General features: G+C 40.3%; 2 protein-coding genes across 2 annotated transcripts in view; one reads left to right on the plus strand and one right to left on the minus strand.

Annotated features, from left to right (window-relative positions):
- Positions 1–873: 873 nt before the first annotated feature.
- On the minus strand, positions 874–27,471 carry LOC117416241 (golgin subfamily A member 7B). The gene is made up of 5 exons (XM_034027333.3): positions 27,098–27,471; positions 17,767–17,892; positions 15,833–15,985; positions 8,034–8,135; positions 874–6,024 (listed from the first exon to the last, which is right to left on the minus strand). Exons 1-5 carry the CDS (start codon positions 27,107–27,109, stop codon positions 5,941–5,943), a joined length of 477 nt encoding a protein of 158 aa, XP_033883224.1. The 5' UTR covers positions 27,110–27,471; the 3' UTR covers positions 874–5,940.
- Positions 27,472–58,248: 30,777 nt separating this feature from the next.
- Positions 58,249–72,089, plus strand: part of LOC117416140 (secreted frizzled-related protein 5-like) — a 20,349-nt gene continuing 6,508 nt past the window's right edge. The window contains exons 1-2 of the mRNA XM_034027208.3: positions 58,249–59,161; positions 66,925–67,002. Of these exons, the coding sequence (XP_033883099.1) occupies positions 58,633–59,161; positions 66,925–67,002 (607 nt within the window). The 5' untranslated portion in view covers positions 58,249–58,632. The remainder of the gene's footprint in view (positions 59,162–66,924; positions 67,003–72,089) is intronic.

The following is a 72,089-nucleotide window of genomic DNA, read 5'->3' on the forward strand; positions in this document are numbered from 1 at the left end:
CTGACAGATCAAGGACGGTTTAATTTCTCTTAAAACAGGGGAGCGATTTTTTACACCCTAATAAAGACACTTTTGTTTGTGTGCATGTCTCCCTATCGCTGCCATCTCACCACTGTGATTTGGCCCAGAGTTGAGCCTGGCTTCGACTGTGAAGTACCCCAGTCTGAAAGACTGCAGGTGCAGAGACTGACTTGAACTAGCTGTGGAGAGAAACAGATATAACTGGGGATTAGAGCAACAGCATTGAAGTCCATTCTCAATCAATGAGAGAGAGAGAGAGAGAGAGAGAGGAAGAGAAAGGGAGAGGTTGTTTTTGCTTTCAAAGTATTTTAAATCTAATGCTAATGGGGTCTGCAAACTATTTTCACTGCCGAGGGACTCAGTGGTATTCCTGCACTTGTTATAAGAAACTATCTGTTTTAATACTAAAGACCAGTTGGTTATATAAAAATATACTTTAGTTGTGGTACAGAAAAAGTATTTGCCAAAAATCCATCAGTATTCTGTGCTTTGGTAATCAGATAATTTATAGTATTTGAGTACAGTACTTATATGGCATGCGTCTGGAAAAATTCTTTAAATTACATTTGGCACGAGATCAAGACAAATTTTAGACTGCTGTAGTGGAATTCCAGTAAGGTGATGCAGCAACTGTACACTTTCTGTATAGGTAAGCACTGGTGTTAAGGTATAGCTAGTGGAGGCAGTGTTGGCTACTTCACAGTAAGCGCCTTACTGGCTCTTGTATCATTGCCTTATATCACCCACATGGGCAAAATCTGCATTTCCAGTCAAGGTCTTTGTCCCAGCCATGTACTTATTTATGAAATTGTATCAAATAAAACCTCAAACCAGGTCAATTAGTTATATAATTTAGTTGTGCTTTTATAATATACAGTATAATTTCCATCTGATACAAACTATCTGATAGACATTTCATCACATGTATCACATGTTTATTAGCGTCTACTATATATTATAAATATATAAATAACATATGGAATATATAAATAACATACAGAGTATTCCAATATGAATCTGTTGAATGGAATGATGGTTGTGTATAGTGATAGTGATGTAGCTACACACAAAATGAGCTATTAGAACAAATCCTCAGAGAGTTAAATATTGGGAGTGAAGAGTCTGGATTCTCCTTTCCAGTGAGCATCTGGCTACTAGAAACCTCACTAAAGAAAGGGGGGTGGTATGGAATGGATTCCATTAGAGAACACGCACCCTGACAGTGAAATCTACGGGGGAGAAAGATTCCTGAAGCTATTATAAAAGGTGAGTCATACAGGCTAAAAATAAGAGAGAATAGCCTTATCTTACATGAATCTCAATAAACACTTGTGAACTACAATCTAGATTTAACTATTCAGAATGGGCTTTATCAACACATTCCTTTAAACAGTCCTTACATTTTTTGTGAATAGGGCCCATTGTAACTTCTGTTTCTATAAGTCATTAACTTCATAGAGTTTGCATGGAATGGAAAGTTCCAGCTGTTGTGTACTGTATCGGTGCTCTTGCGGTTAATAGAATACAGTTCAAAGAAAAATTATATAATGCACACAAATATAGTGGTAGGTAAAGCCAAGAAAATATCAGGATTTATTTTTAAACATGCTCATATCGCAAACAGATGCATAGCTGTCGAAAATGTTACTGAATAAGGCTCGAAACTGTATCACAATACATTTTTTATCCCTGTTTAATAGTATATGTACAACACCAATGGGGGGGGGGATGTACAATTCTGGAGGACTTACCTGTGTGATGCTATGCTATTCATATCTGGCATAGGTAGTAATAATACAAAGTAACTTATTTACTATAAAATAAGCACATATCTAAATATCTAATCAGCCATGATGTGAACAAATAGGCATACAGTCACCAATGTCACCATACCACAGTGTTGTTTCAGTATTCAGAGTGTCCAGATCAATGAAAGCAATGTAAATAGCTTGCTTTTTTCACCCATGGAAACTGATTATTGCAAAAGGCAGAGGCAGCAATTGCATGTCTCATACACAAAGCTGTCCTGAATCGATGTGTCCTAGGGCTCTATTAAGCATATCAATTTCTCCCTTTTGAAAACATTGTTGACATCTGATTTCAAGAACTGCTTAGAACAGTCTGTCTTCCTGACATGAAGACAAGACAGAACTTACACTGACAGTTTGTGATTTTAATTTCAACAGATTGGTGTTTGTCAGTATTTTGGGATTAAAACACAACATTTATCCCCTTTTGGGAATATGCTCCTCGGATAGCTGAGTTAAAGCAGGTCATGTAGCTAACTTTCAGGCATTAAGAACACATGTCTCATTTAACAGCTATTATCTGAGACCAGGTTCTTGGGATTTATCCCTTAATTGGTGAATGTCTGTGTGCTCTGCAGACACTGTATAAACACCATTAAGAGTTGATATTCGTTCAAATGAACAGTCAAGTTATATCTAATCTTTTCTACTCCACTGGACACAAGTGCAGAGGACAGATTTTCACATGACGTTTTCTGGTGAAACCTAAATCTTAGTCTTGGCTTACAGTCTGCTTCAGCACCTGATACCTATTACCTATCCTCATCATCTATATGAACCGGTCACTACTGAAACAAAACATCAGGAGAGAAAGCGAGCAAGCGATGGAGCTCATCACAGCTTGACACCATAAACTGACTTCCTAATACAATTCAGTCTATTTACTAAAACCCTCATCTAGTTCTTCTAAAGTGGCTGTTGTTATCAACTCGCCATGACAACTTTCAACAGCCAGAAGTTACGGCATTAAAAACCTCAAAGGCAGCTTGTAGCGTTGATGATGTGCAGTATCAGCCCCCCTACCCCTGCAATGTCATTCTCCCGTTCTACAGATTAAAAGGTGAGCTCTGCCCACTTCTCAGCTCTCTCATTGTCTAACTATAGGAAGACTTGTTTTCCCCCTTCTCTCTGTGGGTTGGTACATCACTATGTGCATTAGAAATACAAAACGGATCATACTTAATTTGTACATGGTAAAGGTAGAGGGTACCCCTTGTGTCCATTTAAAATAAAGTTTGCCTTCCCATAACTGTCCTGAGATCAGCTACAAAACTGCCATAATACACTGGATTCCCACCCAACCCCTTTCTATCTCTCGGTATCGTATGCCACACTGTCACGTTTTATTTTTTTCCACTAAAACTCTGATCTTCCACCTACATTCCTCTTAGAGATTCAATCTGCCTGTCCTTATAATCCCCCACCATGTCATTTATACCGTAATACCCCCTTGCCCCACCCTCATGATTGTTTGGGGAGGGAGTCCTATGTAACATCAATACAATTCCGACTCACTTACAGCACATTCACTTCTGTACAAGAAGACTATCATGCATTTCAGTACTCATGTACAATATACACTGGCTCAGTGGCTCAGAATCCATCAGTCAGCCCCAGGCTGGGTATCCACTGGAATGAAACATGAAGGCATCGTGCGCTACTAATGTGGTGTGCAGATTAAAAAGGCCTTGAAGCCAAATGCGCAACTAATTTAATTTTATAAAATGTAAGAAGTCTGAGGAGTTAGCCAGGTGAAAGAAAATGTAAACACTCACACACAAATAAAATACAAATAAATACAAATACAAAAAACAGTGTCTGAATTTAGACATGCAAAAGGAAATTTTTTATTAGTAGTATTATGAAAAACAAAAGTTCAAATCATACAGGGAGGACATATTTCCAAATATGGTGTGGAAACTTGTGGGTGCCCTAAACTGGGAAAGCCAAATATACAAAGGATCAGGTCCTTAGGGATTCAGCCTGGTCCTGGTCCTGGTCCTAGTGTGGGCCATTTCACAGAACTTCAGTGTGGAGGGGGGATGTGCTGAAGCTGAAGGATGTTTAAAACTTGTTTACCTCCTGTGAACTGGTCCACTTTCTTCAAGAAGCTTCACTTTGCCAAGAGGGGAAGAGTTTTCTTAATAATGAATCAGCATGCACACAGGCCTACACTAGTGATAGTCCTGACATTTTAAATAAATACATACATACATACATACATACATAAATAAATAAATAATTAAATGAATAAATAAATAAATAAAGGAACAGATGAACAAATGACTACATTAGTAAATAAATACACTTAAACTCAAGGACATTAAATGAAACAAATGAAAGATGTTTCCATGGGTACACTGTCATATGACTGTCTTGAGCTGTGCCTGCCTCTAAGCACATTAACAGCATTGTTTCCAAAGTTTTAAATAAAGTGTGTCTGTAGAGGAAATCCATTAGACGACATCTATCCTTTTTTTACAATTGTTGCTACTTTTACTGCTATGGCCTTAAGTAGTGGCACAGTCGATAGTAAAGCTTCTGCAATGGCAAACTCTCTAAAACAATTATAGATGGGGATGCACAAACTAGCATGAAGGCACAAGGCAAGACTGAGTGGCTTAACAGCTTGTCAATATGAAGCCACTGATCAATAGTGACCTAAAGCCATTGTAATCTGCCGTTTTGGGGCTTGTGTGAAACTACTCCCCCTGTTCCTGGAGACAAGGGTCTACGACAAAAATTAACTTCAAAATTGGCACTTAATGGCACATTACTGGCAGTGTCTCTGAGAAGCCATGGATTGGGTGGGCACTAACACTACCCTCTCCCTGTGTCAGACAGTGGAGGGTTGAGGCACATTGGCAGAGGAAATGTACACCGCTGTTGACCATTTTGTCCGTAGATAGCTGTCAGCTCTCTCCCTCTTCCTCCGCTAAGAACCTCGGAGTCACCCTGGACGCCTGCCTCTCTTATTCCCAGCACATCTCCACTCTGGCACGCACTTGCCGATTCTTCCTAAGCAACATCCAAAGAATCCGACCCTTCCTCACCAACTACGTCACCCAGCTCCTGGTCCAGGCCTTGGTACTCTCCCGCCTAGACTACTGAAACTCCCTTCTGGCTGGCCTCCCTGCATCCGCCACCCGTCCGCTCCAGCTCATCCAGAACTCCGCTGCTCGTCTGGTGTTCTCTCTGCCTCGCTTTTCCCATGCAACTCCACTACTCTGCTCACTCCACTGGCTCCCGATCACCGCTCGCATCCAGTTCAAGACTCATGTACTAGCCTACAGATGCCTTGACCAGACTGCACCCAGCTACCTCCAGACTCTCATCTCTCCCTACACCCCCAGTCGATCTCTCCGCTCCGCCTGCACTAGACTGGCTCTACCTCCTCTACACCCCTGCCTCCAGAGCCTGCTCCTTCTCCACCCTCGTCCCGCAGTGGTGGAATGACCTTCCCACAGATGTCAGGACTGCCCAGTCCCTGACCACATTCCCGCGCCTCCTCAAGACTCACCTCTTCAGAAAGCACCTGTAGAACTCCTCTGTTTTTCCCCTGGGACACATATCACCCTTCCTTAAATGCGCTTTACTTGCTCTTATCTGCCCCCTATTTTACTGCATTTAATCCTGTACTTCAGAGTACTATAATCTGCCAAGTGTTTAATCTGTAGTATTTTGTATTTAATTATATCCTGATGTAACTATCACTGACACTTATCTGCTGCATTATTGAATTGTATTTTGTCACACTTGTACTTGCTTGAACCAAAGTCATTGTATTCATCATTGTATTTATCTTGCTCTTAATTGTATTATTACTTGCACTGTGATTCTTGAAATGTATTTGTTTACGACTGTAAGTCGCCCTGGATAAGGGCGTCTGCTAAGAAATAAATAATAATAATAATTATAATAATACAATTAAAAACAAGATTGATGTGTGCCCATGGAAACAAAGTCTATGAAAGAGTGGTGTGAGTGTGTGTGTGATGCCCTGGCTGTGACTACGCTCCCCTCAGAACCTGGTGCTCTCATGTTTCAGCATGCGGATCTTGGAGAGCCCCCCAGCACCCCGATACCCGTACCCCTGGGGCCGTTCCTCCAGTCACCGGCCGCTGCTGCTGGAGGTGGAACTGGAGCTGGAACTGGAGCCACTGCTGCCACGGTCCTCGAAGATGGAGATCTCAATCTGAAGGAGCCCCGGAGTTAAGGAAACACACACCCGAGATAGCACTGTTATCAAACACTACTGCTCACAGAGGAAAATAAAAGTTTAAACAAAATAATCACAAACACAATCAGAAAATAAATATTCCAAATCGCCTTCACTGTTCCTAGATTTAATTTATTTTAGTTTTGTTTCGTTTCATTTCTGTCATCTCCTCCGCTCTCGTTCCTCCTCTCGAACACCCACACTGAGTGCATAGAGCTGCAGGCTTATATGCAGGTGACCATCTCCCGATTAGCAACAATTAAACAATTAATTAACTCTGGAGGTGGTCACCTTCTGCACGAGGGTTTTAATGTGGATGGGGCTTCCCATCCACGCTGTAAAACAATACAAAATATATGGTTCCACCGTCACATTTATAAAACAATAACAAAAAAAGACTAAAACGTCATATTTATAAATAAATATTAATAATAATAATAATAATAATACAACAAAACAAATATAAAATAATAAATTGCACAGGGGCGTAGGTGTACCCCTTTCTATAAATAAATAATACATTTATGGCAGGGCTCTTCCCTGCCCCCTTTTCATGTGTAGGGCTCCTTGCCCAGCCACAGTCTCTTATAAACATTTACCGCAGTATTTGTGCAGTTTTCCCATGGTTATAATATGCATTTACCATAGTTTACCCTGGTTTTTGCCATGTTTATTAATATGCTTTACCAGAACTCCTATTCTTTATAATGCTTACCTATGTATTACATGTGTTAACTCTGCTTTATGGTTGTATTTTACTCCTATTTTTTAAAGTAGAAAATATTATTAAAAATTAGAGACATGTGGAAATAAACTACTGAGGGTTCAGTTTGTAAAATTGTAAAAGTGCCAGGTGTTACTCTCCTGTTACATGACCCTATGTAAGTTTAGCCCCATCCATAGATGCATATAATATACATGTGTCTCTAAATCTTCCAAGATCATCAGCCTGCACATGCTGGTACTTACATAACAAACATAATTCAATTCATAATTTAGAGGAGTAGTAATCTTCCTTCCATTCCACTATAAGATATTTTAATTTAGACGTCTGATGTCTTTAAATATGACAAGCCTCCCCACAGTGAGCAATGAATACACTTGGGATAAAAGCATGCTTTTGTCATTACCCTGACAGTTTCCTGTTACAGTAAATTGTGTTTAAATAAAATAAAGAAACAAATTCACTTGCGTTGCTTTTTAAAGTGTAGCTCCTTAAGTACCTGGGGCCCAGTCTGTGAACAGGGTTAACAACATGAGAACATCTCATCTGCTATTAGGATGGTCTCCACTTTGTGTTTACTTGTGGGTGAGTCACGAACAGGAATCATGTGGGGCTGGGCTGAGATTACTCACACTGGGGACTTGCACCGGGCACACTGATCTGGAGGAAAAGAGGTACTGTGATGTCACCGTCCCGAACAAAGAGCAGAATGGGTTTATGGGGTGCGTCTGGATATCTCTGAGCTGTGTGAAAGTGGGAGAGATGAGAGAGGCTCTTTATAAAGCTCCCAAACATTCTGTCAGTATTTCCTAAATAAAAATATATTTGTTACAGACATTGGCATCCTTCTTCAGTTTGCCAGGAAGTAAGGGTGCCTTCTAGTGAGAATGTATCTCTTTCTCCAATGCACACACGCGCATGAGGTATTGCTATAGTGATAATAAAAGCACAGTTACCATAGAAACCTAGGTTGTTACAGCGCAATAAAACCTTTTCCCGAAAAATAAAATGAACACAAAGACACATAGTGTACACTAGTCAATATTCAAAAGCCAGCTACATTAATACATGAATATGCCAAAAAAACCTGAACTAGCTCCAAAAAGTACTGAATCTCTTACAAAATATGGTAAAGAAACACATCAAGTTCTGTATATATATATATATATATATATATATATATATATATATATATATATATATATATATATACAGACACACTAAAACACACAGTACTGTTCTTTCCTCTTTGAAAGGATACAACCCTCATGCCCCTCTCAATGGGATCTGTGATGAGCAAGCCACGGGGAGCATACATCTTCTCATTCTGCTCCTGGATGTACCTGGAGATCTTCTTCAGCACCTGGAGGTACAGCCCATGACAGCAGCGTTAAATCCTCCCTGAGATAGCACAGAGCGGCTGGCAGCTGCACACTCACTCAGCAATGCACTATACCTTTCCAGGACTGTGACTGGGGCTCCAGTTACAGTGACTGTGCTCTAGTGCAATTAACATTTAAGCAGACAACGCTAGATCATTTACTGCAGCAACAATAAAACATCCCAAGCCAAAGATGATTATTATTGAAAGCCATCAGTGCAAGTAAATGTTATCTTAGTTTATTACAGTCTTGTGCAGAGAGAGACAGTGGATTAAATGGTAGGCATAGTGCTACATAAAGCCTTGGCTTTTAGCAAAGCATGTTGGGAGACTGGGGTTACCCCTCAGTCTATCACTTCTTCTACAGTATATGTTAAAGGTGTTAATGTACATGCCTAACTTATATTATAATCACATCCCAAATATTTCTTGGTTTGTCTTTTTCTGACACAAGTCATCCAAATGGCATTGGTGAATATGCCTTTAGCCGATTCTTAAGGTCTTGGAATACAGCGCTGTTGATTCAATCGTCAACAGCTCCTGAAGGGCTATTCTTAATGACCATAATTACATTTTGTATTGGTATAGTTTTGCTGCATTAACCTCAAGAATAAAATGGTTTACATTTAGGGACAATTAGGAAATAAAAGCCATGTAAAAAAAGAGTTATTTATTTGTATCAAGCCAGTGATGCTAAATCCATTAATCCAGTACTGCACGCCCCACTGAAGTGAAACTGTTTGTTCTCCAGTCCAGAAAGTTATATTTTTTATGATGAATACTAAAACATATCACGACTGAGTGAAATACATCTGAGACCTAGAAAAATACATTGCATATATCTGTTTGCATTTTTAGACAATTTGACCACCCTGCTATTTCATGGAGTGTCTCCACTTTATAACTATTCTCTGTGTCATGCTGAGATGCACCATCATTTATTATGGTAAATTTGCATAAAACCATCTGCATGCTTCTACAGTGAATCATTATGCCCTAGATGTTCTTCCATATATTTTCCCATGCTTGGTTATGCTTCACCATGCTTTACCATGTCCCTGTCCTGAACCTAATGTTGGCTTGCTTACTGAGAGAGTTTATTGCTGTAATATTCCTAATCCTGTCTGATTTTATGGGCTATAAACTGCAGAAAAGCTATCACTTCAATTGGATCCTTTTGACAAAGGATATCCATGGTTTTAGATTCTCTCTGTCCCATTTGCCTGTACTCACCCAGGACCTGTGCACTGCAAGGACCCGGCTGTACAGAGTGGACATACTTAGGGATCACTCTGCCCAGGTAACCCTAGCCAGCCCTGGGATGTGTGCCCATGCAGTGAAAGAGAAAGTCCCGGGGCGCTGAACCTTCACTCAGCAACCCGCAGTGAGAGAGGGAGAGCGGGCGTCGGGGGATGTGCAGTGTTTCTCATGCAGATACAGTTCCACCTGAAACAATAACTGCCTGTGTGGAGCAGGGGGCAGGGAGCAGCCAGGCAATGAGCTGAGGAGGCTTTGCTACGCCACGCTGCTCCACACTCCGGGGCCAGTTGGCCGCCCTGCCAACCAGCTATCTCATAATTCACCCAAAGAGAGACAGAGAGAGGGATGGAGTGCCAAGCTGCAAGAGAAATAGGTAGGGGTAGGGGGTTGTGTCCCCTCTTCCAGAAAGAGAGCAAAGCAACGTATTCTCTCCCTCCACTGAATCTCCTTCTTCCCCTCTTTTATCTCTCTCTTTTCTTTTTCTGTCAACATTCTGATGCCACATTGTGGCGGAGTGTCCCGCCCCTATTTATTATTATTTGTATTTTTGTTTGCGGCGCGGGTAAAAGCGCCGCGTCTTTTATTATTATTTAAAAACCCCGTGAGGATGCATGGCTGATCAGCTACTGATTACTTAAATAGCTGACAGTCATGCATCCTTACCAAACGCGTGCAGACTCTGGCCGGGGGATAATAAGATAATTACCAACTAGTTAATCCCTCGGCCAGAGTATATAAACCTGCAGCTCTCTGCACTTGATGTTGGGGTGTTGGAGTAGAGAGTACGGGGAGCGGAGAGAAGGAATAATATTTAAAAAAACAATTGCTAATACGTGCTGGATAATCCAGCACGGCACTTACTTGTTTGTTTATTTATTCGTTTGGCCCTCGTGCCCTTTTGTTTGTATTTTGTTTAAATATTTTGTTTGTTTATTATTAAATACGCTGAGTGCTTTTGCACTCAGTTTCACCCGCCCATCCACTGTTTTGGAGTCAGTTACTTCCTGGTCCGTGACGTCATCCACCACACCACTGCGAGCCAGACTGTCACATATGGTGTCCTGCGTGGGACAAAACAAACGCCTCCAATAGCCGGACCAGGAAAGAAAAGCTCGTTTTTTTTGTTCGTTTTTTTTTCCAAAGTGTTTTTGTGTGTTTTTTGGGGGAAAAAAAAAAAAAAAAAGAAAATATGGGAAGAAGCGGACGGAGGAAGCAGCAGCTACAGCAGCGTGGGGCCGGTCGCAGGTCCCACTGTAGCTCAACCATGCTGGACGTCTGCCCCACCTGCTTGAAAGGTGAGGAGTGGTGCTTCGCTGTTGGGGAGGTGGGTCACATAGCACCCGACCAACCCCCTCCATGGCAGGAGAAAGAGGAGCCAGAGCGTCCAGTGAGGGAGGACCTGCATCCTCCAAAGAGGACGAATGCACTCTCCTCTGAGGGAGTCTGGGACTGGCTGGTGGAGCCGGGGAGGGATTATGAGGAAGCCCTCCCTGCAGTGATCAACCTCCTGTGGGCAAGAGATGGGGAGCGCTGGGAGGCCTGGGAACAGCAACACCACCCAGCTTCCCTCCCAGACATCGCAGCCATGGTGTTCAACTACCTGGCTGCGGATATGGGAGAGACCCTGCTGCTGCCATCTCCAGCACAAAAGGGAGAGGAGCCATCGCTGCCGTCTCCAGCGCCAGAGGGAGAGGAGCCATCGCTGCCGTCTCCAGCGCCAGAGGGAGAGGAGCCATCGCTGCCGTCTCCAGCGCCAGAGGGAGAGGAGCCATCGCTGCCGTCTCCAGCGCCAGAGGGAGAGGAGCCATCGCTGCCGTCTCCAGCGCCAGAGGGAGAGGAGCCATCGCTGCCGTCTCCAGCGCCAGAGGGAGAGGAGCCATCGCTGCCGTCTCCAGCGCCAGAGGGAGAGGAGCCATCGCTGCCGTCTCCAGCGCCAGAGGGAGAGGAGCCATCGCTGCCGTCTCCAGCATCAGAGGGAGAGGAGCCATCGCTGCCGTCTCCAGCATCAGAGGGAGAGGAGCCATCGCTACCGTCTCCAGCATCAGAGGGAGAGGAGCCATCGCTACCGTCTCCACCAGCAGAGGGAGAATGCCTGCTGGTTTCGCCTCCACAGCCCGAGTGGGAGGAGCCCGAACGTCCTACGCCCGAGTGGGAGGAGCCCGAACGTCCTACGCCCGAGTGGGAGGAGCCCGAACGTCCTACGCCCGAGTGGGAGGAGCCCGAACGTCCTACGCCCAAGAGGGGGGAGTCGGTGCGTCCACAGCCCAAGAGGGAGGAGTCGGTGCGTCCACAGCCCAAGAGGGAGGAGTCGGTGCGTCCACAGCCCAAAGAGGGGGGAGTCGGTGCGTCCATAGCCCAAGAGGTGGAAGTCTGCGCTTCCACAGCCTTAGGACCCAAGCTGCAGTCCCAAGAGCCAGAAGGGGAGGAGTTACAGGCTCAACCCCCTGAATTTTTCTGGGGGGGAGAAGGGCAGGATGCTGGTGTTCCCCAGCAGCCTCTATTTATGCTGCTGAAGGGAGCACGGCACACACCAGCCCAGCCGCCACAGCAGAGGGAGCCAGCACCGCCACAGCCTCCCTCTGAGTGGCCAGCATCCGCCCCATCGCCTCTGCCTCCACCACCACCAGGAGCAGAGCAGCAGGAGCTGCCTCTGTCTCCACCACCACCAGGAGCAGAGCAGCAGGAGCTGCTTCTGTCTCCACCATCACCAGGAGCAGAGCAGCAAGAGCTGCCTCTGCCTCCGCCACCTCCACCAGCAGAGGGTGAATGCCTGCTGGTTCCACATCCACCGTCGTGGGAGGACTGCTTGCCCCTCCCACCTCCACCAGCAGAGGGTGAATGCCTGCTGGTTCCGCCTCCACCGTCGTGGGAGGACTGCTTGCCCCTCCCACCTCCACCAGCAGAGGGTGAATGCCTGCTGGTTCTGCCTCAACCGTCGTGGGAGGACTGCTTGCCCCTCCCACCTCCACCAGCAGAGGGTGAATACCTGCTGGTTCCGCCTCAGCCGCCGTGGGAGGACTGCTTGCCACTCCCAGCTCCACCAGCAGAGGGTAAATACCTGCTGGTTCCGTCTCAGCCGCTGTGGGAGGACTGCTTTCCCCTCCCACCATCGCCATTGCCTGGGGATGGCTGTTCTGCATCGCCTGGGGCTGCCTTTTGTTCTCCACAGGACACAGGGTACGAGGGAGAAGTGGAGCTCCCGCTGCCGCCTCCATGGCCAGGGGCTCCCCTCCCGAGTTCGCCTTCCGGGGGTCCGCTGCTGCTGCCGTCGCCTTCCGAGGGTCCGCTGCTGCTGCCGTCGCCTTCCGAGGGTCCGCTGCTGCTGCCGTCGCCTTCCGAGGGTCCGCTGCTGCTGCCGTCGCCTTCCGAGGGTCCGCTGCTGCTGCCGTCGCCTGGGGTCGCCAGGGATCCTGCTTCGCCTGGGGTCGTCGAGGGTCCGTCTTCGCCTAGGGTCACCGGGGATCCTGCTTCGCCTGGGGTCGTCGAGGGTCCGGCTTTGCCTGGGGTCGCCAGGGATCCTGCTTCGCCTGGGGTCGTCGAGGGTCCGGCTTCACCTGGGGTCGCCAGGGATCCTGCTTCGCCTGGGGTCGCTACACAATGGCCGGAGCTCCATGGAGGGGAACTGCCGGCCATGAGGAAGGGGGGAGAGGTCAGGAGACCAGCTCCCCCAGCCGCACTTTCGCGGCAGGATAGAGTGTGGCGGGAGCCCCGGAAGAGGGAGCTGCCGGCCACGAAGAATGGGGGGGTGCCAGAGATTCCACCATGGCCACCTCCCAGAAGTAACTTGCTTCCCCCTCTTCCGGGACTTTAAGACTGAGGGGGGAGGTGGCCGTTGGGGCCATGTGTGCTGCGCACAAGGGGGGGCATGTGTGGCGGAGTGTCCCGCCCCTATTTATTATTATTTGTATTTTTGTTTGCGGCGCGGGTAAAAGCGCCGCGTCTTTTATTATTATTTAAAAACCCCGTGAGGATGCATGGCTGATCAGCTACTGATTACTTAAATAGCTGACAGTCATGCATCCTTACCAAACGCGTGCAGACTCTGGCCGGGGGATAATAAGATAATTACCAACTAGTTAATCCCTCGGCCAGAGTATATAAACCTGCAGCTCTCTGCACTTGATGTTGGGGTGTTGGAGTAGAGAGTACGGGGAGCGGAGAGAAGGAATAATATTTAAAAAAACAATTGCTAATACGTGCTGGATAATCCAGCACGGCACTTACTTGTTTGTTTATTTATTCGTTTGGCCCTCGTGCCCTTTTGTTTGTATTTTGTTTAAATATTTTGTTTGTTTATTATTAAATACGCTGAGTGCTTTTGCACTCAGTTTCACCCGCCCATCCACTGTTTTGGAGTCAGTTACTTCCTGGTCCGTGATGTCATCCACCACACCACTGCGAGCCAGACTGTCACACACATGCAGCATGTTTTCCTGTGTTACAGCTAACATGGCCCCATCTGATCTCATATAGGGCCATATGTTCAAAGCATTTACTGCAGTCTTTAATTAAATCCTATTATCTTTTGAAAACACCTGCTAATTTTACAAAACTAGGACCAAACAACTACTGCATGTTATATATTTAAAGTCCTCTTAAGCACTCTCAATGTGTTTTCTTTTTCACTTTGTTATATTAATATGTTTTTTTCTCATTAAAAAAATAGGAGTTAATTAAAGAAATGAGGAAATGCTTTGAAAATATGACCCATATTGCTGTACTGGAATCAAAGAACATGAATGTATGGCTCAGGGTTATTACACAGGAAGAGAACTCTAAACTTGTGGCAGAGCATTTTAAGTTTGATCAGTAAAATATCAACAACAAAACAATAAAGTACTTTTGAGAACATTGTTATTTTTACGAGAGGTTAGAACACGTTGAATGCCTTGGTTTACAGTGTATTACCGTAAAAACCGTCGAATAAGTCGATTTTCTAGGTGGGGCCCATAAAAAGGGGGGAGCGACTAATACACTGGTGTGGCATATACACCAGTGTGTCTAATATTAAACTACTGTACCAGTGCCATGATGGAACAAGTACAGCCATGGTTGTGTCTCACACTAACCTAACTGCCAACAACCCAATTTATTTGTTGTTTTAATTTCTTACTCTCAATACTCTTAGTCATTTTGAATGTTAAACACAAGCTTTCAGACTCTTAACTGACCTCCACTCGAAAACATCACAGCTATACTGCTTCTTTAGGTGTTAACACAATAGCTGTCAGTCTCTATGAATTTCCTTATTCTCACCCTCCCGAGCCATTGATCTGTCAACATTCAAACTGAACCCGCCCCTGGGATCCATACCAAACAGCTATCGGTTAGAAATCAGAATAGTATTTTCATGTCTTCTGTTCATTGTAACGGCAATGCTATAATAATGCAGGTGACTTTGAGACTGGATAAAGTAGAACAGTAAAAAAAAAAATGAAAATGCTTCTCAAGAGGTTTTAAATTGCATGTTTTCTGAAATACATGTTAAACGTATTGCTGAAAAAACAATATGTGACTGCTGACGAAACAGAGACGAACTTAAAATGGCCAAAGAAAAACAAGCCGATAGAGAATGAAAGTGTTTATGGCCCAATGTAGAAAACATTTTGTTTGAATGGAGTACTTTGAATGACTTTAATACATACTGTAACTTGTTCTTCATGTCAGTGCAATGCAATGGTACACTTGTAAAGTATGTGTATGGTTATGGTTCTGATCAACAAAACAAAATGAATGTATTTGTACAGCTGGAAATTGAATGCAATTGTACTGCACCGTATGCAACACTAAAAAGTTTTGTTTGCTGGTTATTAAACGGTGCTCTGTTTTATTTATTTATTTTTATTATTATTATTTTTTTAATTGATGAAGCAACACTGTTTAATATTTTTCTTTTAAATCTGAATTAATACAACCAATTTGTAGAAGTAGCAGGAACTATTGCCTAATATGGTTTTGGAAAGAAATGTTCAGTGAAACAAAGAAGATACGTTCTTGAACTTGTTTGGGTACTTGGTAAGCTCAAATAAAATACCGGTAGTTTAATACAGATGTGATGCGCGATGCATAACTTGATTTTACGCTCTGTTAATAATTACTTTTTAAATTTTGAAAAACAAATAGTTCCTAGCAGTTTAACTAAAAACAAAAAACAACACTATAAAATATATTAATGGAATAAAATGTTGTAAACAACAGTTATTTCGAAACTAAACCTGTGTATCTTTATTTATTTATCTGTGTTGAGCATGTAGGGAAAAAAAAAATCAATTGTAAAAAAAAAAGTATTTTAAACACAAAAAAGGTGTTTTCCTAAAATTGAAGTCTCAGAAAGGGGGGAGTGACTTTTGTGCCAGTGCAACCTATAAAACGATTTTCACGGTAAGTAAGGGAGCCTCACCACAACTGCAGGGCCTCACCTTCTCGTAACGTGTCTCCATGCACATAAAGATGATATAGGCCGTGGCACAGGCCAGACAGCCCTCTAGGTATGACTGACCCCCAATCTTCTCGGCCTCTGCATAGTAGTTGTTGAGAGTCTTCACTGTGTCCTCGAAGAGCTGCCTCTCAATCTGTCAGGGACAGCCAAAGGGAACACTTTACAATATGCAGGAGGCATTTGAATAGAATTGGGTCCAGCAAGTGCAAAAGCAAACTGCCTAAGCAATTTCTTGTTAGCTCAATACCGCTGTTTTGTTTTTATTCAAATTTGCTTTTGTCTTATGCTTCAAAGTACAGTAGTAGTTAATAAAACAGTATTTTCTATTAATTTCCAATAAAGTAATTACTCAATCACAATCAATTCCAGTTTTATTCCAACCCTTGTTTTTATGAATTGCCACATTGTAAGTGTTACATTCAATGTATGAATGAAACACAATAGGAATTTTGGAAGAGGAAAAACCTCTGGGATATTCTAATCTATATTATAAGTCACATCCCTCTTGGAACCTATTAGCAGTAAAACTACGCTTTTAGATCTCATGCTCAGAATGTCAATGACAAAAAAAGTTTATTTTATCTTGTACTCGGGGGCCTGATACAGCAAAGAGTGCGTGAGAAATACACTCTCAACTTGATAAGATTAAAAGATCATGAAACAACCTGGTTTGTATTATTTATCTGTATTTCCCTTGTTTCTTTCCAAACCCCTCAATTATTTAAATAATTAGGTGCTTGACACTTATTGTAGTGTGCAGTGCTAGGTTATTAATATTACAGCAGATTTCATAAAACTCTATAGCACTCCAAGGCAAACCACTTGAAGTGGATGATTTAATAAGTATCTCTGAACCTAATTCTGAGCATTCCAGCACGACCACAATAACTTAACAAATCAGTAACTGCTACCCAGCACTGCTACTGTAAGCGTGCGCCTTAATAATGAGCACTACAGCACTCCAATGTCAGCTCTCCAGCACTGTAATCCTGCATTTTAAACTTTAAATATGTCTAGCTTGTCTGCCTGTGTCCGTTTAGGATGTTTTAATTAGCCAGTAAGATTCCCTGGGTCAGTGTATGTTTTTCAGATTAGACATGATGGTATTGCCAAACTCTAGAAATGCCATAGGGTGAAGTAGTGTAAGGTACTGCACACAGGCAATAAAAATGTCCATTATAAATAACATATGGGAGACACTGAAATTGAAGAAGGAATCTATGAAAAAGATCTAGGAGTTTATGTTGACTCAGAAATGTCTTCATCTAGATAATGTGGAGAAGCTATAAAAAAAAACGGCCAACAAAATGCTCAGATATATAGTGAAAAGTGTTGAATTTAAATCAAGGGAGGTAATGTTAAAACTTTACAATGCTTTATTAAGACCTCTAGAATATTGTGTTCAGTTCTGGTCACCTAACTGCAAAAAGGATATTGCTGCTCTAGAAAGAGTGCAAAGGATGACCAGAATTATTCCAGGTTTAAAAGGCATGTTGTATGCAGACACGCTAAAAGAATTGAATCTATTCAGTCTTGAACAAAGAAGACTACGTGGCGATCTGATTCAAGCATTCAAAATTCTAAAAGGTATTGACAATGTCGACCCAGGGGACTTTTTTGACCTGAAAAAAGATGTTGTTGAAGCTGACACCCTGGGATCCTTCAAGAAGCTGCTTGATGCGATTCTGGGATCAATAAGCTACTAACAACCAAACGAGCAAGATGGGTCGAATGGCCCCCTCTCGTTTGTAACCTTTCTTATGTTCTTATGTCAAAAAGTGTATGATCCTGAAGTAAATTAAGCAAGTCTATGGAAAATAACGGAGAAAACAAAGAAAACATGTACATTAAATAAATAAAGGAGAACCGCAAACCCTTCTATCCCACTTCAGTAAAGTAAGAGTGTGCTCTCACGCGGCTGTCGAGCTCGGCTGGGAACTTGGTCTGGAACTGGCAGGTGGTGCCCTCAGTATAGTCCCTCTGAATGAACACTTTGGTGGCCAGCGAGGCGCTCCGTCGCAGCTCCTGCAGGTTGTGAAACTGTGGAGAGAAATGGCAAATGAAGATCTCCCTCTGTGTAGATCCTCCCACTGAGTAGATGTACTCTGGGCACCAGTCTTACTCTAATCACATGTAATACATTAAGACATAAATCATCAGAGGAAGACATTTAGAGAGGTTGTGTTTATTTCATATCAGTGAGAGCGTTTAAACTAGATTGGGCACTGTAGCAGGGCGAGATCTGTGCCGGCTATCGGGCACATGCATGCGCATGCGGGGGGGGGGGGGCGGGTTGTTCAAAAGCCCTGGAGGACCTGCCTGCCAATCATGGCACTGACACAGAGAGGTTGGGTGAGGGGTGTGTCACCTGGCACTCTCTGAGTGGTCAGGAGGCGGGTCTTGGGGGGGATGATCGACCAATAAAAGTAACGTGCAGTGGTTCCTTCTTTCTTGCCCTTCTAGGAGAAAACACAGCAGGAGCTCTGCTCGGAGACCTGGAGTAACTCAAAGAACACTAGTGTCAGGAGTGAAACCAAAGACCAAATCAAGGTGGCTGGCTTGCTGAGGCTACAGAGAATGGCAGAAGGAAAAGGGCAAGCATGCACAGTGGAGAAAGACAGTCACAGTAATTATACATTTCACGTACCCATACTGTAGAAGGACAGTCTCTGGGACGTTTCTACTTTAGCACAGGGGAAACTTGGGCAACCCTGTTATAGTATAGTGAGGGTAGAACAGATTGTCATTCTGGCACATCGCAGAATAGTGGAGGCTGCGAGACACTGCTGGTAGCAGAATTTTCATTTGTAGTTTTATTTACAGTGTTTGTTTTCTTGTGTTATTTTCTCCTTTGGATTTTGATTATTATTCCCTAAAAGAAACTGTCTCCACAAGCGTGAGAGGAATACCATTGCTGGTAAACCTCCCAGGTAAATTCCTGGTGCCACCCCACTAGGGTAAAATAAACAAATAAATCTTGTGCACCTGTGCGGCGTTTCAAAGATCTGACTGTCTCCCGTGTATTTAGTGAACTCCCCACACCCTCCCACAGGCACCTATTGTAGTAACATTATCAAAAGTATCCAAAAGACAAGCTTGACAGTTTCCTAGCAGAAGGAGACAATGCACACATTTTTGATCATGAAATAATAATTTATTATGTACTTTAGACTTTTTTTGAATGGGAGACCAGAAAAAAATCAGAACAGCAGTGACTTCTGTGAAAGACATACATCTGACTTTTGTCAAAACTCCTCAACAAAGGCATTTTAGATGTATTCATCACATCAGTTCTAAAACTCAGTCTAGTCATAACTGTGACCTCACTGCCTTTGAAGAAAAAACTATTAATTGCCCTTGGGGTGTGTTACCCTCATTGACTCCATTATTAATAATACTTTTAAGAGAAATCAGGCTGGGTTTAATTCACACTGCCTTGAGTTTAATACATCTGGAATCTGGTAATGGGTTAATGACCTGTCTCATTGAAGCCTTCCTTTAAAATCCTAGGTGATCAGAGAATTTCTCAAAAAAATATTTCCTTGGCACTGATTACATTGGGAATAGGTTCTCTCAATATGATGGAGAGAAGAAACATACCATTTCAATAATATAAACTCTTTAGCTGGAAGTCCCATGGAGGAGGAGTGACAGACTTTGGACTTGAAGAAACCAACATGATTCTGCAGTTTATGTGGTCAAGTTTGAATGCTGAATCAGCACGTCGCTTTAGTAATACATGGCAACTTGTCAGGGCAAAAACACAAAGAAACTCAAGTTCTCTCTACACAATGCATAACCTCATGGGTTTCTTAGGAATATGGAGGTACTAAAGGAGCAGGGATTCTGTCTGTTTCTGCTTTGTGTTAATGTCCAAATGAGGTTCCCTGGAAGACCCTCTCTCATGGTAATTCCAGTAGAACAACAGTGACAGATGAGCTGCTGATGGCTACCACCTTGCCTGCCTCTCCCTCATCCCTCATCCCCAGGCTCACTGGCTGTGCTTGAGGAGTCATCAGCTCCTCTAGGCCAGTTGCAGCTTGATTGCTTATTTATTTATTTCACCAGGTCAAACTTTGATGGCATCACTGGCTAAAACAAACTCCTTTCCCGGCTCCAATGATTCAACTATAAGCCAGCCGGTAGAGCACATTTTTTTAAAATGCATGTCTTGATCTTTCCCTAGAAAAGATAAACCACAAAGTAAGGCAGAATCCTTGAATAATCTACAGTGTTTCTGTGTTGTTGGGCACAGAACTGTGGATAACATAGCACCACCAATGTAAACATTTCAAGTTGTCCATGCTAAGCATTTCTGTCTTTTATTTAACTTTTAATTGGTACAATTAAATGGTTTACTTTTCCGCCTAAAAAGCCTAAATACAAAGAAGGATGTCATGGAAATGATCCACCCCTCTCACTAATATATACAGTATATATATATATGGAACCAATCCCATCCCATAGAATTCTGATATTAGCAACTGTACGCCGCTTATTGACAACTTTATTACTAGTTGCCAGTGCTACAGAGCACACTTGCATGATTTATGCACATACTTCATGCAGCTTTTATAACACACTGACTTCACAACTGCGTATTTCTGGGGAACTGAGGCAGAATCGTAGCTTTGAAACTGGCTACAAAGCTGCACGCAGAATTGAGATGGATTTACAACAGGAGGTGGTACATTGTAAAAAGCAGACAACATTGGACAATTTCTTATTTTAAAATTATGTTCTTTAGAATTGATTGTAAGCACATGTGGCAGAGACAGAATGAGAGGTTGCAGTGTAAAGGGAACAGAGTGCCCGAGACTGGATGGCCTGACCATTCATTCCCAGGGTTAGGTGGAAGTCGGCCATCTAGAAAGGGGGCACATTAATTGCTCCAGAGGAAAAGCGATGTGGCAACCGCAGATTGGAGGAGAGACGACTGCACTTGCTAACCAAGGGGGCATGACTGACGGTACAAATAGGGGACGTGGCTAGGTGATCTGTTCCTTTGTTTATGGTTAAGAGAGAACCACTGAAGGACAAATGTAAAATAACCGTGAGTGTTTAGTGTTTGTTTGTTTTGTCGAGTCTGTTTGTTATTTATTAGACGGCTAACACGATCCGGAGCTGTCGCTTAAGGCCAGCACAAACCCGGACAACACTGCACCATTGTTCACGGATAAATTGTATATTCACCACTTGCACGTTAGCACTTACTGTGGACTTGTGATCATGATGTCACACAAACCCTAGGTGGAATTATTTTCCTGTAACTCAGTGAAGCCCATCTATTATTCTCTCTATCTATATCTATATCAATATCTATATCCTCCCACGGTTGTGGAGACTGTGTATATATATATATATATATATATATATATATATATATATATATATATATATATATATGTAAAACTGCTGTGTACCAAAAGGTGCAAAATCAAAAAGAAAAAGGTAATGTACAGTACTGTGCAAAAGTTTTAGGCAGGTGTGAAAAAATGCTGTAAAGTAAGAATGCTTTCAAAAATAGACATGTTAATAGATTATATTTATCAATTAACTAAATGCAAAGTGAGTGAACAGAAGAAAAATCTGAATCAAATCCATATTTGGTGTGACCACCCTTTGCCTTCAAAACAGCATCAATTCTTCCAGGTACACTTGCACACAGTTTTTGAAGGAACTCGGCAGGTAGGTTGGCCCAAACATCTTGGAGAACTAACCACAGTTCTTCTGTGGATTTAGGCAGCCTCAGTTGCTTCTCTCTCTTCATGTAATCCCAGACAGACTCGATGATGTTGAGATTAGGGCTCTGTGGGGGCCATACCATCACTTCCAGGACTCCTAACTGAAACAGAAACAGCTGTGTAGGAGGAATAAAACTGGGTGAAGAACAGCCAAACTCAGCTAACAAGGTGAGGCTGCTGAAGACAGTTTACTGTCAAAAGTCATACACCATGGCAAGACTGAGCACAGCAACAAGACACAAGGTAGTTATACTGCATCAGCAAGGTCTCTCCCAGGCAGAAATTTCAAGGCAGACAGGGGTTTCCAGATGTGCTGTCCATGCTCTTTTGAAGAAGCACAAAGAAACGGGCAACGTTGAGGACCGTAGACGCAGTGGTCGGCCAAGGAAACTTACTGCAGCAGATGAAAGACACATCATGCTTACTTCCCTTCGCAATCGGAAGATGTCCAGCAGTGCCATCAGCTCAGAATTGGCAGAAAACAGTGGGACCCTGGTACACCCATCTACTGTCTGGAGAAGTCTGGTCAGAAGTGGCCTTCATGGAAGACTTGCGGCCAAAAAGCCATACCTCCGACGTGGAAACAAGGCCAAGCGACTCAACTATGCACGAAAACACAGAAACTGGGGTGCAGAAAAATGGCAGCAGGTGCTCTGGACTGATGAGTCAAAATTTGAAATATTTGGCTGTAGCAGAAGGCAGTTTGTTCGCCGAAGGGCTGGAGAGCGGTACACGGATGAGTGTCTGCAGGCAACAGTGAAGCATGGTGGAGGTTCCTTGCAAGTTTGGGGCTGCATTTCTGCAAATGGAGTTGGGGATTTGGTCAGAATTAATGGTCTCCTCAATGCTGAGAAGTACAGGCAGATACTTATCCATCATGCAATACCATCAGGGAGGCATCTGATTGGCCCCAAATGTATTCTGCAGCATGACAACGACCCCAAACATACAGCGAAAGTCATTAAGAACTATCTTCAGCGTAAAGAAGAACAAGGAGTCCTGGAAGTGATGGTATGGCCCCCACAGAGCCCTAATCTCAACATCATCGAGTCTGTCTGGGATTACATGAAGAGAGAGAAGCAACTGAGGCTGCCTAAATCCACAGAAGAACTGTGGTTAGTTCTCCAAGATGTTTGGGCCAACCTACCTGCCGAGTTCCTTCAAAAACTGTGTGCAAGTGTACCTGGAAGAATTGATGCTGTTTTGAAGGCAAAGGGTGGTCACACCAAATATTGATTTGATGTAGATTTTTCTTCTGTTCACTTTGCATTTTGTTAATTGATAAATATAAACTATTAACATGTCTATTTTTGAAAGCATTCTTACTTTACAGCATTTTTTCACACCTGCTAAAACTTTTGCACAGTACTGTAGGTATACAAAAATGTGAATAATTGAAAAAAATTAAATCACGTTTTGGACTACAAATTGGTAAGACAAATTGTTTTTAACAGCTTGTTTACACACTGCATTTTCCATCCAGCTGAAGAGGGACTTGTAGTCCGAAACGTCCTGATATAATACATTTTTGATCAATTATTCACATTTCTGTGTACCTACATTACCTTACATCTCAGTCCTTCTTATTCACTCCCCCTCCACCCCCCCCTTTCGCTCTGTCTCTCATTTCAATTGAAAATAGTTTATTGGCATGACATGTTTTCCAGTTTTGCCAAACCAATTACAGCTTACAGGTATACACATTGTGACACACAGCATACGCAGCACCTGTGCACACTCAGCTATAGAAACAGCCTTTCTCACTATTGTAGCCTGGCAGGGGGATGCCTGTGAGGTGAGGAAGTCATAGGTTTGATCCCCATTTCTTCCACCAATTGTAAATATAATTCAAAGACTTGAGCATGAAAATCACCTGTCTTATAAAATACAACATGTAATATCTATAATGCCGGAAACAGTTTGACTCTCAATCCACGAATATGCTCTTCAAAAACTATTTGAAATAAATGACATAAAGTGGTCCCTGTATTAAGAGCTGATACCATGCAAAAGACCTGCACCATGCAACTGCTGCCGGAAATCAAAGACTTCTGTGTCATACATCTTTAAGGATTTGGAAAGAATGAATTCAGGTAGGTATCTACCAGCCAAGAGTCAGAAAGGGTGAAAGTGAAATATTTAAAATGTGTATTGAGGATGTTTATTAAGTCCACAGGCACAGCTGACCAGATCTCATATGATGCAAGTGCTCAGGAGAAAACACCATATACCAAAAGAGAAATGCTGTATTCTACTAGGAATGGAAATTATTGCTAAAACTTGGCCAAAAAATAAAGGATGTATATCACAGCACATATCGCATGTTGTCAATCAGCTGCTAAACCAACTGGAAATGCCTTCACAAAAATAAATAAATGCAGCTGCTGAGGAAAATTCTCCTTTTATCAGTGTTTAACATGTGGTGATAATCAGACCAACAGCATCAAGCAGCCCCTAGGCAGCACAGTAAAGCAGACGATGTTCAAAAGCAATGAAACGAAGCACAGGGAGATAAAGGAAAATGGAGATTGAGCTAAAAGGAAAATCAACCGTTATTGTAGGAGGCAAAAAAAAAGAAAAAAAACCTTGGTAAAAATATTCTTTGCTTGTGGATATCTGTACAGAAAGGATAATACTGTAAACAATATAAAAACCCCTTCAGTCACAATTTTTCAATGTAATTTTTTTAAATGTAAAACTGTTTGTGTGAACTCTATGGCATTAGAGAAGTTGCCCTGCCAAAACTTTGAAAAAATCATTATGCATGATAAAATAGATACATAGATAGGAAACTTAACATGGTACAATTCTACACGCAGTGACTGAAGGGGATATATGAAGTTGATGTGCCTACAAATACCTCCACTGTTTTCCTACACACACACCTTTGAAAAAAGATACATTGACCATATTGAAATTGTGTGCAGCTGCTCTAATATATAATTACATGTCTACTATAGTGGACAGTTTTATCACACACAGATCTCTGCATGCAATGCTTGTAGCACACACTTACTGCAGCTGCAACTAGATTTATTTACCATTACATTTCACAATATGCAACAGAAATATAGAGGAGAATGGCCTTTACCAACAATACCCAAGATACTTTATACAATTTCTCCTCCAAAGCAACTATTTCTAGTTCAAAGCTTGGAAGATGGAAATGATTACTGTAAACTGTGGGGGCAATGAGAAAGTACTTGAGCATGGCAACAGCGATGAAAATTCAGTGCTGTACTAGTTTTTGAGGCTTTTCAGATTTAGTCATAAAAATAGCTTGCAGCTGCAACCTTCACTTCATTATGAAGAAAGAAAAATAATTAGTGCTTAGTAGCAGTATGACAATGTCTAAAAATAACCCAGTTCTTTAGCTGTGTTACAGAAAACACGATGTTCAGCAATTGATCAACTGTTGTCTGGGTTTTTTGGAGTTGTATATATCACCGCGAAGCCTTCCAAACAGCATGTGCATTGCACAGATGTTTAAACCTCTGTCCCCTATCTGTACAATGAGGAGAAAACAGAATTAGAGAAAGGAGCTAAAAAATGAATCTTGTGGCAAATGGTAAAGAGGTATTATCATAGGAAAAATAGGTAAACATAGTATGACATAGCAAAGGTTATATGTTAATTATGTGATAAACAGCATCTTGGTATAAACTGGGACTATATTCTTAAATCAGACACACTACAGCAGGACAAGATGTAAAAGATCAATCCACTTGCTTGGCTTGCTATGGCTAATCACTCTGTGAGAAGACCCGACAGACTCACTCCTCCTTCTGAGAATCACAACATAACTGCAGAGCAGAAACAAGCACCTTTATTATTAACTTTCATCTATTTGCTGTCTTTAATCCAACAAAGCATTTCAGAATGGTTTAATAAAGTGCTTAAATCAAAGCACAGTGAAGAGTAAAAGCCCTACAGTGGAGAGCGGTGTGATACCAACTCTCCTACCTCCAGTGGGACTTGCCCTAATAGCAGCAATAGCCATTCTTTAGAAGAGTCAGCCAATGGCCCCGCAGCGCTTGCAGTAGAGAAGAATCTAGAGACCACCAGCAATATAGACACATTACGAACTGAGTGACCTGAAAACAAAAGCCATTGCCTTTCCTACTAGGAGTTGCATTTATTAAGTTATGTATTTACATTTGGCACAATGTTATGCGCACATTCACAATAAAGGTTATTTGTCAGCCATGAGATACCTTTTGATAATGCAATAATATGGAAATTCAAACTGACTGTGACTTGAATTTTTAACCTATAATGTGAGAAGGAACAGAGTTAAGTTTAGGTGTATTAACAAAAACCCTTTGTCACATAAAAGCTTGACAAAGCATGACAAATTTCCCAGACAGCTATTTTGCATTGGTAATTAATGAATAATATCTGTGGTACTACTGCCCACAAATCATGACACAAACAAATCATTTGCATGTATGTGATGATGGAATGATAATATATTCAAGGATACCAAGTTGGAGGGTGCACAGCCTATTTCTTTCAGATTTCTTCTAGAAATGCATTAGCTAGGATAGTGTGAGGATGTAGGAAGGACGTTCTTAGCCCTGGCCCTTTAGCACTGTATAGTACCTAGAGAGATGCAATCCCCTTCTGCAAATCCAGAAACAATGACGCTATGACCGCACTAAGAGCTTCTGTCCAGGGTGCTGACTTCCGCACCTACAGTATTACAAACCAATATTCAATCGCTCTGCTGTATCCTGGGGACAGACAGACAGGCAAACAGCTGCAGTCCACACTCCGCAGTACCGACAGTCTCTTATAATAATCCACCAAGATATTAGAGAATACTATTGCTATTATGATAAGAAAAGCGTTCCATATGTTTTTCATAGTGCAAAACACACGCTCTAAATCTATGTTCAATTTGAACACTACACTGCTGAGTATACGATACCGTTATCATTTAATAGTATCCCAAACTTGTTTACTTCTGTCTATTTGACCAAAGCTGTGTCTCCTAAATCACTGTTTATAAAATACCTATGTGTTTGAAAATCATGTATTTTACGAAAGACCAAATAGCCTTAATCTAAAATAACCAGTGCCGCAATTTACTAGACGAGCACACATACAAACCAGTCGGAACAAAAATACGATGCTGTTGTATTTAAATTATTGTGTGTTAAACATATCTAATGATTTCGAGCACGTCTAAACAATGTTGCCCTCCCGGACATGCAGTTATCAGCCACTCCCGACTCCGAGAAGCGAGAGCGGGCCCGCTAGCTCCTTTGTTCCGGCTGAGCTGTGGGGCAGGTGCAGTTATTGCTACCGAGTCTACTCTCCTTGAATCAGCTGTCCTCTGTTGCAGCAGCTTACATCTAGTCGTTATTTATTGTTTAAATTTAAAAGGGAAGGGATATTCTGATCAAACAATTACACCCACTCCCTATACAAATAAAATACCGAGGTGGCATAGCCTTTTCAGAGACAGATTTCTATCAATGAAGCTATCCGTTCCTTACCTCTGTCGCCATGTTGCCATAGACTGTACAGGATCTGTCCCGGTGCTGAAATCTCTAACACAAGATGTAATGGGGCAATGCGCTGAAGCTTCGCGGGAGGGAGGGACGACCTGGCGGGGGTGGGGTAGCAGATGCTGCCGCGGGCTTAACCATCACATTCGGTTGATTTTACAGTAGAGACGTTTATCTGCTGAGAGAATGGTGCATTAGAAAAACTGCTGTAACGGAACTAGGTGTATTAGTGGTTAAAGAAAAGGGCTTGTAATCAGGAGATCCCCGGTTCAAATCCCACCTCAGCCACTGACTCATTGTGTGACCCTGAGCAAGTCACTTAACCTCCTTGTGCTCCGTCTTTCGAGTGAGATGTAATTGTAAGTGACTCTGCAGCTGATGCATAGTTCACACACCCTAGTCTCTGTAAGTCGCCTTGGATAAAGGCGTCTGCTAAATAAACAAATAATAATAATAATAATAATAATAATAATAATAATAATAATAATAATAATAATAATAATAATAATAATAATAATAATATTTTCAGACTTGTTATACACAATACAAAACGCAAAATTTAGCTTGATCCATATTTAATGCAAATGCATATCTTAAAAATAGCTTGACCCCTAAACCTGAAATCATTAAGCTCAATCTTTTTTTTTTAATTTTCACATGAAGCCTGTTGAAGATGGACGAACATTCAAAAAGGCGTTAGGATTATTTTTCATAAACGCCATTTATATAGCCTAACTGAATTTTAACTGATAAGTCATTGAAGTAATAATAATTCATATTAATGCTATAGAAAACTGGGAAAATTATGCACTGCATTAAAATATGAAGTGTACTTTTATTACAGTACATATTTTACATTGTTAGGGCTTTTTTTTTGTAACCCCATATAGAATGCAGTATCACGATCCATTGGTAAAACGTATAATTTTCATCGAATCAGAGCTGCCTGACTAGCGAGCTCGACTGATGGGAGATGTCTGTTGGGTTGTTGGGTGCTAGGGCGTATTACTTGGAGGCTGTGTGGTCCAGTGGTTAAAGAAACGGTCCCCGGTTCAAATCTCACCTCAACCACTGACTCATTGTTTGACCCTGAGCAAGTCACTTAACCTTGTGCTCCGTCTTTCAGGTGAGATGTAATTGTAAGTGACTCTGCAGCTGATGCATAGTTCACACACCATAGTCTCTGTAAGTCGCCTTGGATAAAGGCGTCTGCTAAATAAACTAATAATAATTACTGTCTGTCACTTTTTGGATCGACTGTAATTGTAGTGAGCCATAGAGGTGTGATGAATGGAGTAAATCAGACACTAGATTAAAGTCTATATATAATGTCCCAGCTGAAAAGTTTCAATGACCTTGTTTTTTCATTATTATTATTATTATTGATCTACAATTCAATTTACTCTGCATAAAAGGAAGTTACTTCTTGTTTCTTATTATATTTATATATTATTATTATTTCCGCCAACAATACCTTAAAAGTTGCATAAAATGAACACTGTTGAACAAAACCTCTTGAAACTTCACAGAGTAGTGTCTACAACTGAGTGAATGGCAACCAATCAAAATGCTTACCTTTCACAATAACTCCTTGGAAGACGTAAAGTTGTTTGTTGTTCTTGGCAGCGTGGTCCCACTGAAAAGTAGCATCACATTTGTATTGGGGGTCCAGGGGTGATTTGGGCATCCGAACATATACATCTGCACATAAACTGTACATTAAACCCCTTAAGACTTTCCAGAAAGTTCCATCTTGAGCCCACTTCTGGAGTGTTTTAAAGCTGGGGTGGATACAAACAAGGGACTATGGGAATACGAGTTTTACACAATAAATTAACAACTCAAGCTGAAATCGGCATCCCTATTACCTACCGCGAAGACTTGTTTTCATGGAAACAAGAGGAGTGCAGGATTCCTGACTGGAAGGAAGAGAAATACAAGTTGCTTTTACTGAAAGATGGAAAATAGAGAAAATGGACCAAGCTTGGAATGAGTTCCCATTTAAAGAAAAACAAGTAATGCCATCTGACATAGCGATAAAAATAGATAAATAAAAAATGCATAAATAAATAAACAAATAAATAAAGAAGTCACTAAGTAAATACCTTTGATATGGTCTTAATAAGGTAATTATATAATGAGATTTCACTGAACTTTGTCTTCAACTCCTTTTACCAGCAACAAACAAGTAAATGGAGGAAACAAAGAAAGTGTACATCGTCCAAATTATAGTACAGATTAATGGCTCTGGAAAGCATAAGATGAACAGCAAAACAGTAAGGGACGTGTGAGAATGTTGCTATGTGAATAAGAGGCAAATCCCTGGGTATCAGACCTTAATTTGTGGCATCTATTTAAATGGATATTGGAATTTCCATTTAGAATTATTTACTATCTTTCATTCTAGTTTAAAAACTAGTCTCATATGTCAGATGCTAATAATTGCCTATCTGATGTAACAAGAACCGTACTAAGCAGAATGGACAGTAAATGAAACACAGTCTTATGATAACACTAATTAACTGAAATAAACCCAGAAATAAAAATATCAGAGGCTCAACTTTCGAAAAGCAAAGTTGTTTCATTGAGGGGTCAACTCTAAAGGGACATTAGTGGTAGCCATAAAAAGGAAGAAGTGCAAGAGAAATGAGAAGATTTACAATTCAGACGAGGATCTGGGGTTTTCAAAACAGTACAAATCACTTTCCCAGGTCATGCGAAATAAATCAATAAAACTCAATATGTGAGCATTGTAACGTCACTCGAAGCTACTCAATACGCTTGCAAATATCATACAAAGGCAAGTACGTGCTTTTTTTTATATAAGCTACTCTTCCAATCTCTGCAGTCTGCTTCACTCCTTTTCAAAGACTCCCAACTCCTTCCTTTTCTAACAGATTCTGTATAACATAGTGTCCTCTTCGCTCTTCTGCCCCGTAAGTGGCTCGGATATACTGTACGATGGATATACTGTACTGAACTGTTCCATACATTGCCGCATTCAACTACTGTCCCTAACTATAACTGTATCTTGTATCAGATATTACTCTTATAGGTAACCGTACTCATGGTTTTTTTGTATTTGCTCTTATTGGGAAATCATTCACATCCATTTATCATACTTACTACATGTTCTTACTGGACTTTACTCATATAAGCAAATATTTACTATAAGTTTTATCTGCTCTTAGTCAAACTTGCTCTTACTTATACCTTACTGTATTCTTTATTTTGCTTTTACTTAAATGTGATCTTATTGTACTTTCATAACTGCTCTTATCTGTATTATGATATTCTGTAATGTGATATTTTATAATGTGATAACTTATAATGTGATGTTTTATAATGGGATACTTTGTACTGTGATATTTTGTAACAATTGTAAGTCACCCTGGATAAGGGTGCCTGCTAAGAAATTAATTAATTAATTGATTAATTGATTAATTATTATTATTATTATTATTATTATTATTATTATTATTATTATTATTATTATTATTATTAATAATAATAATAATAATAATAATAATAATAATAATAATAATAATACAACCTCTCTGCTCTAGCCCGTGTGTGTCCAATATAAAACTCTACATTCATTCTAAGGTTCACTGGTTTTAATGCTCCCATTCTATCAGTCTAATTTCTGTTTTTTTATATAAAAGACAACCCTAACCTTGTCTTCAGTAGTGCTTTTCACTAAACCCCCCATTGCCAGCTCTTATATTCTACATACTGTGCTTCCTTGCTTTTTAAAAACCTTTAAATAGCATCCATTGTGTTGTTTGCCATGCACTCACAGAATGCATAATTAGATGTATTTTCTTGTTCCACTCCTTTGTTCAGACTGACTAATTAGGAGATGTCAAATTACAGGATACCATGCTATTGAGGCTCTGCCAGCAACTTTCAATCAGTCTGCATGCACTGTACCTGAGAACAAATCCACCATTTGTGGCCTAGTATGGCCTTGTAGTTAGAGCTAAGGGACTTAAAGGCAACGTGGCTAAGTAGTTCAATTTGACAGGCTGAGAGGCAGTGTGGCCTAGTGGTTAGAGCTGTGGGACTGGAAGACAGAATATCAAAGATTAGCTTGAAAATCTGAAAAGCAATGGCTTAGAGTAGTGATGAGCAATTGGCTGAAGAGCAATTGGCACAGTGGCGTGGTTCTAGTGCAAAATGTTCCTGTACTGTTACTGTGGAGGTTGTGTGATGAATTTATATTGACTTATACTGGCGGGGTAATACTATTCCCAATCTTTATTATACTCTTCCCCTCTTCTGTCCACACAGCTGGTCGTTCATGCAGCATGCTCAAGGAGTGCCCACTCAGACCCACGTTAGATGCAATCCGGGTCTAACTGTGGCTATTTTTGTTGTCCTTATTTTTATTACTAAGTGGGAGGGAAGAGTTACTGTTTCCCTCCACCAGGGGGTAGCAATGTCCTTTTCAGCACCCTGACCAACCTTCACCTTTGATTGTCCTTACTGAGTGTTAAACCTGTCTCAGGACAGTCTGTATGTTGCTGGTATCCTTTTACTTTTGAAGCCCTGAGAAATCCTCCCTGGATCAAACACAAGACCTTGACCTGCTGACAGCTTTAATACCCTCCAGATGAGGTTTTCACAGCACCCCCTACTGGAAATGTCTGGGGTTCCATCTGCAAACATGACAATCACTACATTCTTAATGGTTCAATCTACAATCAGTGAACATTTTCAACACAGGCTACAGTAAAGCACTGTTTCAGAGCTGTATTTATAGTTAGGTTGCTTTATTTTTATTCCACATCATAGAAGATTTCCTATTATTTTAGTTTTTAACAAATGGGGGCCAATTAGGGCAATTTTGTACTCTCGGTTTGTTGATTTTTTCTTCTTACCTGTGATCAGGAAACCCCACCTGTATGAAATGACATCATCTTGTGCAGAATTGTTTGACTGCCCAACAGGCCTCCATTAAAAAGGTAGTACATGCAACACTAAATTTGTGGGCATTTGCTAATGTGTAAATACATTTTTCTTTCTATCTTGTTATCATGATATAGTTATAAATCCCCTGTAATTAGCTTGCCAATAATTTAAGCTGTTTTTGTAATGTCCATTTAATTGTTTAAATGGTTGATAATTGTGCAACGTATTGCATACTGCAATGCAACTGTTTTTATTCCAAACATTAATGGAGTCCACAATTACAGGATTTAAAAACTGGACTCAGAGGGAGTATCCCCAGTAAAGCAGTGATTAAAAAGCCCAGCCGAGGGAGACAGAGAGATACATCAGGAGTGTAGACAGATGACATCTATTTTCCAGCTCATCTGAGAACCATCCATCTGGACCCATCGCAGAGACCTGATCTCACTGCTCCCTGATCACTGGGGCATGTGGCATTAAAAGAGATATATGATGACCTCGGCCTCCTAAACAGAGCCCCAGGTTTTTTCGATACAGAGGGTGAAAACCAACCTACCTACGTGGCCTGGCTTTCAGCAGTATCACTTTCATTTCGCATTCCTCTCCCAGCAGACAGGCTGTAGATCAAGGGGAAGCTCTCTGCCTGCAGGTGTGTCCCAGACACCAGGAATTCTTCTCTTACAGTATGAATCTGCAGGTCTGGGAGGCACAGTCAACATTCCTTTAAGTTGGACCACAGCCTTCACCTCAGGAACCTGGTTCAAGCCTAGTCAGGAATGAAGCTTTGGCTCCATTATTTGCCACTTCTGACACCAAAAGATTCTATTTTCAAATTACGGTTGTGAAGTGTGAAGGAGATATCTCAGCTGTGCACAGATATGGTTCTGTTTCCCTGCTGCTACCACATTCAGCTATCTGATGCATGCATGATTCTGCGTGGGGGGTGGGGGGGGGGGGGGGGGGGGCGTCGGGAGCCCCATGAAATCCGCCTGCCAATAATGGCAATGACACAGAGAGGTTGAGGGAGGGTGTGTCGTCTCTGTCTCTCTCTCTCTCTGAGTGGTCAGGAGGCAGGTCTTAGGTGGGTCACTCAACCAACAAAAGTGATGTTTGCTGTTTGCTCTGTTTGGAAACCTGGATTACAAATCATAACAGAACGTCAGTGTCTGGAGAAAGGGGCAAGCAAGTCCGGCGGACGTTATTGGTCGTTATGAGTTTAGCTGGGGAAAGTCTGGGCAACACCATGAGTGTTTGTGAGGGACCAGCAAAGTGTCTCTGAAACCCAAGCCATACCTGAGAGTGGAGGCTGTGGGACACTACAAGAAGCAGCACCTTTTATTTATAGTTTGGTTACTGTGTTTTATTTTCCTTTTTGCTTTCACCTTTTGGTTTTTGTCTATTATTTTCAGCACCTGCGAGTGCAATCGGGACTATGGAAAACCATAGCATTGTTGGTAATCACTGCACGCTACCCCAATTACCATTGTCGGAATTTGGGGCCACGGCATAAGAACGCCCTCTACTGAAATAAATACAACGATGCACCCCAGAGGTGTTTCAAAGAAACTTTCTGTCTCCTGTGTCCAGAGAATTCCCCACACCCTCCCACAATGCATAATAAAAATGTGTTAATACAAGGTAATATGTACAGTATATATACTTCTATAACTTTGAAAACTCAATCACAAAATACAGTATATAGAAAGACTAAAAAGAAAAAAAGTTCGACATTTGAAAACTGTTGGACGAGAAATCTTTGTAAGTGTTATTTGTATTATATCATATTTCAATTTCATCTTCCTGTTTTAACGCCACTGTATTTGTAACTAATAGAAGTTTACTTAAGTTATCTTTTATTAAATTGGCCCTAACATTTATTGCTATTTGAAAACAAGGTGTTGGGCACATGTTAGGACCTTTGATTTGCACGGCATTGCCCAGGGTAGGCTGAACGTGGCACATGGATGTGAGAATATAAAACGTCAAGCAGAGGCTGGGTGGGCTGCCCAACTTTAGCAGTTCATGTTATTACTTTCAACTGGCAACTTAATGGGCACACCCTAAACCCCAGGATCTGGCAATTTATGGACCCTCAGCAAGTTACTGCTGGGATGATTCAATGTTAAAGCTCTCCCTGTGAGCTGGACTATGTACATAAACTGAATAAACTGAATCCCCATGACAAGCAGGGCCAGACCATGCCTGCCACCACAAACATCTCCAGCTTTACTGTTTACTTAGCTGTGTGAGGAGCGACTGGCATCCCTTCAAATCATGTTCAAATCAAGGAAATGAGAATGAAAAACTAAATATTACCAAAAAAAGGAACTGGGATCTTTGAAAGGCAAACAAACACAGATCATTGTGTCAAAGTATCAGGTCTTGAAAATAAACTTACTTTTAATATCTTTTCTGCAAAGAAAGAAGAGTTTTACATACCTCTCTTAGTCCTTTTGGTCACTGAGCATGGGACCATTGAAGCAGGTACATGGCTAAGTTGTGGTTAGAGATAAGGGACCTAGTAGATGTGTGGTCTAGTGATAAAAGTCTGAGGGACTTGGAGGTGGTGTGACCTAGTGCAAGAACTACTAATTAGAAGACTGTATGGCCTTGTGGTTAAAGTTTAGAGGTAGGTTAGTTTAGTTGTTATGGACCTCGTGGTTAGTTATGAGAGAGGGAGAGACAATAGGAGTGTGTACAGCTTAGAGTTGTGAACAAATAATTACACCCAGACACTCTAGAAAGTTAAAACATGCACACCCACAATACACAGGAAAACACAGTTCATTGTGTTCAGTTCTTTAACCTTAATAGATGTGTCACTTGAAGCACTTCATTCCCAACCATGAATATATTTTGGCCCAACAGCAGGCCAGTTTCTAAATTTCTAAAGCAATACCATTATGGTGTCTTTAGTAATAACCCTGACTTTCCTTACCAAGAGCTGTGCTGGATGAAAATACCATTGGCACTAAAGATGAATCTCGAAGTTTTTTGTCATCAAGTAGCTAAAATATTCCATCTGCAAAGGAAGTACCGAGGTGGAGTCGGGAGTCAGCAAGGGTAAGCGATTTCAGAGCTTTGTGAGGTAATGGAGGAGCTGTGATTTATTATAGCGGCCTGTCGTCACTGGCCACAAGAACACTCGGTTCCATAGAAAGAGACTTGACATCACAGCAGAAAATTACAAACGAATACAAATATGTATTGAAAATAAATGGATACAGAATAATTGAAGTAAAGTTTAGGCTTTACTAATTGTAATAAGGTGAATGCTCAGCCATTCAGTGACTATTTATAATACATATGAACTTTCGCCATATACTTTCCAAGTATATCTTCCTAATAAGCTTCATTTGAAAGAGGAAATTACAGAAGATAAGTTTATTAAATGTAGAAAATCACCCAACTATCCAAATTAGCTGTGTATAAGAAACAAAAACACAAAACAAGCAAACAAAAAATACCCACTGTCCTTATTTGCCGAATACCTGCTCTGTGGATAAAACTCTTCTATTTAACCCTTCCACTAGAAATCGTTCATATATGAACGATGATGTAATTGTGATGTTAGACGCCCATTTTAAGCCTTTTTAAACAAGCATTGGTTGTTTACCAATCTACAAAGGTTTCATCAACCAATCAGGGATGGTTTTATATACTTTCAAAAAGAAAAGTTAAATAAAAAGAAAGCTAGACATAGGCGGCGCGTGAATCTTTTGTTTGGGGAGGCTATTCCACACTTTTCCCCCTGCATTTATTGAACCCAACGATGTACAGTAAGATACACATTGTGTGTGAATGTATATATATATATATATATATATATATATATATATTTATATATATATGTATATATATATATATATATACTGTATATATAATTAAGACTTGCATTATTTTTATTTTATTACTCCATTACTAGTGAGTCTGAATACTAAGTTTCATTCATTGTGTTTGAAAAATAGTCGACTGACGGACACAAATAAAAGTTGTAAATCGGATTCATTCTCCTGCGTTTTTTTGAGAACTTGTACTGTATAATAATTTATAGTACAAAACAGACCTCAAAACCACTCAGGGATGCTATATATATATTTGACACTGGCCAAATAAATGAAGTTTAACATAACACTAGTTTGTACTTTAAAACATGTTATTCCTATTTAAGCAAATTAGAAAAACAGTCAGGATAACAAGCTGCACTGTTTTTTAAAACCTTTAAATCTGTTAACCTGTTCTGCAGTCCTACAGTACCTACACCAATTTCGAACACCATTTCCATCACTTCACACCATTTTAAATCAATTATTAACATTGAATATTAAGCTTCTTAACATGCACTTACTATCGTACTTATAATCAAGGGGCATTCAACGTATTTCATAAGGTATATTTAAAAAAAAAAAAACTGCACTCTTACCGTAAACTTTCGAATATCTATATGGGGCTCAGATCAGCGGGAAGATTGGACGTTAAACCAGCCAAGCATTGTCTCCTTGAATGACATTGAAATGAAATGAAATCTTGTATTTTGGATCTTGGTGATACTGCAACAGGACTGTCACAGTTTACCTGTGTATCCGAAAACTGTCTTTTGTAAGCAAAATCATTCATTTTCATCAGAATATTAAAATATGTTTTTATACTTAGAGTACAGTAAGCAGGCAGATCCGGTTTTCTGCTTTCCTTGCAGACACTTTTTCAGAAGTTCAGAAGACCCTGCTTCCACTGAAAATAGAGTGAAGGACTGGAAAAATCTGAAGAAAAAACTTCAGAAACATTCGGAATCTGGCACCACAAACAGTGTTCTGAAAGGTGGCATTTGTTCAAACAGTCGAAGGAAGTAGGTTCTGACAGTAGCGTCACAGTTATCAAATTCTCACAAAACGGTGATGCTTGAAAACAGACAGTATGCTACAAATATATTTTGCCACTAGTTCTGTAAAATCAGATTTGGATCAAGCTGTTTGTATAAATAACAGCAATTCGAATAAATGTAAAAATTGTGAAGAGGATGTTCCAGGCAAGGGAATGAGCGAAAAGGATTCAGAGTTTTCGTCGGCTGCCTCCTGCAGTGGTATGGGGGGCTCAGATCGGCGGGAAGAATGGGCGTTAAACCAGCCAAGCATTGTCTCCTCCAATAACATTGAAATGCCAACTAAATCCTGTATCTGTACTATAGTGTTGATTTTGATATCCCAGCTGCCCTAGTGGTCGGGCGGTTCGTTAGATCTGCTTTACATAACCAAAAATGTTTACCAAAGATATTGATGAGCTGACAGAGCTATCTGATGGTGAACTTCTTCACATTACGCACCTGTCAAACAATTTGGTGTAAAATCAAAACCAGACACGGTATTTATAAAATTATTTTCTGATCCTAGTTCCTGAGGGTTGTAGCTATCACTGATAATTTTACAGTTTTTAGATGGGACATCAATAAATTACACGGATGGGGACATTTCTAAAGAAAAATGAATTTTCAAGTACATTTTAAAACGTATTTTTTACATTCAAACTAGGTAATCATAGGGTATATTTCATCATAGAGTGAGAAAAGATTGTTCTCTTAATAATCTTCAGACTCTCAGCTGTTTAAAAAGGTATAATACAGTATACTTTCATGGATATTTGTCCTGATACACAAGCCAAAACTCAAGTTATGTCAGTCAGACCTCAAAAAGGTTGAATTTTCACCGTAGAGGAAGGGTTAAACATATTTTACATTAATTTTGCAAGCTGTTATATAAATATCCAGCAGGTGGGGTTGTTGTATATACTATGTCTTGTCTTGTGGAAGTGGTTTGGTGAAGAACAAATGCAAACTCAATTATTATTATTATAATTTTTTTTTTAAATCATGAATAGCATGCAATGGTTTTCGGTGATTCAATCCCCGCTATAAAAAAAAGTCATACAGGAAAGATCTTTACCACAACCCTTTATGAACAAAGTCTGTATTCTGAATGAAAAGCAGGCAGGCATAAAGGGAATAAAAGCTCTGCAGGGTGCTGTAGGCCTTTCCAGGTATTCCGGTTAACATGTCATATTCCTGATCCAGGACATCTCCAGGGCAGGGTATCTGGGATGGGGCGTGACACAGTGATATGCCTGCCTGCCCTTTCCCTAAACTCTATCACCCTCCTCCTTTTCCGATGACAGAGGGTAGTGAGAGAAGCTGAGCTGACAGCTCTATTTTGGGCTGTCAGTGCATTGCACATCTGCGTCCCATCTCCACACATGATGTAAGGGTGAGCTTGATCTGAACCAGATGTGACTGAAAATCACTGGATAGATTAGCCAAGATAAAACATCAAGAAAATCATTATTCCTTGACTTAACTTTGGTGAATCAGCCTACAGGTCAAAAAGTATTATTTTGTTATTCAGACTTGACTAACTCTATTAGAGGCTAGTGAGATTTTCTTGTGCATCATTGCATTACCATTTTAATAAATTACATTTTAAATGGAAGTGTCAAGCGACTGACTTCCCCTAATATATCAGTTCTGGTTTCTCTTTTCAACACTACCCAAGACTTTCAGGATATGAAAAGTTGTGCACTAAAGCTGCCAGCATTTTTTTTCATGAAGAAGCTAAATCTCCATTTTCAAACACAGGTGCTTCCTTAAAACCTGGTACCCTGACCAAAGAACATTGGCTTGTGGATCGGTTGAAGTATATACCTTTAATTACAATTTGAATTAGCAAACAGTGTTTTTTTCCTTGAACTTTGAATATGCTTGTGGCTTGAGATGCTTTGGTGCCAGTTTGCATCCAGTCTCCACCCTTGTTAAATAAGTTAAAATATTCTAGGAACCAAGTGGACTTCTTTGCAGTATGGTCCAAACTGGTTTTGTGAGCTACTGTTCCCCAGCACAAAACATGCCACATATACATTGGAAACTGGTTATGTGGTGAACAGCAAATGGCATCTAAACTGTTTTGTTAAAACATGGAAATGAAAAGCTGATGATTGTTCTCTCCTTTGGGACCCTGTTTTATTGCTCTTTTCTTTTAAACACAGCCTTGATCTGTAGGCAGTGTTTCAGCTTTTTTAATATGATTAAAAAAAAAGATTGTTATAACATCTTCCAAAACCCATTTGATGTAAACTGATAAACCACTAAAAGCTATTGTGCTGAATATTGAAGGCTCTCTACGGTACCAGTAATATGGCCGTCTAGTTGGAATGTCTGTCAGTAGTTTTGGGAAGTGGACTACACTGCTTAATTTCAAATTGAAATTCTATCCCTGTCTATATTTCAATTTAATACCACAGGGAATGGAGTTGCCCCCAGGCTGCCAGAGAAGCAGTTCCAGTCATTGCTGTTTTATCCCAAAAGGAAATGTCTTTATTTCTGTTTCAACTCAGAACAGCGCCAACCCCTTGGCCCCACAACAGGGGTCGCTGGTCTGTGTTTCCACAACAGGGGAAACATATTCTTTTTTTAATCATATTGTCTGTAGCCATTTTCATTTCAATTGAAAAAACAATGCTGTGTTTTATGCTGCTGGTTTAGTTTCAGAAACTATTCAACTTTTTTTCAGTGGCTCCACCCAGCAATACCCACATTTGAATACTATCCAAAGAAATAACATTTCTCCTGTCTACTTAGTTTATATAGTAGTAGCTATGAGAGAGTTGGGGTGAGGTATAGAGTGTTATAGATTGAGAGTTACATATAATACTACCTGTGTAGGGAAAGTTAATGACTGCAGAATCAGATATATACGTAGAGAAAGATATACTGTATTTAAATGATGTTGGACTTGGGAATTTCGACTAAATGAAAAAACAGAGCAACTTTTAAATATGTCATTAAAGATTAAATTGAAAAATGACAAATCTTACATTAAGCAGCTCACATAAGGGTGAGTGGGGTTTTTAAAAATGAAATGCATTTAATGAAGGGAGCGGGTGGTAGACAGTGGTGATCTGAGAATGGAAACAATGCATAACATGTGCAGGTTCCAGAGAGCCGGGGGTGGGGATGAATTCCTGGTCATGTTCTGTTTAGCTCCTTGGCTCTGCAAGAGAGTTTGCAAAGCCAGGCATTTTTTTCATATTAAGAAATAGTTCAGAAATGACTCTGCTATTTGCTCAATCATTTCTTCTTCTTCTTCTTCTTCTTCTTCTTCTTCTTCTTCTTCTTCTTCTTCTTCTTCTTCATTCCATTCCATTCTATTACTGCTGGCAGCCTCCAGCGCTCAATTTTCAATATAGAAGAAATAGTGCAAGCTTGCTTGTAATTGTCTAATGAATGCAATATTTAATATTTTTATATGTTGTGTTATATATATATATATATATATATATATATATATATATATATATATATATATATATATATATATATATATATATATATATATATATATATATATATATACAGGTAGTGGACAGAAAAATGGAAACACCTGGGTAAATGGGGGACACCAAGTCTATTGAAGGCAACAGCTTCCACACAGGTGTGGCTCATGCTTTAATTAAGCAAAATAACAATAACATGCTTAGGGTCATGTATAAAAATGCTGGACAGGCCCGGTTGCCTATCATTTTGGCTAGCATGGCTGCAAGAGGAGACCTCAGTGACTTTGAAAGAGAGGTGATTGTTGGGGCGCGTTTGGCAAGAGCTTCAGTGACCAAGACAGCTCAACTTGCTGATGTTTCATGAGCAACGGTGTCTAAGGTGATGTCGGCATGGAACTCCGAGGGAAAGACATCATCAGCAAAGGGCAACAGTGGGTGGAAGCACATACTCCAGGATCGTGATATCCGTGCATTAATTCAGAGTGCAAGGCAAAACAGGCGAGCAACTACAGATCAATTGACTGCAAATTTCAATATGGGGCACGAGCAGCCACAGAACTCCACAGAGCGGGATACCATAGTGGCCCAACGGCCTATTAAGTGACTTTACATTGGTATTTCCATTTTTTTGTCCACTACCTGTATATATATATATATATATATATATATATATATATATATATAACGATGGAAACAACTCGATCAAATAGACTCCTTTTGGAAAGCATTCTGAAACAACCATACAGCTATAGTTTTGCATCACCTCTTAATAAAAAAATATATGAACATAATTTAGATCTTTCATTTAACATCATGTAATCAAAGAAACTACAAAATGATATCGCAAAAGTCTACTGGAAGAAATATAGTAGTACAGTATTTCATGTTAGATTTTGAAATGTCACATTTTTCAATTTTTATCAGTTTTTTATTAACTACAAACTACAAAGTGATCTGTAAGTCAATACAGTAACGTAACATTATTCAGCAGGTTTCATTTGACTTTATGAAGTAAAATTAGTTAATTCTATAGGGTGATGCAAAACCTTTGGCCATAGCTGTATGTATGACAGAGTCTCTGAAAGCCTCCTCTGGTTACAGTGAATTCTGAATGCATTTGCAGATTTGTCTTGGCATATCCGCATTCTCTTTTATACATTACAGTATATAGACATCTGGGGAAATATATGCAGCATAATGGATGGCTTAGCTTTAAGTATGGGGCAATAATTCAGTCCAGAGGAGTTTAGATGGTGTTCTGTTGACAGTAATACCCACTGATTCTGTGTCTGTGTCATGTGACATAAACCACACAAGAATTCCATGAACTAGAAAGCTATAGTAGATTATATTGTTTGTTGCCATGGATATACAGCATTTTCATAGGGATGTACATATTATATGCATGTTTAGACTTCCTATGTCATGATGATTACGCTACAAACAGTCCCTGTTTGTATCATTGATTCAATGCCAAAAATATGTTTTCACACAATAAACTGTCTCTTATTGGATTTGGACTGGGGTTGTATTTCACTGAAACTCCAGAGAGAAAGGAGGTTTGAAGAGAGGAAACACAAGTCTGTGGTTTGGACGTGTCAGAAGGTCGAGAGCCAGAGACTCAGGAAGAACTGGTGGGAGTTGCACAATGTGGAATGAGGCAGAATATTTGAGGAATGTCCCTGCCTCCCTGTGAGTTGGTCAGTCATCCAGGACTTCGTTAACCTCTGACTGACTGCAGTGGAGTCGCTGGAAAGGGGGCATTCAGAAAAAAAGACATTTTCTATTGAAACGCAATGCGTCATTAGTCCAAAGTTCACTGTTGTTCAACAGCAGCACAACATGCAAAACAAGGAATCTTGCATAGAACAATATAGATATTCATCAATTACAGAAATTCCACTGAGAAATCAAGACAGAGCCAAACTTGACCATCTGACCATCTGATTGGCAGTACAAGCTTAATGCTCTACCAGCTACTTGGGTTTTATGCAACAAACTGACTAACTAAGCTAGCTCTTGCGGGAAAGACAATGCTAGTAGAGAGAGGTTCATTTTAATGGGATACTGGAGACAGCAAGTCTCCAAGGAATTAAGAATGTATGTTTTTCCCAGAAAGACAGAGAGACAGAGACGGACAGGTGGAGTCCACCCTCTGGTGGATTGCTAGGAATATTGCAAGCTGAAAGCTCTGGTCATGATGCTCACCTGTGTTCGGAACAGTTGCAGGTGGTCAACAGGATATGTTGGTGAAACTGTACTTTAACCTCACTTCAAAAAACAGTTGAATTGCTGAATAATTACACACATACAGACACGCTTGTGATGCCATACTCCATCACTGTGTGTGTAATTAAAGTTTATACAGCAGTTCATTAAAAGCTTCTAGAGATTCAAATATCTATTAAACTGGAGCATGATAAGGAAGGAAATTAGGTGGTGAAGTGTATTACATTCATAGGGTTAAGCACTCAGCTGCTTAAGCAACATCATACTACCAGCACACAAGTTTGAACAGCACTAAAGCCAATCAATCTAAAAAAGCCAAACCAAAGGTGGACTGCTTCTGAAATAGTTAGGGTCCTGCAGTTATTTGTTCATTCCATGAAACCATTAGCGAAATTACATTTAGTAATTCTATAGATTTACATGCAGTACTACAGTTCAGTATTTTCCTCCCTCAGCAGTACTGAAACATAACAGAGCTGTGCTGATCCAGGCTGGGACTCTGAGGCCTTGGATTGGAGTTTGTTTGAGTCCTGGGCTTGGATCCCAGGCAGAGGGTAGGGTCAACTTCAGCTGTGCAGGGACCTGTGCAGGAGCCACGCAGGAGGTGGAAACCACTTTAGATGTTACTTTTATTGACAGATGAGGGGAGAGGGCACTTGAAATAATTATTTTATATTGCAAAATTTTCCATTGTGAAATAACTTATTATTAGTAATCAGTTCCTTCCAGCTGATTGCAGTAACTAGATAAAACCGGTTTTGAAGTGTATATCCACATTTGGCCATTTAAGTAAAAAATACTGCAATCTAATGTTTGTTTCTACTTGATATTTTACCCTTGGTTCAATAACTTCAAGTTCAATCATGCATTTTCATAAGTACTGTACTATACTGCACTGACTAAGGCATTACCGGCTTGGCTTGTACTCTATAGTTGTACCTCATGGTTCATATCTTTCTTGTGTCACATACCAATATATTGCATTATTTTTTTTTGCGTTGATATGTTTATACTGATGTGCTTTTTGCGTTGATGTGTTTGTGTTCACCTGTAAGTGTATTTGTGTACCCCAGCTGCGCGTTTTGGTTTGCCTTAGTATTTGTGTTTGTGTGAGTGAGTGTTGCCATTCTCAGCTGTGTGAGAGATAACCCCTACCCTCTATCTTCCTGAGAAGAAATGAAACAGCGAGAAATACCAAAGTAATCATTCTCTGCTCTGGATTAACATGTCAGAATTTTTTTTTTTTTATTGGAGCTGCCAACCTTCCTCTGCTTTGATGTTGTGTCTGTTTTCCAAACCAAAGAGCATCCCACCCTGCTTTGGCCCTGGCTTGATCCTGCCGGGCCAAAAGGAGCTGTGAAGAATCATTCAAATAAGAGACTGATAATCATTATGGGTCACCTGTGCCATACAGCAGATAGAATGAAACACTGTATTCAAATCTCACTGTACTATAGGACCAATGTATTTCACTGTCATTATACCACAGTGATACCACATGATCTGACTGTGATGTTTCTTTAGCCTCTATAATCAGTTGCTAGGAGAGTCACAAAGTCCACAAGGTGCATTTAAACTTCATATGTATGTGAAATACAACATGTAATTCTAATAAGGCATTATGTAAGTTATGACCTACAATTACAAATAATTTTCCTGTGGGTTTACACAGTTATCTATGAGTTATTTGACCACACACTAGAATGTCCCTGACTATACTCGGTTGCAATGTAACAAAGTGGCCCTAAATTCAGTGCTCAGTACTCATTCTCTAGTGGATCCTGCTTGACTTATCCTATCATTTCTAATTCTTGCATGTTATCTATTCATAGCTGGTCCCCAATTTCTTGTTTGCTCCAGGATAAGACTGATGTCATTTATTAGAACATTATTTATTGGAATCCACTGCGCCACCTAGCCCCTTGAATGAGGTTTATTTCTTACTGACCACCCCATTCTTAGCTCTCAAGTGTTCAGGATCTGAATTTAACTCAGCTCCTCCACCAGCATTGTCTCCCTAGCCACCATATAGGGAACATTGAGATCTGGCCTGAACAGCTGCTATTCCTTGGAGGTATCCCAGCTAAGTTATGGACAGTTTAGTTTCTAAGAACTGACAAGATAAAGGTACTAACAGGATGGCTGCCAGCAGATATTTATATTGTTAAGAGGAAATTTAATAAGCCCAAAATAGAATTACATGAAGTAGACTTTTAAAACCATCATACTTTTTATATTGCAAAGCCTGTATATTATCAGAAAAGTGTGGGTCACGTTTTGTGGAAAAAAAGAAAAGAAAAACCTGTGGATTAACCCTTCCATGACTACACCATGACGATGAAGTGACCTTTATCTCCCAGTGCAGCTGGCCCACGTCTCATTGAAAAAGCAGAAACCGGATCTTTAGCTCCCTGTTCATCTGTGATTTCAACCAGAAAGTATGAAGAAAGTTGGAGAAAGCAGGTTTTCTCACTCTCGATGGACTCACAAGTGAGTCATAGACCTTGACATTTTTATTGTAAATTGATAAAAAGGTTTCCCTTGTCTCTCTGCTAACTCTGTTAGTGGGATTATCTCGCGCTTGACTTGCTAAAACCCTTGTTCAACAGAGTTTTGTCTCAAAGGCTGAACTGAGGGCTGGTGTGTGTGTGAAAGGTTAGACTCAAACCTCTCAAACTGCTAGTGTACTCAGCTCCCAAACAGGGTAAAGCTTTATTTCTGTGCCACAGCCAAGGTAGGCAGGCAGGCGGATAAGCAGACAGGTACTTTAGTGTGTCTCTGATTATTTCATCATTATTTTAATTACTGTAATCTGGCTGGCCCCAGGACTGCAATTGATATCAGATATGAGGTATCATTGTACAGTATGACCAATTACTTTATAAAAATGAAATGAACACATATTTTTCCAGCCCAGACCCTGATAATGGAGGTTTACAGGGATGTGTCGCTTTCAATTTAATCTTAGTGGTACATAAGTGTTTTTCTTTTTTTATATAGTCTAGGCAAAAGCTAAGCTTTTATAATTAACTCACAAATTCCATCCCCTATAGAACTGAAAGTAGAACAGTAGTTTTACCCCTAAACCACGTAGAAATTCTCCCTGGAGCATTTGACAAATAATGACGGGAGACATAAAGTTTCAGTTTATTAAGATCTTTTTTTAATACAACAGGCACCGAACCACAAAGGAATGTAATCATTCACGAAGGAAAATATTATTAATGACTGTGTCATACAAATTAGAAGAACTTTTGTGGTTATTTTTTTTAGTTAGTTTTTTTTATTAGCTTATTAGATTTTATTAGATTTAGACACTAAGGGGAGAAGCTGCAATTGTCAAAACAGTGAAATAGTCAAACCTCTGCATTCAATTTTAAAAGCTCTGAGAATGTTGGAGATTGGCTTTGATGAGGATTTATTATGTAGTATGCAATGATATCAAGAGACCTTTGCGTGGTACCTGTGAAAGATTTTAAGCTGACTTAAAGGTATCCTACAAATGTAGGAGGAGGGTAGCTGAACACCTTGGTTTACCATGTAGAGAAGTGATAGAGAGACTGCTGGAATGTACATTTCAATATCGCTTTTAATGTAACTTATCAATCCTGTGTACAGTAATCAAGGGTGCTGTCAGTGAAGTAAACCAGAGAGAAGTTTTTGAAATGTGATTTAAACTTCTGACATGCCTACTGTGCTTGTTCGTTTTTCTTTTCAAGATGTTTTGGACCTGAACTGCTCATATTGGATTATGATGGCTCCATTGTGAAAACCACTTTATAAAACTGCTCTTGTTGAAAATGTTAAATTTGCAGATTTAACATTAGTTTTATAATACTGTCATAATTAGCTCCAAATGATGACCATACCAATTTACCACAGTAATTTAGCAGTTATACTATGCATTAATCTTGCTTCACTTATGTGTACTTCACCTCTATGTAGTAAGTAATTCAGTAGTTGAACAATGATTTTTTTTAGAGCATTTTACCATGCAAGGGAATACCTCTGGGTTGCATCAACCACAGACTGTACTTTTAGGGGTAATTCCAGGTTAACCATGGTTGATATAATCAAAGAGCGATTCCCTGTATTCCCTTTAGTCGGAATCAAATCTGTCAAGTGTTGTGGGTCTTATGAAAATGGTGCATTTTGTTGTTAATAATGAAAACCACCCTTGAGACAAGTATTGGCCATGTTAAGCAGCTAATACAATAAGTAGCTACAGCATCCTCTATGCTCTATAGTATTAGTCCTTGTGGACCAATGTTTGGTGTCCATCTCCAGCCAGGTTTTGTTACTCTGCAGTGAATGTAGTTTTTTCCACAGCAGCCATGCAGATTGTTCATGTAACAATATAGAGTAATCCCAGACTTACATGGTGACAATGCTGCACTTACCAATATTTCTTAAGGACGGTAGATTATCAACTCAATGGTATTAGTGTGTGGCGAATCTCGCTCCTATCTCTCAGAGACCGGTGATAACCGGATAACCTGATAACTGCCTTATCATGTGCTGACCTCTCGCTTAGTCATTAAAGTGAAAGATTTCCCACCACCGCCTGTTTACTGCCCCCCAAAGAGATAAAGTGCTGGGAATGCATGGATTTATACCCCACATCTCAGCAAACACGCGCCATCCTACCTCTATTCTGATAGCATGCACAACCATTATCTCCATATTATCCCATCCCAAACCCACACTGCCTAAGAGACCTGATACAATAGGAGGGGTAAGACTGGAGCTTCTGGGATTAAACTGGCCAACCAGCTCTGTTGTGGCTCTATAAAGGCAGTGCTTTTTTATCTATACTGTTGTAACTCCATTAGTAAGAACATTTTCCAAACAGGCCATCATCTAGCTTCCAATGTAGCATCAGTATAGGTGCCTGCTCTCTACCTGGTTGGTATATTTGCCAGCACTTGAAGCTCGTAAACTGTTATACAGTGGTTGGACTGGTGTAAATAGAGTGGTTGGACTACTGTTTTTGTAGCAATGCAACATTTTCCAACATTTATGCCTTTATTGGTAAATAAGTACAGATATCTGATGTATTATTATTATTATTATTATTATTATTATTATTTATTTATTTATTTATTTATTTATTTATTTATTAGCAGATGCCCTTATCCAGGGCAACTTACAATTGTTACAAAATATCACAGTACAAAGTATCACATTTCAGAATATCACATTACAGATAAGAGCAGTTGCAAAGTACAATAAAATCAGTAACAAAAGATCAAATTCAAATGAGAGCAAAAAATAGAGAATACAGTAAATAATTACATGTAAGAGCAGGATCGACTAAGAGCAGTTAACTTATATTAAAAATATTTGCTTATACGAGTAAAGTCCAGTATGAGTATGTAGTAAGTAGGATGAATGGATGAGAATGATTTTAAGTAAGAGCTATTACAAAAAACGTGAATACGAATACCTATAAAAGTTAAAGTCAAATACAAGCTATAAGAAGTAGTTATAATTAAGAGCAGTTGTAGAATTAATAGAATACGGCAAGGTATCTGTGGTGGTGGAGGAGCGGAGGGGGCGAGAGGGGGTGTAGGGAGAAATCGGGCAAGAGGGGGTGTAGGGAGAAATATCTAGAGATAGGAGGAAGAAGAAAGATCAAGACAGCAATAGGCAAGAACAAGAGTTTTGAATTGGATGCGAGCAGCGATAGGGAGCCAGTGCAGAGAGCGGAGCAGCGGTGTAGCATTGGGAGAAACAAGGAACGGATGGATGAGCTGGAGCGGCGTGGTAGGGTTCAGAGAGCGGGGGGCGGGGGGCGGGGGGCAGGGGGAGGGTAGATAATAACGACCCTTCACTTCTAAATATAGCACTACACCACTGTAAATAAATAATATGAATGAGGCGGCCAAACATAAATAGAACAGATCATTCAAAGGAAATCAATAACAGTATGTGGAAAAATAATTTAAAATGGATATACTGTATGTTTGATTTGTATCCAAAACTATAAAAATAAATCGTACAAGAAACACTTTTCTTTTAGTTTTACTTCTTAATTTGTATCTTGTAATTCAACAGTATCCCGCTTAGAAAATAGCTAGAATTAAATTAAGGACCATGGCGTGCAAAGCCTGAGATTGGAAGCCAAGCAGCATTTTTAACCTAAAAGCAATTCTCTGCCACAGCTGAGCTGCTTTCAGGCTTTACAGACTGCACAGAATGTCCCAATTTCACCTGCAGATTCACATCTGGTACTGGGCAAAACTGAGAGGCAACTGAATGAGGCAAGTTAAGAGCAGTTTTCATGAAAGAGGAGGAAAAAAAGAGAATGATAATTTTAGAGTGCCGAATGCAGGAGACATTGATGGGGAGCTAAGGGAGAGGAAGCAAGAGACAGGGGTGAAGACATATAGTAGAGAGAGGGGGAATGCTGGGAAGGAGAGAAAGGGGGTGTGTTCGGGTTATGTACATGGTGTGCAGCCTTCATAAATTCTTCAGGGAAACACTTATTGCAATCTAATGGAGATTTATGAGGGGAGCAACGGGTCTCCTGCTAATCCCTTCAGGAGATCGGAAATTGAAGTAAATAGGTGAGGATGTTCATATACTGCTACGGTTAGGGTCAAGCTTAAAGTACAGTTACACAGAGCTGAAGATAGCTATAGGTGAGTCCAGGTGTGTTTCTAACATGGAGTTGAGGGGTATAAGGAACACAGACTAAACTTTTGACCAGTACTTTTGTGGTTTATGAAAAACATTTAGTGCAAAAGGTTGGAAGTTAGACAGGCAGGGTTTAAAATGGCATTTGGCAGACAAAAAGGTAGACAGAAAGACAGAGGAATGCAATACTCACCAGTGCTGTCAGTCCTTCACGTTCCACAGACACTAAATTAAAAGCAAAAACTTTCAAAATGAATATTAACAGATGACATATTGATGAATACATTGCCAGTTTAAATCTCTTCAGTTTTTTTTGGCTGACATGGTCTTGAATGTGCTGTTTCAAGCAGCTCTGTGGCTTTGGCTGCTGCAGTAATAGTTTTTTGTTTCCCAACAGCATCCCGGGATCTCCTCAACTGTTTTGCTGTACTAAAAAAGATGTGAATTCAGGAACGAGTCAACTGTACACATCAGAAAGGCTGGCTGGAGCTGAAAGGGAGCGGCCAAAGGAAACCAATACCTCTCCATGTGTTGGGTATTCTTAACTGGAGATAGCTGCTCGTGCCAAGAGAGATAAGTGATAGAAAGTTGGAATTTATGAAGTGCAAATACCAACTGCATTTCAACACTCGCTCTCCCTGCCAGGGCTAAACCAAAGCGGCATCCTCCAATTCCACTTTCCTGGACCCAGCAGTGGCTTGGCACAGAGTCTTGTCATTGGCCTAGGATCAGCCATGTTCCTCAGCAGTGCTCAGCTACACACAACTAGACATAAAACCCCAAAATCCTGCTGCGACAGGAGATTTTAAAGCCATATGCGGTGGGGGGCCGGGGAAGGGGTATGAAGGGAGCCCAGAGATGAAGAGCCATCCCTACGTTACAGTTTCCAGAATCCCTTTGCTTCGTTTTATTCCTTGTTCAGCCCTTTGATTGCCCCACACCTTGTGTACAAAGTAAAATAGACAAAGGCTAGTACTTGATAAGTGAGCTCATATTAGGAAAGCCAATGTTGAAAATAACAGCTCTGCATCGGTAAGAATAACATAATTAAAGCTCATTAGATGTCATATAGCTCATTGTGATGTGACCATCAGTTCCAGAATGTTTACCAGAAAAGGCAAGTTGGATATTGATCTATAATTGTTTAACACATCAGGATCCAGCCCAGGCTTCTTAACACAGGAGTAATAGCAGCAACTTTTAAGGCAGAGGGCACACTTCCAGATGTTAGAGACTCATTGATGACATTAAGAATAAAAGGACAGATGACAGGAAAGCAAACCATAACAAGAGTGGTAAAGATAGGATCCAGGGGAGAAGTAGTAGTTCTCATTTTAGCTATCAGTTCAGACAGATAAACACTATCAATAGTGAGGAAGTGAGAAAGCCTGGTCACCATGGAAGCAATAGAAGACACAGCAACAGTAGCTAGACTGTCCACTTAAGTGCAGCAGTAGTTAAACAGGGGAAAGCTAGAAACTTGTTGTTAATGTTACAATTTTTTCCTGAAAGAAGATTAAGAATTCATTACACTGTTCAGTAGAAGACAGAACAGAGTTTTTTGTTTGATCAAGTAATTTATTAATGGTGGAGAACAAGGTTCCAGAGTTACTTCTGCCACCCTCAATTAGATTAGCATAGTAGGTGGATCTAGCAGCATTGAGAGCATCCCTGTATATCAGCAGATGTTGTTCATATGCCTATGCATTAACAGCAAGACCAGTCTTCCTCCTCAACCGTTCAAGCCAGCGTCCTGCTGCTTTCATGGTGTGAACTTCTGTAGTATACCAGGAGAAAATGAGACTGTCCTAGTTTTAACAGGAGCTAAACAATCAAGAATAGACATTAACTAAATCATCAAGTAAATTTTTGTAAGTGCCTCAGACAGACTAGCTGGGGTAACAGAGTTAAGATTTCGAAATGTTATGATATGTTTGCTATTACGAGGAGGGAATGGAATACCTGTATTTAGTAGCATAGCCTTGTGATCAGAGAGGCCCAGATCAATGTCTTCTCATTCAGAAATCCCCAAACCATATGTGCAAAACAAGAGTATGGCCATGGCTATGCATTGAGAAGTTAACGTGCTGTGTGAAGCCAAGACTATAAATGGCTGCCAAAAAATCAGCAGCCAGGGTGCAGTCAGGGGAATCAACATGCAGATTAAAATCACCCAATAATAAAATACCACTAGCTGTTGGGCAGACTACAGTAAGGAGCTCAGATAGTTCAGATAGGAATGCAGGGTTTGGGAGGACGGTAAATAAGAATAACCAGCAAAGGCTGTGAGTCTTTTAGTTTAAAAGCCAAACACTCAAAGGAAGTAGCATTCAATACAGGGACCTTTTTTAGGTCGTAATTCAAATGGTGTATAACTGCTAGACCACCACCCCGTCCAACAGAACGAGCCTTTTCAGTGTATCCATAGCCAGGAGGTGTAGCCTGGTTCAGCAACATAAATTCATTTGGCTGATGCCATGTCTCAGTTAAACATAGAAAGTCCAGTTTCTTTTCCGAAATAAAGTCATGAGAAGCAAAGCCTTGTTTAAGGAATGAGTATTAAGAAGAGCACACTTGGCAGAGTTCCTTGTCGGGGGAAGTACGGCATTATTGTCGACATCAACCTGGTATTTTGGAATGTAACGCAAGGAATTAAAATCCACAACCACGTCTCCATGGTACATATTTGGAGCGCTGCGACCATAAAGTGTTGATATTGTGTTTAGAGATAGCACGATAAATAAGCTATCAAAATACATGAGTTATTAATATATTTTTAAAGACTATTTTTACCTCAACTATTCCACACTGGTTGTTCTACCTCTATGGAAAAGACAGTGGGAGATATTTTAATGATTTCAACAGTGACTGACCTTTTAAATCTATATTAATCCAGCTGGTGTTAACACCAGCTTGATTAAATACAATAAAAATACGGTTAAATGGGTTGTGTGATAGAGCAGGTTTACAAGCTACAGGGTGGTGGTATTAAGATCTTAGATAATTAAAATAGAGCCCAGTCTGCACTGGAAAGGGGTAGCAATGATGGCCACCCCCAGAGTATATTCATGTTCCAGTCATGGAGCCAATTTCTATAAATTATTCTATAAACTTTTTGGGTCAAGGGTTTGAATCTTCTTGGTTATCAGTCCTTAATCTCAGGGAATGTCTGGCCCAGAGTCATTTCCCTAGACCCAGTCTGGCCCCAGTATCCTCACAGCCTAGCTCTATGGCAGCAGGGGCTGGCTCCCTCACACTCCCCAAGCTGTTTTGAATAAACTCTGACAAGGGAGTGCATCTCTTGTCCCTGATCTCTCAGCACTCCTGCACCCCACAGGAAGTGGAGCATTTGCAACCCACTGAAATTACTTTCCAGAAGTCGTTCAGTCTTTTCAATCTTTCCCATTTTTTTAATTTATATTTCTTTTGAAGGTACTGTCATTTCTTTTTGCAGTGGAATAAAAAAGCTGTCACTCACTACTACTGTTTCAATCCAAACTTTCTGACCTTGACCGAGTGATTGTTTTAGAGATCGCTTTAGCTCTTGCAGATGTTGCGTGTAGATTGAGAAGACAGTTTTATAAGAAACAAGAAGCGTTATTGTACCATATGAACATTTATTAGCAATACTGTGAATGCTAAGAACAGCTGTTAGACTGGCACCCTGTTGACTCTTGAAACTTTTAAAATGGCTCTAACCTGACATAGGTCACAGGGTTAGGGTTAGGGTTAAGACAGCTTTTTGTAAATTGTAAACGCAGCTGAATTGACCTGAAGGTGGCCTACGTAGAGGCAAGTTGTGAGAAAAACAGACCTATAATGTGTTTCAATTAAGCTTGTATTGTTAACTTTGATATTGGTAACTATTGGTACAGACAGAATTCATACTCTTGCATGGTGCTGGTTCTGGTGCTATGCACATGCATACAGGACCAAAGCTGGCTTAAATGTAAACTGGTAATGTAACTGATACAAATCGTTAGAGCCAGCCAACCTTAAGTGTAAACACAGTATGGAAGTCTGTGGATATGTAGCCAATTTGTTACCTAGCAATAGAGACACTGGTATCACTATATCTCAGCCTGCAGCTGTGTTGATATCATGAAGCTAAGCCAGGTCAATCCAGGTCACAGCTTGCTTGGGAGAAAACACTAGCTGTACTCTGGGTTAGGGAGGACCCTCCCCTCAGGCCAAAACTCAACTACTCTTGGAGGAAGTGAGAAATGTAGGCTTTCCTGACATGAGCTTTCCTCTTTATCTTTTCCATAAAGGAAGTGCTGAAGACTCAGAGGGAGAGCAAATGAGCCCTTCATCCATTCCCCACTCACTTTAAAAGGTGGCCACTAGGTAACCTATGTTCATTGTTGTGCCTGTGTCTGTGTGAATGTATGTGTGTAGGTCCAGTTTATGCTCAGAGCACGGTCAATATTCTTTACAATTTTCAATGCACTTTTCTTCTCAATTTCAAGCCTTGTGAGATTTTGTATTTTCACTTCTTATTTGGAGGGGGGGGGGGGGGGGTAGGGGGAGGAGATCTTACCCACAATATGTCATTTTCCTGCTCGTTTTCCAAAAGTAACACTTGCGGATTGAGCCAGCCAGCCAGCACAGCAAATGTTGTGCCAAGTAGCATTTGCAGTATACAGTAACACCAATAAGTCACTCTGGACACGACATCAGCCCTGGACCCTGAAAAACAATGTGATTGGCTAAAAAGCAGGGCCTGGAACTGAGAAGAAGCTTTGCTCTAGTCGCCTCTGCCTGGGGCTGGGTGGCATCTGTTAAAGTTTCCGTGAGTAGTGACTGGGATTAGCTGGGCTTTGCTGTGCCCAGGCTCTGACCTTGCAGTGTTTGCAAACATTCAGCACAAAAATCACAAAAATCAAAAGACAGGATTAGCTTTTTCAAAACCATTTAGCACATTTCTATCTGATTAATTGCTTGGTTAAAACTACATTATTGAGTGGTACAGAAATAACGTGGATTTTTTTAAATATAAAAACTACCACATTTAAATGTGTAAACATTTCTGTTTAGTTTTAGGAATAATAATAATTTAGAAAATACATAAACTATAAATTAACATTAATCATTTTCTGTAGCTTAGGCGTTCCAGTAGATACAATCAACCTTTTAGTTCCAGTTGGTCTCTGTTAGTCCATATACCCCATTTACACTTACTACGTGGAGGGTCAGCTTTTACTGTGAGAAGCTCCTCCAGGACATGCCTACTTGCTGGTTAAGGGTCCACAGCTGGCCAACCCCGGCAGGAAAGCACAGCAGGTAGCAAGTCCCAGAAGGAGCATCCCCTGACTTGGAGTACAGTGGTGCTGTGCACCTGCTGGTGCAATGATAAACCCTGCTAGTTTCGTGACACTTGTTAGCTGTGTGTGTGCAGTGTAATGCACCTTTTTCCATTGCTTTGGAACACAAATAATAGTCCAGTCAGTGCTGACTGTCACGTGATATCGATTAGTAGTTGGAAATGCATTGGACATGAGTGTGAATAGTAGAGCGCTTATTAAAAATGTCCCAAAAAAGAATATCAGATTTTTAGTAAATTATTTAGCGGCACCACCTGCTAAAATCTGTTCAACCTGTTTTCATAATTAAACATTTCTAAGGTGCAGAACTTAAGTGGATGTTAGCATTATATGTTACTTTTCAATTTGTTTGCTCTAAGCGTTTTATGGTAAGCATGTTGTAAACATCGAAGCAAGGACTGTGGTTAAAGCATTTTTTTTTAAATTAAATAGATAAACAGGTGTTGCTTTGTTTTATTAACATGTTTAACATAACAGCAACCCAATGCATGGCTTCCATCATATACAGGGGTTATAGTTTTATAGTGTTAGTAAAACACTTTATTGGCACTATACAGTGTCTTACAGTATTTTTAATAATTATATTATTACCAGTCTTGAGGACGGGATTAGTTGTTAGTCCTGGGTGTTTTAACAGCTCTATAAATTAATCCTCTTTGTAGATAGGAAGCCCTGGCTCTGCTCAGCCTCCTCAGATGTAAGTGCGGCAGCAGAACAAAGGCTTTTGATTGGCCGTGGGGCTAGGCTTTGCCAATTCCCTATTCAAAGTGGAACCGATTAGCACAGACGACAAGTGATAGGGTACAGGGATGGGCTGCAAGGTTGATGAGGGAAATGTTGTTGTTTCTTATTTGTTTTTAAAACTGAGTTATCTGCTTTACAGGATCTTGAATTGTACTCTTCGAACTCAGAGCAAATCTTTCATGACTTGGAACTGGACTAATTAAGGATCATCAAGTAACAGTTTGATCCATTCCAGATATTACTGTAAGCTCTGTTGTACATACGCTGCATTTTCTGTAGAGGTCACTTGACCCAGTCAAAGTACATTGTAAACTATAATGTAATAACTTGGGGTTGTCACCTTTTGAGGCACTAGCAGAGTATAATTTGTTCTTTACTGTGCTTGTGACATAAAAACATTGGTTCAGACTCAATCTCACCTTGAAATGGTAGTGATAAAGCATAAAAGAAGTTGACAAAATACTTTTATTGCTCTCTGACCATGTCTCTATACCTGCAGAGACTTTTATCTTTATTGTGACAGGTGACAAGCATGCATACATAGCATGCAAACATGGGACAGTTTTTCAAAATGTATAATACATCTTTTAACAAACCCAAACTCTACCACCCTTCTAGCAGTGGTGGGACTGGACACAGTAACAACCCGGGCCTGATATTACAGTGCAACAATAACTTTTAGCAAATACACTCTAACCATCATTCCTGCAACCCATAATCAAGATTAAGCTATATGCAAGTGTAAGTCTATTAAACCATCCTACTTACATGAATATTATTAGCTACATTATTGAAGATTTCTAGTATTCAAATATTTAAACTCGATGTTCCTTCAAGGTCTTTAATGACACATCAATTATCAAGTGCTATTTTGGTAACTTGGAATAACTATGTATTAATCTGAAAATGTTTTAGTTTAATGGGGTTGTTAATCATGTGAGTGCCCTAAAGACTAAGGTCTGCTGGTGATTAAGGCTCAAATTATCGCTAAAGTGCAAAGGTTAAAACGTTTTATCAACCAGTAATGGCTAAACAGACACTATCTGAGTAGTAAGGAGATGTGTGTCTCCAGCCAAGGGGGTATTGATTAGACCATTGCTCTTTAACACAGCACAGTGAGCTTGAGGTATGTGAATCCAGCGCACTCTGCCAGTGTGCTCTCCAGGGGATGCAGGTTAGTTAGTATGACACTCTGAGTCACACCATGCAGCTAGCTAGCAGACATAACATCTAGACCCAAGTGCTCATATATCTGAGAACAATAACAACAATACAGTGACAGTATGGAGGCAGCTTAAGTATTCATGTTTCGAGTTTGCCACCAACTATTCACAAGCTGTTTTTTTCATGTGAAAATCCACTTTAATAATAAAATATATACAGCCTTCTTATGATTGGATGATGCAAGGGATGAATGTACCACACACAGAATTTGCGGTTTAAGAGTACAAGTGTTAACTGCAGTGGCTGAGTGGTGAAGGCAGGGAAGCCAGCTGAATACTCACAGCATGGTGAGGACAATGAGGCAGCTCCCGGGACACACGCAACATGCACCACAGTGTATCAGCCCACAGTGCCAGAGCCTCAGTGTGTCACTATGATACCGTAACCCTGGTTCCCTGAAAGAGAAGACAACCACCAACCAATACTTTTGGGATATGCCTGCCTAAGGTAGGTATTTGCTGAGCATTTTATGTCAGAGCTGCCGACAGGCTCCTCCGGGGAATGACGTCCTCGGTCCCGCCTGCCGAGGGAATAAGTAGTTGTTCTGCGGAGCTCACGTCCTCTTTTGCATCACACCCGCGAATGCGAGTGATGCGACCTTGCAAGGTTTGGTGGTTGTCTTCTCTTTCAGGGAACCAGGGTTACGGTAACCTAACGTTCCCTTTCACCAAACAAAATACTTTTGGGAAAGTATACAGGAGCCGTCGTGAGGGAGAGTGAGAGGACATCATATGAGGGATGCCTCGCTACTGCCAACTAGTGTGGTGGTGTGCGCATGCACCCTCAAGGACCCTTGTGCCTAATGAAGGCGTAGAAGAATCTACCACATTGATTTGGTAGAAACTGGTGAATGTATGTGGAGTAGCCCAGCTAGCTGCAGTACAAACGTCTGATTCCACGAGAGTGGCAAGCCAGCCCTCAGCACGAATGCAAGGAAACTGCAGTCGACCCAGAAGAGCTCTTTTCGAAAAACACACTGGTTAGTGACACAGAAGTGTACCTTATCGGAAGTGAGGGGCAAAAGAGGAAGTGAGCTCCGCGGGACCGAGGACATCATTCCACAGAGGGGCCTATCAGCAGCTTTGACATAAAATGCTCAGCAAATACTTAAGGCAGGCATATCCCAAAAGTATTGGTTGGTGGTCATCTTCAAATTGAAAGGGAACACACCATTGCTATTAGGATCCAATCCAGTGTTCACATGTGTTCATATGGGGCGCATAGATGACTGGTCCTGTTTGAGAGGGCTCTGTACTCATTAAGACATTTATTTAAATACTATATGTATTGGTATTCATTTATATTTTTGTAGATGGTTTGTAAAGTCTAAAATATATTTATTAATATCAAATTTGATATAATTCATCAACACAGTCTTTATGAATCTCTAAATAACTGGTTGGTTTACTGGCTGGATTTGTATTCTCCGGAGAAAATTAGAAAAGAAGTAGAAAACAAAGAGTGATTTTAAAAACTATTTGTGAGCGAAGGAGAGCAAGAGAGAGAGATAAAGTCACAAGCACAGTATACACAAACAGCTTTTCCTTGCTTTGAAAGCCTGTGTGGGTTTCTTCTCAGTAGGCCTTCACAGCTAAGTCCTTCTTCTCTCCTGTGATTGACACACTAGGAGGGGGAGTGTCTAGCTGGAGAGTGAGGACCACCCCAGGTTGTGATTGGTGGGGCTTGTCCCCTGTGTGGCTAGCAAAAGTCTGTGGGAGGGGGCTAGGAGCCGCAGCTTGTGAAGTGGGCTGGAGGCTGGCAGAGCCCAGTGATCCACAGCCTCTTAAACACTAGGTGCACCTCCGAAGGACAGAGCAGTATAGTGTGACTTTCCCACTCACTTTGCTCAGAGCCACCTGAGTGAGCTGAGGAGCCTGAAAGAAGCAGGCTAGTCCAGGACTAGAGAACAAGAAGAACTAGAAGAGAAGACCATTAGAACACAGAAAGAGAATTCAGGATCTCTATTTTTGGTGGGTTAACTTGATAACTTGAGGACCTTTTTGTTCTGAAGGAAATTTGTATTTTCTATTTAAGGATTTTTTTTTTTTTACAATATTATATGATTTATTTGTTCTATTACTTGTTCTTTCATTTTTCTATCTAATTCTTTTGGAGATTCAAAGCAAGCAAGTGATGGAGTGCCACAGGAGCGGGTCTCTTCCCACTAAGGTGATGGCACTGGCACTCGGACTATTTTTTCTCACCGCTGCATCGGCGGAGGAATACGACTACTACAGCTGGCAGTCAGACAACTTCCAGAACGGGCGTTTCTACACTAAGCAGCCACAATGCGTGGACATTCCAGCGGACCTGCGGCTCTGCCATAACGTGGGCTACAAGAAGATGCGGCTGCCCAACCTGCTGGACCACGAGTCCATGCCTGAGGTGAAGCAGCAGGCTGGCAGCTGGGTGCCACTCCTGGCCAAGCGCTGTCACGCAGACACGCAGGTCTTCCTCTGCTCCCTCTTCGCCCCCGTCTGCCTCGACCGGCCCATCCACCCCTGTCGTTCACTCTGCGAGGCTGTGCGTGACAGCTGTGCCCCTGTCATGGAAACCTATGGCTTCCCCTGGCCTGAGATGCTCCAGTGCCATAAATTCCCCATCGACAATGACCTGTGCATCCCCATGCAGTTCTCAGGCAACCAGGCCACCCAGACCCCAGGTAATATCTCAGCTTCTCACTACTGTTAGCAATGGTTCTTGAAGCTTTAGAGGGTGGACAGTCTGCCCTGACTCTGTATGTCCACCAATTTACATGTTAACTACTCACTTCATTTTTTTTAGGATCAGCTTGGGTTTAAAACCTTTTATGAGGTGGGGGTATAAAATAATGAAATGGCTACTTTGCTCTGAAAATTAATTTATATATATATATATATATATATATATATATATATATATATATATATATATATATATATATATATATATATAAAACACCTCTATGGCGTCTATGTAATTTAGGAATCTCTGTGTGGTTGTACTATATAATTATTGGGTGTTCTTTTTTATATGGGCTTGGTTGCACCACCTCACCCCAGTTTATTCAAGCTCACACGTAAGGGTTTTAAGCACAAAGCTGCTTTCGACGTGAGAGAATTCCCCAGTTTCTTTAGAAACAAAAAATGTATTCTCCTTTGATTTAAAAAACAAACAAATTGCATTTGGAATGTGGAAGGGGCAAGCCCCGCTGTGATTGTGCTCACTCACTCTTTTATTTAGCTAGGAAGTTAGTTGGCCAGTTAGGTAGATAGCCAATTACTGGAGATCGTTATTTAGTGGGACAAGGAGAAAGTTAGTTAGCCTGAACGTGTCCAGAGAGAGAAGCAGTCCTTTGAGATCCTTTGAGGGAAGGAGAGACTAGGAGCTAACCTTCACACAATGTCCCAGCAACCCAAACCACTAAACTCCCAACACCAGAAAACCCAAAGTGTAGAAAAAAAATATAAAAACCCACACTTTAGATGAAAGGTGAAAATGAATCAACAGAAAATTAAAAATGCGCAGAACTGTGAATCAGCCTGTGAACTCCCCTCAACCTACATCCACTCCTCAGAATGTCATTTATACTGCTTGTTTGCTCCAGAAGTGAATTTAACATACAGGGTAGAGGGAACATGGGCAGTAGCTGGGGATCAGAGCATTTAAGAGAGACCCACATCAAGATATGGTTTGATCTGAGGACTGTAAAATAAGAGAGCCCAGTTTTAATAGCTGTATGCAGGACTTTTTCTGTATGCACAATATTTGTGTCACGGTTACCTACAGCAGTCACTGCACCCTGCTCTGTCATAGCTGCTTTTAAAAGACTTTGCCGCTATAGGAAAGAAGAAATTACAAATTAGATTATTTTTTTTAATATCATATCAACTAGAAATTATTCAGACTATTCTGGGTGACTGTTGTGTGGGATGTAGGTAAATGAAAGTTAAACCAGATGTAAAACTACAAAAGATACATGCCAACAATTTGTGTGGCAATATGGCTGAAAAATCAGGACTAAAATCTGTGATCTGCGTACTGGTATTGTAATTATGTTTGCATAAGACAAACTTTCGAGCACATAACTGTAGCTAGTTATAAAGCTGCCTACTGGAATTATTTGCCTGACAATAAAACACTTAGCTTTGCTTTAGGATATTGTGCATACACTTCAAAGTGCATTAACTTTTACTTACACTGTACTTCCCAAATATTTACTGAATGCGTTTAGCAAACTATTCTGTGATTGCGATGATGGAACTCCTTACATTAACAACACGTATTAACAAAGTTAATTTGTTAATTTCTTGATCATACTGTTTAAGTACACTGTATGCTATATTTTAAAGTTTTCATTTCAAATCTTCTGCAAGTGAAATGTAAATGCTAAGGTTCTTGCAATATTGTAACTTTACTGTGTACCTTGTACTGTGACCTTGCTATTATTTAGTTTTTCCAGGACACTGCATCCTTGTAAACATGATGCAACATATCAGGGGAAATATCCTAATATATTAAATAAATAAATATGGTAAAGAAAAACTCTGACCGGCCACCTGTGAGGACACAATATTACATTCTTTTTGCCCCCCAACACCTACTGTAAACCCTCTAAAGAGCACTGTACATATCCATAGGGAGGCAAAGAGGTAACAAGAGGGGGTGACATGTTCTTAAAAACACTTTTCATTGTTCAAACTTTATCTGATTCACTGCTTCACAAAATTTAATTAAGACTCCTGAAGGAATGTCGTCTTGAGGTTACATTTCCCTTTATGTAAATTAGTTCACTGTATTTAAACAAATTCAGACAAAGTGTAGTTGTAGCATAGCACATTGTTGATTACCATACAGGCAAGCCCTGTGTGCGTTGTGTCTGCACAGAATGTGTGTACGTTGTGTCTGTACAGAATGTGTGTGCGTTGTGTCTGTACAGAATGTGTGTGCGTTGTGTCTGTACAAAACGTGTGCGTGTGTTTATGCATCTGTGATTAACTCTCAGATGGAGTTCACCCCGTCAGAACTGAAAGAAATTCAAGTCATGTTAGAAACCAGAGCTCTTTTGATACTTTGAATTTCTCTTGCTTTTGAGAACAAATTCAAACATGTTGCACCAGGAGGAGAGCACATTACGATGCCCCATCTCACTGCCACCACCTCCCATCCGATAAATCCTCATCAAAATAAAAGTGCAAAGAGATCCCTGAAAGATTCATATAGGCGTCAGGCCAATGACCTCAGAAGGAACTCGAGTGAGACGAGCTCCACTGATCTGAGCCGAGAGAGGTCAGAGAAGCTATTGCAGGGAAATCACTTCCAGTAATTTGAAGTGGTTTCTAACCCTAGCAGTTTAATGATGAACTCCCTTATAAATTATTGGCACTTACTTTAAAAAAGAATACCAAATTTTTATTACAGTTGACGTTGGTCAGCAGCATTTTTTATTGTTAAATAGTTAATAATGCAATTCACAACCCCATAGCAAAGTGATAGAATGTGCATACATGAATACAACAACTGTAATTGCTGATCTAGCTACAGACATTCTCAAACCTAAAATTAAAAAACAGATTCTTCAAACTACAATTGTACATATTTCTGGATTGCAAATTATAGTTTCCATTTGAAAAATAAATCTATATTTTTTATTAAAAAATAGCTAGTTCAGCATTTGTATGTGTTGCCTTTGGGCTGCTTGGACATTGCATTACAATTGTTCATTAGCTCAGTGATATAATGTTTAGGCTTTGCAGGTCGTGATTTGGTATACCTGAGTGAAAAACAATCAAACCGTATTAACATGATAGAAATTGCACTTAGGCAGTGAAGAGGTAAATATGAGGGCTCTAGCGCTGTGCTTTAAACAAACACATTTAAACAAAGATTTGGAGGGAGAACTCAACAGGAAAAATAAGTCACCAAACTTATCTGAAATGCTGGCATGACTTTCAGTACTTACCTGAGTGGGCGCCAGGTGGGCATACCCAGCACTAGATGCATAACCCCTTAAAAAAAATGATATACAGTATAATGATCTATACAGTAGATCAACACTACTTGCCGTGCGAAGCCTGGATATCAAGAGCGTCACAATGTGGAGAATGTGCCTGTTAAACATTTTGCACTGATTGTAGACTGAAATACTACTGCTACACTATGATAAGTGCATCAAACGTAGGTAAAGAAACTCCCATTTAAATCTGTATCAAACTAGAGTAGAAAACTATGTTTCAAAGAGGATATTGGCATATATATATATATATATATATATATATATATATATATATATATATATATATATATATATATATATATATACTGTATATATATATATATATATATATATATATATATATATATATATATGGATAAGGGCATCTGCTAAAAAATAAATAATAATATATATATATATATATATATATATTATTAGTTTATTTAGCAGACGCCTTTATCCAAGGCAACTTACAGAGACTAGGGTGTGTGAACTATGCATCAGCTGCAGAGTCACTTACAATTACATCTCACCTGAAAGATGGAGCACAAGGTTAAGTGACTTGCTCAGGGTCACACAATGAGTCAGTGGCTGAGGTGGGATTTGAACTGGGGACCTCTTGGTTACAAGCCCTTTTCTTTAACCACTGGACCACTGGCTCATAACAGTTCCTTTAGATATTGCAATATATAGGTAAGTCTGCAGATTTGAAAAATACTACAAATATTTATGAAACTATAAAGTTATGGTATGTTGAAACTTTATGTCAATTGCCGTTAACCTTGCTATATAAATACCCGTCCATAAATGTTTTACTACTTTTACTACTAAACTACTTTTCTCCAAGAGAAAAATACAAAATAGTTTGGTAATTGAGAGAGCAGCACCACGCTTGCTTTCATCTGCCAGTTTACAAAAGAACCAAGCCAGCAACTAGTGTTGATATGCAGTTATTGGAGCTGCACAGTTAATAGCAGTTAAGAGTTTTGGGGATTTTACTGTAAAACAAGTGCAGTTATGAAACAGAAGTTTATCTGGACTGCAGAAGCTTAGCTCCACTATGACTTCATTGTAATTTGAGATATCAGGTTTGAACTGCCATTTTAATACTGTGCAGTCTGATGACTCTTTTCCATATGGCAGACGCTGTTTCAGTTCTTGCAGGGACAGCACCAGAGTTTGGGACAGAGCTGGAGAGGCAGGGAGGTCTGCTCGAGCAGGGTGTTTGTTGTACATGTGGCTCACGCTTCATTGCTAAACTTTAATCTCTCATTATCTTTGCCTTGCTGCTGCATCCAGCGATGGGCTGATAAAGCTGTGCTTTGATGTTGTAAGAAAACTGAATTGCTTGATATTCAAGGGAAGGGTGGGATGGCTGGCACGATGAACAGTGAAAGTTGTCGGGTACACATTTGAATGCTATACCAACACTATAAACAAACAAGCAGACAGCTAAATTAACAGAGGAGGTCTTCCTTTCTGAACACAGGATTTAGAGATGTCAGCTTTTTGAGCTAAAGCAACCCAATCTTTTAAGACAAACGCTAAAAGTAGATTTAGTGAATATGATAATGTATAGTGTTTATTAAAGAGGGAATTTGTAGATATTCCAGTAGACACATGAAAACACAAACACACTGCTGAACCAAGATCAAGGCGCAGGCTTGCAGCTTCTCCAGTTCCCTCTCCGTACCAGCAGGTGGCGCTGTGTAGGAGCCCAGGAGTGTTAGTCCTGTGTTTGCGACTGGCTAATCTGGAGAATGACTCATTGCCTTCAGGCATGATCTCTAGGCTTAAATATTTCCTAGAAGGGAATTCCAATTGAGCACAAAAGGCTCTAGCTTTCTATTTAATTCCCATTATCTAAAACTGTGTTCACTTGTTTTAATTCCTACTAACCCCCAGTCCCAAAGACACACCAACTCACAACTAAGCACACACTTACACTTCCTGTATTCACTCTTTTAAAGACACGCTCACAAAAACCATACACACTAGTGCATTCAATTTGAACTTATTCTGAATTATTTTAACCCTTTACCTACTAAACAACCATGGCGTAGGAGTCAGTCTTATCCTTTTCTAGCAATACTGAGTCTGCTGACTCCACAAAATAACTCTCAAAAACTATGAGATGGGCATGCAGAGTCTTAGTCAATGCTTCTCTTTATAGGGATTTCTAACCTGAGCACACACTTGCACACCCGGCCATATATATACACATATTCACTTTCCAAAACACACACACACACACACACACACCGACACACACATTCATCCACACGCAAGCTAGACCCCTTTAATTTCACACAATACTTTCCACCTAAATCATGTCTTTGGAATCAGATTGTATTCCCATTCTGTGGAATTTTCTAACACTTCTTCAGTATTTTTGGCTTCTTTGAAGTGGGGTTGGTTTAGCTTTGCCAAATTGTTCTTTCCACTGGCACTTTGTTGAAGCGTGGCCTTGCATCCCTGTTTCCTAATTCTTCAAGCAGGGTGGGGGTCTGGGGCTGGCAGTGTAAGCAGTTTGCTGATGGGAGCTCACACTTGGCAGGTTGCAGTGAGAGACTTATCCCTGCTAAATATTTACTCAAAGACTTTTTCCCAGGAAAAGTTGGCAGAGTGGGAGTGGTCTAGTGGGATAAGCAAGGGGTTACAGGGATCAGAGTTCAACATGGCAACAAACACAAGTCTGCACTCAAATCATATTCTTGATAAGAGAGCTCTACACTGCAGTAATGTGCTAGGAATATTAAGAGCTCTACACTGGGGCATACAATGGGGCTGGCTGATTGCTTCACAGCACTAGAACTGCTGTTGACTCACACTGGAACTGCATAATATGTCATTGCATATTAATTAAACTCTCTCAGGTTTTGAATTGTGTTACCTTTATTGGGCTAGTTTTAGTGTGGCAGAATTTACATGAGTTTTTAAAAAAAAACTAAAAAAAAAAACCTTGGAGCCATGTAAATTTCCTGTGGTATCCCATGGTAAAAGTATAGGAACGTGTAATTAAGAATAGTGAAAGTGTGGAAAAGCAATGAAAAAAAGCATGGAAAATGCATAGGAAACTGCCATATTATTATTTGCCATGGGAAACATCTGTACTACTTGTGGATGAATACAAAAAACCTGTATTCCACAGTCTAACGTGTTGCTGAATGCTGATACTGTGTGTAAAAAGCTTTCTTGGAGACATTTTTTATAAACATAGCAAGCAGCCTATTTCAGACAATGATCCCATCAAAATTCTGTTTTAAATTTTGGAACGAATTAAATGTTACAATCGCTGAAAATAATATAACTAATAATTTCTTATCTAGCTGTGAAAAATGTTGCATTGAAAGGCAGTCCATCTTCAGTTTCCAAAAAGCCCCCCTCCCCCTTTTTTGTCATGCTGTGGATTAACCTCTAATAGTGCCAGCCTTTCACAGAGTGAAAGAGTGTGCTCTCTGCCCTGGCCTACTGCAGGGTGATACCATTCCAAGCCAGTAGGGGGTATGCTCCAACAAGGCAGAGGGTACTCTCTGTCAGTGCACAGGTGGATTGAGGTTCAGGGAGCTGGAACACCAGACCCTGTCTGAACAGAAACTGAACATGACTGCCAACTACCTGAATCTACTGCAGTCAGGGGCTTTGTTGCTTTATATTTTATAGCACGCATTAAATACTGGTACCGCAGTTCATTTTTTATTGGGGGAGTTCAACTTACTGTTTTCTGCCTTTGAACAAGTAGTTAAATAGTCTTCCTTTTATGGCATGTTATTATTTTTTTCAGCTGCGTTTATAGATGTGAAACAGTATCTAAGTCCCATTTTAGGAATTTCACCTTCAAGCTAGAAGGTTTGATACATATACAAAACTGTTGCAAATAAAGTAAAATAGTTAATGAAATGTTAACATTTGTTATGGTATCTGTAGTTTATTTATTTGTTTTGTCATTTAAAGTCTCCTCAGAAATGGCAGTCCTTTCCATCAGCACTCAATCGACAGCTCCAGATGTTACTGCCAGTCAGATTTTTACTGGTACTAAGGCAGCTGATTCCACTGCTGTCAGCAGCTGCACAAAACACATTCTTAATATAACCACCCATTTCACTTTCTCTAAACTTGAAGTCAGTTCAATATAGGTATTTCTCTTTCTTCAGCCCTGATTTTAAGCTACTGGCAGCATTCTTTTCGGGGCTTCATATTGCCAGTAGAATTTGTCCTGGTAATAGGAAACCCCAAGAAGACTGCTGCCAGTAGATTTTCCACTGGTTCTAATCACTCAGTTTCCATTATAACAAAGGTCTGAGATCCAGGAGACACCCCAACTCACAAATGAAAGCATGATATTAGTGAAAAAATGTATATAATCAAAGGAAGCCAAAATGTACACAAGACGTTAATTATTAAAATAAACCTAAAATAACCGTTCTTCCTCATCTCTTTTTGGTTTGCAGCCTCCAAAGTTTGCCCTCCATGTGACAACGAGCTGAAGGCTGACACCATCATGGAACATTTCTGTGCCAGCGACTTTGGTGAGTCCCCCAAGTTTAGCCCTGTAGCCCAGGATAACAAACAACCCATTATCCCTGCCTTCGGCCTAACCCAAATATGAATCATTTGTCCAACTTGACTTAATAGGGTCTTATAGTTTTACCACAGGACTTATGATTGTGTGTTTGAAGTTCTGGATGAATTACATCACAGACAGGCAGACATTTCGACATGTATAGATGGAAGACAGTCAAGATGATGAAGGCAAACAGGCAATCAGACACAGCCATACATGCAGGCAGATAGACACAGACCGAAAAATGACAGACAGGCAGCTAAATTGATGGAAGCACTCTCCTCCCCCATTGGTGAAACCACATGTTAGTAATAGAGAAGTAGAAAATTCCTCCAGTCTGTATGGGATGCTGGAGAGTGAGGCAAAAAGGTATGCTGACTGGGCACCAAAGTATATGTCTGCTGGCTGGGTTGCAGGCTTCTAGAGGATGTGTGGGTGGTAGTGAATTAATTCACCTTCCATGCCTTTAACCTAATGGACAAGTGAAGAGTCGAGAATTGTACAGTTTGCAAATGATGAACCGTATGAGAAAATGAAACACCACAAAACTAGCACTCTTAACAACAACAGTAGTCAGACCACCACTAGTATTGTAACTATAGTACTGTATTGTACTGTATTGTAAAGCTGAAGATTATGTTAAAACATGGCGAGGCAAAGGTCAGCATGCAGCTACCTACACCAACAATAAGGCACAAGCAGATGAAAACTTGAAGCATATATGGAAGCTACTGTCAATCAAGGTCAGGTCATTGGGTATATAAACAAATATGCTACCCCTCTTCCTTAATTATAACATCCGGTCCACAGCACAAAACTATCACACACATTGTGGCACTGTTAGTAAACTGTAAGAGTGAGGCTCTGTACTGAATGACAGGGGTTGTTCAGGTTGGCACAGTGTTGGCACAGTGCTGGACTGTATCCGGTGCCATTAAGATGATATTGCATGAATAATAAATGTAATAAACTGCAGATTTACTGCAATATCATCACTTCATTGTATCGTAATGAAGTTCATAATCTACACTAACATTGATCCTGCATTCATTAAACTGCAGCTCAAGGGTTGCACTGTTTGTTTTACTAGGATAGACTACGATATGATTGTAAAAAAAAAAAACAGCTTGTAAAACTGAACTGCAATCAAACTAAAACACAATGTGTAAATATCTGGGGGTTTTTTATTTATCAATGCATGTGGTGAGAGATTCGTTTTTTTTACGAGTGTGTTGGCAAGCTTGGAGAGACAGATGTCTGTTAGAAAGACAGGCTGCACAATAAACCCCAAATGTAAATGACAAAGTGTTTAGAGTTCAGCTGAACGGTATTCGGAACCACATCAATTTAAAGGGGTTTGTGTGTTTGGAATACACCCCTGTTCATGGGACCACCCTCTAGGCATATAATACACACAGGCACACTTGTATCATGTATCTTTGACCTCATTTTAACTGGCTACTATATCATGATTTGTGACAGAATGACTACATTAGAAATGTTGTTTGCTTGCTTGCTTGCTTGTTTGTCGGTCGGTCGTTACACAGAGTGCTGTAGGAGAGCTGTATGTCTGTCCACTACAGACAGGGAGTGCACAAAAGCCTTTCCCTTACATAAACATTATGAATGTATTTTATTTTAAAAATACAGCACTGTTTTAGGACCTGTGTTATTTTTTAGATTTTTTATTGACTTCAAAGGACATCTCCAAAACTCTTCAAAACACATTCTAAAAACCCTTTCTTTAAACATATAGAACACACTTCTGGAAAAGTTGCCATGGAACTGGGACACGTGAAGTTAGTAGGCTGTGTTGTGCCCCATACGGTTTTTAAAATAGTTTTTCAATTTCTAAGGTTGTTACCGTATGCTATACGTTATATACGCCCTTTAAGCTCTTTCTGAGTGGTAACAGAGATTAACCAAATCTGTGAGTGCACACAATGCTAAACTAAAGAAGAATGTACTAAATCAATATCAGTGGGTTATATTTAAGTGTGACATTGAACATTGTTGTGGGTCAGCGTTCCTTTAAGTAAAAAACGGCACAATAAATGCATACTGGTAATATATAAAACTCTAAAAATTGATTTATGGTATTTGCTTTAGGGTCAGTTTGTCAGCCCAGTGCCTTCCTGACTACCTCTCTATCTTCCCCCTTATCTGTGTGTTTGTAGCAACACTCAGCTGGCTTTCTTGGCTTCAAGGCTCTGATAGTGTGACCACTCACAGGACTCGGGGTTAGAGGTGAGGAGCAGAGTTGCTCTGGCGAGGGTGGAGAGAGAGGCAGTTCAGCACTATTATGAAATAACGTTGATTCATGGAGTGTGAGCTGGGAGGACTGTCAGAATGGAATCTCTTGCGTAAGGATCTGGAACACTGGCAAGGTCTGCCTAATCCTGTAAGTCACAAAGGACTCCAGGTCACATCAGGCTTTTCTGTTTTTTAAGTGCTTACAAACACAGGGGACTAATGACCTCTGTCTGCCTATCCATCTATCTTTCATAAAGATTTATCATTGTAGATGTGTACAGTACTATACCACTACTGCATTTACAGTGCTTTCCTTTACTGTCTGTGATTTACACTAAACTTTGCAATGCTTTTTTACCATAGTATACAATACTGCAGTAAGCTTTCATAAGGGAGCACAGGCTTTAAATCCTACTGTAGCTCCCTCTATCTATGGAGAGATGTAAAGGTGTTTCAATTGATTAGTAAAAAGGTACTAAAGTTTCTACCTATATTTTATTGTTATAAAGTGGAACACCTTTACAATGACTCCTTCGATAGATCAGATTGAGCATTATAAAGAGGTAGCACTGGCCTAAAGAAATATTCCTGTGGCTAAACGTTAAGGCATAGGTTTGCAAAGCATAGGGTCATCAGTTTAACTACCTTCTGGGTCCATTTCATATTATCATTTTAAGAAACCAATCATCCACACCTCAGGAATGGAATGCACACCTTAAAAAGTAAAAACAGGAAAGGATGGAGGAATTTAATGTCTAAAATGATGGATTCCTAGTAAACGACTTGTATTAAATAACAAAAAATGAATATTCAGCCCTTTGTCAGATTCTTTTCATGTGTTTTGCTTGGAAGTCAACAGCGGTAAGAGTGATTTTAGGAGCTTTCAAATTTCAGATGTCAAACAACGCTCCAGAGTTGGCGTTCTCTACGGGTTACAGTATAGCTCTCGGTGCCCGTCAGACAGCTCGCATGTTAGAACTGGCAGCAGCAGCACGTAGTCCTGGCCCTCCTGAATATGTGGAAAACAATCCGCCATTTGGGCCTTTCATTCTGTTTCCACTAGCAAATAGTTTGACCCTCTTTTCTGCAAGTAGAAAGAGTAGCAGAAAAGCTTTTGGTTATGTGCTAATCACTAGGCCACCAGGTCCTACATTGTGTGCAGAGCCTTACAGACTGCAGTTTCGTGAAGTGAGGACAAGGAGGTGTGTTGTTCCGGGGGTAAAGTTAGGAGTTCTTTATTGTCACAGGGAGCAGAAAAGGGGGAAAAGAAAGGTCTTTCCTCAGGAGTACATGGAAATCTCTTCAAAAGATCTTTCAATCGGACTGACCTGCTTATTCTGTTGCGATTTGCTTTAGAGATTATATCACCCATCTCCTTTCTTCACAGGAGAGCTATGGGACTGAGCAGGTATTTTGTTTTATGAAATTATGTTTTAAATTCAAACTGTTCTTACCGCTATATATGTTTTATAAATATTTCCACTGGATGAGCCTGGGGATATCATCACTGTGTGTATGTTAATCGAACATTCCATATCAGCACTGGTTTGTCTCGGGGTGAATGAAGTCTGAGATCATTTTGTGTTTTAAATCAAGCTGCAATTGCAGAATGCAATGGTAATGACACAAATGGTTATTGTGATAACAGCACATGCCATCTGTTTAGCTGCTACACCCTCACAATTGGATATTATTATTTTTCCAAGGGGAGATTTTTGTCAGCCTTCTCCTTTTTCTCCTTCGTCAAATGCATTCTTTCAGCATGCGATAACTAGTGAATAAGTTGATGGCATGTACTGCAATGCCATTTTGTATGTGAATCTAGGGCATGGTGTTGTAGACATGGGCTGTACACTTACACAATCCATTAATTATATAGAGTGGCACAGTAAATATCAGTCAATTGGTGATACTGTGGTACTGCATACTGATACATACATGTTTCAATGGCTTTATCTAGGGGGATGTAAACAGTTCACCTAACAGGAAGCTCAGTAGAAGAGGTAGACTTTCTTTATGTTCAAAGGTTTAGGAATGTTTCCCCTGCAACTAAATGAATCTGAGATGAATAGGCTTATTTCCAGTGGCACGTGAGGGTTTACTTCCAGACATTTGAACTGGGCTGTGAGGGAGGGAGGTCAACAGGGATGGCACTGCAGCCCACAATCTGCTGGTTTCTCATCATTTGCATGGATCATTAGTCTAGACCATACTACATAGCAGTAAAATGCTATCTTGAGAGCTTCCAGAACCCTCTACTTGTAAAGCATTTAGCACCACTCTGATATATACAAGCTCTTTTCGATGTCTCTCCTGTAGTATTAGTCTCTGCTTTCTTATATAGAAATACCTTAGTCATGAAAAAAAAAAAAAAACTTGAATAAGGTTTATGAAACTAGAAATTAACATGTAATCCAGAAGGTAATTTATGGCCATTTCGGGCACCTGGTTTCTTTCTAAATCTGTCATATTTGATTTCATGTTAGAAAAACGGTGCAGTAGAGCTTTGAAAGAGTAAAACAGGTTCTTACATTAGAGGGCAAGTGCTTGGAGATAAACCTTCCTTAGTAGTCAGTGATGGACTTGGCAGGTCTCAGTTCAAGTTACTATTTCATGACGGAAAACTCGATACTTAAACTGCTAATGCGAAAATCTTACCCAGGGTGAGTGAATTGACAGTATGGATCTAAAATTGTTAACAAATGCCCTCCTTTTCCATAGACTCTTATTCTCTCTCTCTCTCTCTCTCTCTCTCTCTCTCTCTCTCTCTCTCTCTCTCTCTCTCTCTCTCTCTCTCTC

This window comes from Acipenser ruthenus, chromosome 7, assembly GCF_902713425.1.
Source record: "Acipenser ruthenus chromosome 7, fAciRut3.2 maternal haplotype, whole genome shotgun sequence".
Classification (NCBI taxonomy): Eukaryota; Metazoa; Chordata; class Actinopteri; order Acipenseriformes; family Acipenseridae; genus Acipenser; species Acipenser ruthenus.

Coding starts and splice junctions, on each gene's coding strand:
- LOC117416241 (XM_034027333.3), bottom strand. Junction 8,136..15,832: donor TGGAGACACGTTACGAGAAG/GTGAGGCCCTGC, acceptor CTGTACCTCCAG/GTGCTGAAGAAGATCTCCAG. Junction 6,025..8,033: donor TTGAGAGGGGCATGAGGGTT/GTATCCTTTCAA, acceptor GGGCTCCTTCAG/ATTGAGATCTCCATCTTCGA.